This window comes from Antechinus flavipes, chromosome 6, assembly GCF_016432865.1.
Source record: "Antechinus flavipes isolate AdamAnt ecotype Samford, QLD, Australia chromosome 6, AdamAnt_v2, whole genome shotgun sequence".
In the NCBI taxonomy this organism is placed as follows: domain Eukaryota; kingdom Metazoa; phylum Chordata; class Mammalia; order Dasyuromorphia; family Dasyuridae; genus Antechinus; species Antechinus flavipes.
Genome location: NC_067403.1, coordinates 251,305,176 through 251,377,264, shown reverse-complemented (window position 1 = coordinate 251,377,264; position 72,089 = coordinate 251,305,176). Strand labels below are relative to the sequence as shown.

General features: G+C 35.7%; 1 protein-coding gene across 1 annotated transcript; it reads left to right on the top strand.

The window, feature by feature from the left end:
- Nucleotides 1–13,178: 13,178 nt before the first annotated feature.
- Nucleotides 13,179–71,020, top strand: LOC127541680 (vomeronasal type-2 receptor 26-like). The gene is made up of 10 exons (XM_051966896.1): nucleotides 13,179–13,196; nucleotides 18,306–18,490; nucleotides 36,456–36,747; nucleotides 46,535–46,753; nucleotides 47,891–48,014; nucleotides 50,414–51,280; nucleotides 62,000–62,085; nucleotides 65,913–66,097; nucleotides 69,129–69,420; nucleotides 70,946–71,020. Exons 1-10 carry the CDS (start codon nucleotides 13,179–13,181, stop codon nucleotides 71,018–71,020), a joined length of 2,343 nt encoding a protein of 780 aa, XP_051822856.1.
- The last annotated feature ends 1,069 nt before the right edge of the window (nucleotides 71,021–72,089 follow it).

Sequence of the window (72,089 nt, the reverse complement as noted above, 5' to 3'; positions counted from 1 at the left end):
AGACCCTTCAAAAACCTGCTAATCTGATTTGATTTCCCATTTCCTTTGGTGTTTTTATCTCCCTGAGATGCCAGGGAGGGCATTATCATTTCGTTTTTTGGTGTTTTCACCCATTTTTGAGCAGTCAAGAAAGGCATGTTTGCCTTCTTTTTTGGGGTTCCTCCCCCCCCACTTGAGAATTATCCACTAGGAGTATATGAACCTCCTTGAGAAGTCAGGGAGGGTCATGACCACCTATGTTCTAAAGCAAAAGAAAGCGGGAGATATTATGGGCCAGAACTTGAAAGAAGGTGCTAAGTCAGTGGAATTGATAGAGATAATAATTATCTAATTTAGCATGGTGCTTAACAATTCTCTAGTTCAGTACATGTACTTAGTACTTACTATAATTCTACAAGATTCAAACCTTTGATCAAAGAGCATATATAAGCTAGGGGCCTCAGCCAGGATTGAGTCAGGGAGATTCAGAAGACAGAGAAGGGAAGAGGGAGTTCAAGCTCTCGGAACCAATGTGTGACTGAAAGGCTCTCCAGAAAGCTGCCCAGCCCCAGGAAGGAGATAATAAAGGGTCTGGAGTATAAGAAAGCTAACAAGGCCACAGGAAAGGAAACAAGACTTGGAAAGAGACAATAAAGGATTTGGACTTTAAACACTAGCTGAACTTGTGGTGATTGCTGAACGAAAATGAAGGCTGCTTCCAAAGACCCCAAGAAAACCACCCATAGAGATTACATTTTAGAGGGAATATTCCAAATATCCTCAATGATTGGATTACTGGAGAGCTATTTATAATCAGATTTCAGCACTAATTATTTTATGACATTCTTAGAAAACTGGAGCTGAATGGTATAACCAAGACATAGTGCCTATGAAATTTTTTCCTGCCTCCTGGACAAATTGCATGATTGAAGATCTCATACAAGGTCATTTTTTGTTGTGTTTAGAGAGTAGAGATTAAAGTATTCATTGGATGTGGAGTGAACCATTGCTTATCTCAGTTTTTACTAAAAAGTACTAAGAACTCTTACAGAATTCTTATTCATAGGGTATCACTAATGTCGAATTCCAATCTTGGCAGTAGATTTCCCTATGAGGAGTTCTCCATTTCCTATTCCTTAATGATTTTGATATAGAGAACTTTTGCTCCTAGAACAAGTTCTCAGGCACATTTTTTGTTTTCAGAGAAATAAAATTCTCCCTATAATTATAAGAGGAGGCAAATGTATAATATAGAAAATCTCAGGAATATAATTGTTGATATTTGAACTGGAAGAGAAGATGACTTAGAGAAGACATGTAACTATGCTTCACTATTTAATTAACAGCTTTATGCAGAGGACACAAAAATGTTCCACTTGAATTTCCAGAAAAGAAATAGGAACAAAAAGACAATGTTCCAAAGATACTGATTTCGCCAAAAAGTTAATCAAAAAATATTCTGTCTTTCAGTCAAGTTATCTAAAAGGGGTAAAGACCTTTTTGGAGAATTTTTCCTCCTTGTAATGTTTCACACAGAAACTTAGAAAGTACTTGATAGAGACAATGGAAAAAGGATTCTTGGATGGGAGCAGTTTCAGATTTTCCTTCCAACTTTTCCATTCCATAACACCATAATTTTGTGATCTAAAACTATAAATTAAAATTTACAAGCAAATCATCTGCTCTGTGAAACTTATTAATAGCTGTTTATTATACAAATATGAAGGCCAAATTCCTACAGTGAAGGAACTCATTGTCTTCTTTCTGTTTCATTTAGATTAGCTGTGGTTCATTTGATCTTCTATTGAATGATAAAGTTCAGTATCCTTTTGTATATCAGATGGGGAAAGAGCAATCTGCTCTTCACCTGGCATTTATCCAATTGATGCTGCATTTTGACTGGACATGGATAGGACTGCTTGTTTCTGATAACCCAAAAGGGGAAATGTTCTTCAAGGATCTGAAAGAAGAAATGATCAGGAATAATTTGTGTGTGTCTTTTAAGGAAACAGTGCCTAAAAACTTTAGAAACAGAGAAGATTTTGACCTATTTTCTAGAATTATTTCATCATCACCAAATGTAATGTTCATCTATGGAGATACTGATTCCCTCCATGAACTTTCCAGTGTATTGATGTCTTATAAACCTTATGGAAAGTTGTTGATTACCACATCTTCTTGGGATTTTTCCATTGATACAGATTTAGACCAATTTCCCACTTTTCATGGTACAATACTATTTTCTCATACCCAGAAGGAGATTCCTGGTTTTACAGATTTTGTAAGAAGCCTGAATACAAGTGTGAATCCTGAGGACATTTTCCTAAAATCTTTCTGGGAGAGTGTCTTTAAATGTAGATTTTCCAAAAAAGGTGATGTAGAGATGTTCTATGCTTTGTGCTCAAAAGGTTTTTCTTTCAGAGATTTACATTCATCTTTTACGAACATTGACATCGCCCTTCTGGAACTGCTTCCAAATGTTTACAATGCAGTGTATTTAGTGGCCCATGCTCTCCATCAAATACTCCATTCTGAGGTAAAGGAGGTATCAGACCTTGGGAGACACCTAGATCTTCCTTGGAAGGTAACATATCTCTTCAAAAATTGGGCTTAGCATAGGCTACACAACATTCTCTTGTTAAAGATTTGTTCTAGAGAGGATGCAGTGATGATTTGAGGTATTCCTTTATATATTTTTTCAGGTTTTTCCCCTTTGTGATTACATGTAATTCTGGGTGGAAACAATGAAATTACTTCAGATTTATTTATTTCAAATTTTATGTAACAATTTTTAAAAAATAATTTATTTAATTGTTTCCTCAGTTACACTTTAAATAATTTTTGTTTGATTTTTAAACTTTTGAGTTCCAGATTCTCTCCATTATTCCCACTCCAGTTCCTTGTAAGAAAAGATATGTGAAATTATGCAAACTATTTCTATAAAAGTCATGCTGTGAAAGAAAAGAGATTTCTTGATTTAATTAAAAAACCTGACAAAAATAAATTGAGACATGGCAAGAGAAAGAGATACACATATAGAGAGATATAGAGACAAAGAGAACAATAAAAAGAGCAGGAGTGATAGAGAGACAAAGACAGAGAGAGGGAGAGAGAGAGAGAAAGAGAGAGAATATACAAAAATCTGTATTCAGACACATGACACAGTCATTTTCTTCTCTGGGTATGGAAAGATTTTTTAAAATCACATTTAAGAAACATCTGACACAGAAAGAGCATGGCTGACAGTGAAACTGTTGAAGTAGCTTTGAAATCTTCAGGAATGATTGGATTCAGTAACACAAGACGAGACTGTTTCAACAGGAATCATTGGATTCCTTGAGATGAAAAATTGTTGATGAGACTATTGCAGTACTTCAGAGCTTACAGGAATTATTGGATTCCTGGCACATGAACTAATGGACAATAGATTCCTTTTGGACTATTTCTTGGACTTATGGACATGTATAAATTCTCATGTTGATTCACGTTATTGGTGACATTACTACTAGTCTGTGTTATATTGCTATGTGCTTATGTATATTATGTAATTATGTGTAATGCCTCCCATATTTTTTTCCTTTTTTAAAATTTTCAATAATAACTTTATATTGACAGAATCCATGCCAAGGTAATTTTTTTTTTACAACATTATCCCTTGCACTTGTTTCTGTTCTGATTTTTCCCCTCCCTCCCTCCACCCCCTCCCCTAGATGGCAAGCAGTCCTATATATGTTAGATATGTTCCAGTATATCCTAGATACAATATATGTTTGCAGAACCGAACAGTTCTCTTGTTGCACAGGGAAAATTGGATTCAGAAGGTAAAAATAACCCGGGAAGAAAAACAAAGATGCAGATAGGTCACATTCGTTTCCCAGTGTTCTTTCTTTGGGTGTAGCTGCTTCTGTCCATCATTTATCAATTGAAACTCAGTTAGATCTCTTTGTCAATGAAATCCACTTCCATCAGAATACTTCCTCATACAATATCGTTGTAGAAGTATATGATGATCTCCTGCTTTTGCTCATTTCACTTAGCGTCAGTTCATGTAAGTCTCACCAAGCCTCTTTGTATTCATCCTGTTGGTCATTTCTTACAGAACAATAATATTTCATAACATTCATATACCACAATTTACCCAGCCATTCTCCAATTGATGGGCATCCATTCAATTTACAGTTTCTAGCCACTACAAACAGGGCTGCCACAAACATTTTGGCACATACCTGTCCCTTTCCCTTCTTTAGTATTTCTTTGGGATATAAGCCCAATAGAAACACTGCTGGATCAAAAGGTATGCACAATTTGATAACTTTTGGGGCATAATTCCAGATTGCTGTCCAGAATGGTTGGATTCGTTCACAATTCCACCAACAATGCATCAGTGTCCCAGTTTTCCGCATCCCTTCCAACATTCTCTATTATTTTTTCCTGTCATCTTAGTCAATCTGACAGGTGTGTAGTGGTATCTCAGAGTTGTCTTAATTTGCATTTCTCTGATCAACAATGATTTGGAACACTCTTTCATATGAGGGGTAATAGTTTCAATTTCATCATCTGAAAATTGTCTGTTCCTATCCTTTGACCATTTATCAATTAGAGAATGGCTTGATTTCTTATAAATTAGAGTCAGTTCTCTATATATTTTAGAAATGAGGCCTTTATCAGAACCTTTAACTGTGAAGATGTATTCCCAGTTTGTTGCTTCCCTTCTAATCTTGTTTGCATTAGTTTTGTTTGTACAAAGAATGCCTCCCATAGGGGATGGATGTATGTACACCTTGTTTCATACCTGTTTCAAGTGAGCCCCTTTAGAAATCACTAATCTGATTTGATTTTGTATTTCCTTTGGTGTTTCCATCTTTCTTGCTGAGATGTCAGGGAGGGTGTGATCACCTTCTTTTTATGGTGTTTTCACTCCCTTTTTGAGCAGTCAGGGAAGGTGTGATCACCTTCTTTTTGGGGTTCTCACCTCCTTGAGAAGTCAGGGAGGTCATAACCATCTATGTTCTAAAACAAAAAAAAGCAGATGTTAGAATCCTAGTGTTACTTCAACGTGAAACAAGATGATAACTCAAGGGAGATGTTAGAATCCTAGTGTTAACTCAATGGAATTGATGCAATGCTTGTGTTCACACCTTTAGAGAGCTCATATAAGCAAGAAGTATTTAAGTACTCATTGGAGTTCACACTTTCGGAGATTTCAGGGTTTAATATGAGATATTCAAATTCACACCTCCTTTAATCCCTGCCTCCAGAAGGAGGAGACAACCTTTGAGAGATCATATATAAAGAGGCTCTTAGCTTTGGGTTAGTTAGTGACTTTGGAACATTGCCAGGGGTTGGAGGGGAACAATCTGGGAGTTAACCCATAAGCCTCTCTTGAAGGCAAGAGAGATTCATTCCATTTTCCACCTGGCTGGCTGGCGGCTGAAGGACAAACCTTTGGATTTGGAGACATTCGGAAGGAGCTCTTGGAACCAAGCAGAGAGATAAGCCAAGAAAACTAACCAGGCTATTTTGAGGAAGCAATAAACTTTTTATTGAACAAGCAAATGCATTTTTAACACCTGGCTACATTTGGGGTGATTATTGATCTGACCTGATACTAGAGCTACCTCCCCAAGAAACCTGCTTGCAGATAGAACCAACCTTTATATTATATTTCAAAGAAGAAGAACACCACACATTCTTTAGCATATTCATGGATCAGTGTACTACTGAGAACAGCTGGTCATCACAGAACATTGCTATTACTGTGTATATAGTACATTTTACTTTGCTTGAGTCTGTGGAGGATTTTCGAACATTTTTTTCTGAGAGCATCCTGCTCATCATTTCCCATAGAACAATAATATTACATGAGAAACATATACCAAAATTTATTCAACCATTTCCCAATTGATGGACAATCCCTCAATTTTCTTTTTTATATTCCATTTGCATTTCTTACTTAATGTACTCAATTTGAAAATTTGTAGAAGTTGGCTTTCGTCTATGCAGCTCTTTGTTTTGTAGGAGAAACCCAAATCTGACTGCTGTTCTAATTCTATTTTGCTTAATTACATTGTCTTTTCATTTCCTTGGACAAATTTGACTTGCTTTGTATATATAGGACTTATTTGGAGAACACATTACAGGTCTTCAAAAATGTGACAGACTTTGGCCTCTTTCCCATCAGTGGTTAAAGCATATGTTTGTATTATGATGTTGAACAGTTTTCCTTGGATTCCAACAGATACCATCCTGTTATTTTTGATTTAATAGCCAAGTACTTCGTTCCTCACCTTTTTATATATGATAATGACTACATCATTTCTTATAGGTGATTCTTTTCCACAGTCTCTCCTCTCTCTCTCTCTCTCTCTCTCTCTCTCTCTCTCTCTCTCTCTCTTCTCTCTCTCTCTCTCTCTCTCTCTCTCTCTCTCTCTTTCTTACTTTCTCTCTTACTCTCTCTCTCTTCTCTCTCTCTCTCTTTTTCTTTCTGGCTCTCGCCCTCTCTCGTATGTGTGTTTTCAAGAAAAAATTATGTCCGTGGGATTTGGACTTAAAAGAAAGATAAGTGCTGCAGAACTGATTCTATGGTATAATAGTGGTGCTGGACAAGACTTTAGAAAGACTCTTGGTCGACCAGGGGATAAAATCAATCAATACTTAAATTAATCCCCACCGTTCACTGGAAATTCAAATCCTAAAGCAGTTTAAACCTTTGTCCACATAATATGAAGATGGGACCTACTGGCAAAGACCCTGTTGTTAGAAATGATTGAAAGTAAAAGGAACAAAGAATGGTACAGTTTAAGATAGATAGTGTCATGGAAATGATTAATATTAACTTGAACAGACTTTGAGATATAGTAGAGCATAGCAGGGTAAGGTAGTCTATGGTCCATGGGGTCATGAAAAGTCGGACAGGACTTAATGACTGAACACCAAATGTGTACTAGGAATTCTGCCCAATTAGATTATTTTTCTTTTCCCTAAAATAATCAGGTCTTACCATTAAATTTCTCAGTGGCAACAATGTAGATTAAATTTCTGTTTTTCAACCTTCTCATTCAATATTTTGTAATTCTCTGCGAAATTTTCTTGAATATTTTCCATTGACCACTGAAAACCACAACCTGAATATATATTTTATATATAATTACCTTATCATAGATGTCAATCTTGTAGAACTATATTCAGTACTATGTACATCCACTGAAATAGAGAACTATTAATCACCATGCTAAACTAGATTAACATTCCTTACCAATTCTACTGAGTTAACACCTTCTTTCAAGTATACTTCTCCAGAATACTAGCCTTTACAGGAACTGGTTTGAATCACCTCATTATTGAGGAGAGCCAAGACCATTAGAATTGATCACACAGTCTTCTTGTTGCCTTGTTCTTGTTCTGCTCATTTCATTTAGCATCAGTTCATGTAAGTCTCTCAAAGCCTCTCTGAAATCATCCTGTTGGTCATTTCTTGCAGAACAATAATTTTTTATAACATTCACATACCACAATTTATCTAGCATATCTGTAGAAAATAATTGGGTGCCGGTTTTGTTATTTTTCATTTGTCCTTAGTTTTCAAGTTTTCTAGAGTTCAGAAACTCTAAGAGAAGGTCAAAAATGAGAATGACAACTTTTGGAGGCTCCAGATTATGAGCCTGTTTTCCACTGATAGTCAATCCTGGGACATGGGCACAATTCTTCTTTCCACAAAGAATAACAATCACCTGTTCTTTCTTTCAGATCCACCACTTTCTGAAATTCATCAGTTCTGTCAATAATGCCAGTGATGGGTCACATAAGGATGGAGTCCAGGTGGATGCTGAGACATATGATATACTCAATTATAAATCCTTCCCTGACCAGATAGAGACGTTGGTCAAAGTGGGTGAAGTACATCCTCTTGCTCAGAGATTCATCATTAAGGAAGAAGACATAGATTGGCCAGAAGATTTCCATCAGGTAAGGAGCCAATGAAGATCAATGTTATCACTTTGTCTCTTTCGTTTCCTGGACACTGGTTGTTTCTTCACTGGTACAATGATGTTTCCAGATAGTGGAAATGTGTGCGATAGGCTATTTATATCCACTAGAGTAGACAACAATTATCCCCCAAAGGCATTTATTTACAGATGATTACTCAATATCTGGATTTGTATAGACAAATAATTTGATCTGAGTTTGTTTTTGAATTGGGTACAGTTGTACAAAGCTGTGTTTTATTTTAAAGAGACAATGGCTTTAGAGATTTTTAATATAAATGTTGAAGCTATAGCCTCTGCTGATATCAAACATGTATTTCTATACAATTCCATCTGTGTATATATAGATCAATTCCACCGCCCCTTTACAATAGTGCCAAGAACAGATTTCAAATATCAGCCTGAGAATAAGATTAGCCTGTAAAATCACCTGATTCATTGATTCAATCAAGCACTAATTGTGCAATTCGTTTATTTTGGTACGTATTCTCTAAAATATCATTCCCTGAATCATTCTAGGTGGAATGTTTGAATTTATGGAAACACAAAAACCCAAAACTTTCAGGGGTTAGCAATTAATAAAATATATTTCCTCTTGTACGGTCAAAAACATGTCAGCATTGCCAATTCTAAAATGGAATGATGTTTAGAGTTAAAATGGTACTTGGGAAAAACTAACCAACTAGATATTACAATAAAAAAATAGCAAGGACCTTGATTGTATCCACTGGTTAATTTGTGTGGATTCATTGGGGATAAGATGATCTGAATTGGAAGATGAAGATACAAGTTTTCCATTGAGAATTACGTCATTCTTGTCCTGCAGAATTGCAAATACTTTATTCTACCTGTCTTCCATAGGAGAACCTTGAAATCTTAATTTCCTCAATTCATCCATCTTTCACCAGTTGTTTTTTCAACAACATTTTCTCCCTTTCTCTGCTGGAAATATAGACTCCAACTTCTAGGTGCAATCTGAAGTGTGGCCCTGGATTCCAAAAGACAGCTCTTGAAAGCCAGCCCAGGTGTTGCTATGCTTGTACCCCATGTCCTGAAGGGACAATTTCCAACCAGACAGGTGGGTTCCTAAAGATAAACTGCCCTTCTTCCAAAGTAATGGACATTCTCATTTGTTAATCTTAAACTGGTGTGCTTTGTATTTGGCAAAATCACAATAATTTCTGAGTTGAAATAACATTGCATTTATTCAATCCTCTTCATTCAATGTGCTTTGTGATCATTCTTATAATTAGAAGCTTACCATGTCCAAGATACCCAAAATCTGTCGAAGCAGAATCCATCAGGATTTTACTACCATGGGAATCCCTAATACTTCCTTGACCTTGCAGCCTAATTGGAATCTTCCCCATTCCTGTAGGAAAGCTTAGTCTAAAACTTAGTTTTAAACTTCTTCCCTCTTAACAGAAAAATTAAAAAAAATATTTTAATTCTAAAAACTATCCAAACACAGATGCTTTTGGTTTAAGGGCAGAAGTCTGGTCTCTGGATTTAGTCTTATGAAAATATCCCTTGGCATAAGTTTGATCAGAGTCCTCAAGGGAGATTATTTGAAAGATTTGTTTTCTGGAGGATGGAGTCCCAATTCAAGAAAACTTGGCTCACAAAAAAATGAATAAAAATTGATCATCCTCAAAGTTATCTCGGTGTCAAAGCTGATGAGACCTCATTGTGATTTGCTTTGTATTTGATATTGATCAATAAAACAGTATATTTGAAAGCTTACACTTTGGGGGATTTTTTTGGGGGGGCGAATTTTCTTGGTCTTCTATTTTGTTTACATAACACTTACGCTTTAAGTCAGTCCTTTGGAGTTTGATTTTTATTCTCATTTTACTTACTTCGTTATGGTCAAGCTCCCAAAATGGACTATTTTTCACCTTATTTCAATTAGCATTTCTTTTTTTCCAATCACAATTATTTTTCAGAATACAATGTGTAGTATTTATTATGAAGACTTTATTTTTAATAATAATAGCTTTTCACTTGTCAAAATACATACAAAGATATTTTTAAACATTCATTCTTGTGAAAAAATATCTTGTGTTCTCAATTTTTCTCCCTCTTTCATCTCTCTTTTTCCCTAGACAGCAAGTAATTCGATGCAGTTTAAACATGTGCATTTTTTCTCAAAACATGTCCCTATTTATTATGCTTCACAAGAAAATCAGACCAACAGGGAAAAAATAAGAAAAAAAAACCAAGGAAAGAAATAATGACAAAAAATGGTGGAAATACTATGTTGTGATCCACATTCAGTCCCCATAATCCTCTCTCTGAATGTAAATGGCTAGACTCTCCATCACAAATCTCATTGTTGAAAAGAGCCAAGTCTATCACAGTTGATCATCACATGGTATCTGTTTCAGGGTGCAGTGTTCTCTTGAGTCTACCTACTTCCCTTTGCATCCGGTAATAGAAATCTCTCCAGGCCTTTCTGAAATCAGCCTGCTGATCATTTCTTATAAAACAATAATATTCCATTACATTCATATATCATAATTTGTTTAGCCACTCTCCAACTTTTGGGCATCCTCTCTCATTCCAGTTCCTTGCCACTACAAAAAGAAGTGTGAAAATATTTTTATACATGTGGGTGATTTTCTCTTTTTTATGACCTCTCTGGGATACAGACACAGTAGATCCCTGCTGGATGCAGAGTTTTGATAGATTTTTCCTCATAATTCCAAATTGCTCTCCAGAATGGTAGGATCAATTTACAATTCCACCAAAAACATATTAGCATCCCAGTTTTCCCTCTTCCCCTCCACTATTTTCTATTATCTTTTGTAGTCATCTTAGCCAATCTGTGAGGTGTGAAGTGGTACTGCAGTTGTCTTAATTTGGATTTCTCTAATCAATAGTGATTTCGAGCATTTTTTTGTATGACTAAAAATGGTTTTAATTTTTTCTTCTGAAAATTGTTCATATTCTTGGACCATGTTCCAAATGGAAAATGGCTTGTAGCTATAACCTTACATTCAGAGAAATTCAACAAAAAATCTTTTTCACCTAATTTTTAAAAAGCAACTCTTGGCCTTCCTCTATGGTTTCAATGTTTCATTTCTGTTCTTAAAGTATTGGATTGTGTATAAAAGGACCCTTTTCGACTCATTGTAAGGGGTTTCAAATTAATGGATTGCAGGGAGTTTGAATTTTTGTTTAGCAAATCTATGATATGAAATAAATAATTTCAACACATTATTTTATCCATATGTGGAGAAATGAGGAAACTGAAATGTATCTTCATTTTATTCAGCCTTTAGAATATTTTTCCTTCTTACTTAGGAGTCCAAAAATGAGATGGAGCTCAATATGAAATGAATAACACTGTGCTTTATAGGGGACAAAAAGTGATCAATCTGGGATATAGCATGATTTATTGTTGTTCATAGATGCAGAGGAGTGCCTGCAGTGCCCTGAAGATCAATATCCTAATAGGGAAAGAGATTGTTGCCTCCCCAGGACTGTGACCTTCCTGGCCTATGAAGAACCTCTGGGAATGACTCTAGCCTGTACAGCCATCTGCTTCTCCCTCCTTACTATGCTTGTCCTGGGGGTCTTTGTGAAGCACAGAGATACCCCCATAGTCAAAGCCAATAACCGCAGTCTCAGCTACATGCTGCTGGTCTCCCTTGGCCTCTGCTTCCTCTGCCCCTTGCTCTTCATCGGCCATCCTACCACAGCCACCTGCCTGCTGCGACAAACGACATTTGCAGTTGTCTTTACAGTAGCCATTTCCTCCATTTTGGCTAAAACTATCACTGTGGTTCTGGCCTTCAGGGCCACCAAACCAGGGAGCAGGCTTCGGAGCTGGCTGGGATCCACAGCATCTAACTCTCTCATTTTCACCTGCACCCTCATCCAAATGTGTCTCTGTGGCATCTGGCTTGGGACATACCCTCCCTTCCTGGAGCTGGACATCCACTCTGAGCCTGGCTCCATTATCATCCAGTGCAATGAGGGCACTCTCCTCATCTTCTACTGTGTCCTGGGCTACATGGCCTTGCTGGCCTTGGCGAGCTTCACCATGGCTTTCTTGGCCAGGAACCTGCCAGATACTTTCAATGAAGCCAAGTTCCTGACCTTCAGCATGCTTGTGTTCTGTAGCGTCTGGATCTCCTTCCTGCCCTCGTACCAGAGCTCCAAGGGCAAGGCCATTGTGGCCTTGGAAGTCTTTGCCATTTTGACTTCCAGTGCTGGGATTCTCGCTTGCATCTTTGCTCCCAAGTGCTATGTGATCCTTCTAAGAATAGAACAAAATACGCAAGGGATACTTAAAAAGAAAGCAACTTCCTCAGAAGCCAGAGCTTCTCAAGCTCGCCAGTCACAGTCAAGGAGCTCCTTTAATCCGGTCATGAGAAAATGTTGAAGTCATCTCATTCATTTGCCTCTGTTTTCTCTGATATTCACCTTTGGTTTTAATTTCAATATAATAACCTTCTGCAAGCATTCTATTTCCTGATGTAAGAATAAAGGTAGAATGGGATCACTTGTTATTTTGAATTAGTTTACAGATAGCAGATTATATGTGAATGACATTTTTCAATATTGATGGAAAATAATTGTGGAATTTAAGTAAATGACTGTTTGGTTTGCAAGCCTCAATTTTAATAAGTCCATCCAGCTTTCTGAATCATTGATGTGTTGCTTGGAAAATTAGAACTTTAATTTCCCTCCAGTTTGCTTGAATTATATCGTTAACAAATATTTTTGAGTGAATTGAACTTATCTATGATAGAAGATTTATGGGAGAATTTTAATTAATTTGCTGAGTTGAATGGTTTCTAACCAGTGAATATGGACTCGAAATTATTTAGCCAATCACTTTTCCATTAATTAATGAATTGTAGAATGATCATTGGATCTAGAAATCTGTTCCAAAGCCTTATTATTTCCGTCAAATACATCTTGTAACAATAGCTTGGGCATATAAGTAGATTGCCAAGGAATAATAAAAATGAGACAATATAAATGCAGGAGTAATAATAGTCTTTTCTTACTTCAAGAAATGGCCTTCAACTAGAATATTTTATTTGTCATATTATTTATTCGTTGTATCACCTATTATTACAAACTAACACTTCTTTTGTTTTTCTGAGATCTTTGAATATATATCCGGGTTTAGATACTTCTAAGGAAAATTGATGGCTGAAATTCTGTGACTTGCTCTTAAAAAAAAAAAAAAACACCACTATGACTACCAACAACAAGGTATAGGATGTAGTATTTTATGTAAATGCATTAATATTTGTTCAATAAAAAAAATTTACAAAAATTCCCCTGCCAGGATCTCTTCTTTCTTTTCTTTCTTTTTTAAAATGAATATTCCATTCAAAAGCAACAGGAGATTCCCCAGGTTGATAATAGAGAAATTTACAAATCAGCGCTCTTCTAGAAATAATATAAAACAAAAGTAAAACTCTGAAGAGAAGAAGGACAAAAATTCAAGAACTGATTCCTAGGTAATTCTAGAAACTGTGTCTAAATTTAGTGTCCCCAACCTGGCATTCCAGACATTCTCAGAACTCTTGGATCTCCTCTCCTCTCATTCCCAAATATGCCACAAACCTACAATTCTTTTGCCTTCTACACATTTAGAAACTTTTGAACTCAGTTCTTTATGCTTTCTTGACAGGAAATGAGTGTCATCTTACTACCAGACCAAGTGGAAAATATGTCCTGCCATGAATCTCCAGTTCCAAATTCTCTTTTTTAGGCCAGAAAATTCTCCATTCCCATTAGCCTGGGAAAACCTTAATTGTCTTACTTTCAGAAGTAGACCCATACAATTTCCCATCCCTGTGTCAATGTGTTAAGTTTAACAAATCAAGGTCTTTCTGAGGATCAAGAAGAGGACAAAATGTGTCTATCACTTTTTACAGATGATGTGATTTTTTTTTTCCTAGGAAACTCTAAAAAGTCAACTGAAAAACAAATTGAAATAATGAGTCATTTCAGCAAAATGGCAGGATGGGAGATAAATCCATAAAAATCACTAACAATTCTGTTTGTCAATCATCAAATGATGTAGGAAGCTAGAGAAAAACACATTTTTTGTTAATAACATTATAGACAGTACAAAACATTTGAGAGTCTGAGAAAACTCCACACAAATACAGAAAGAATTAAGTAACTGGATAAATTTTAATTATTCATGATTAGACCAACCAAGATAATTCAGTAAAGAGAACACTTTAATTAATTCATTTATGATGTGATATTACCAGAATATGAAGTAAACTTGGGCAGTTTGATTGATATGTGAGTAAATAAGTAAAGGTCACACTAGGAAAATCAGTTTAGAGATTACCAAATATTCAAATATCTAATACTATTTAAACCTAATTCATCTGAAGAAATATCTGATCTGGAATGTGAAGGGAAATGTGAAAGAAAATGTCAAGAGAAAAGGGAAGGAAAGAAATTCACAAACCTCAAACCATATTATCAACTACACAAATTGAAATGATTTGATATTTGTTAACAATAAAAAGGTAAATCAATGACATAGGGAAAGGGAGACCCAAATTCAATTGAACTTGGTAAAACTCAGCTTTTAAGGGTTGACTGTAAAGAAGTCTGAGCCCTCCAGAACTGACACTTTGGAATTTTGGGTCAGGAAAAGACTTTTGACAGTCTCTGGGACAGTAAATGACAAATATATCAGTTGTTCCAGAAATCAATTGAGATTATTCAGTACAAGGTCAAATATTGAAGCAGAATCTTGAAAAATCTGTGTACACGATGGAAAGATTGAACTCACTGGAACAGATGCTGCTATAGAGCAATATTGTAGGCGAAAAGAAAAGTACATGGGAGAGAAGAAGATGGACGGATAGTATCATGGAGACAAAGAAGAATTTGGGCAATCCTTGAGAGATAATGGAGGAGAGAAGGAGTTGGTGTCCTGTTGTCTGAGTCACAGAATGAGACACAACTGTATAACAATAACAATATCCACCACAGTAGTAACAGTATCATGGACAAAGTAATTGAACTAACTTTTAACAATTTTCTTAAGACAAGATCACCTCAACTAGTTACATTTACGAGTGAATCCTGCTTTGTGAGTTTTTGTTGTTGTTGTCCTTTTGTTCTTGGTGGGTGTTTTTCTGTTTGGCCAGGAGGCAGAATTGTTTGTTTTTAGTATTTGTGAGGCCAGTTGAGATTAAATGACTGGTCTAGAGTCATACAACTTTAAAATGCCTGAGGCCACGTTTGAAGTCAGGTATATGAATCTTACTGTTTCCAGGATTATGGTGGCCCCGTGCTGCATTTTTATTATTGTATTGTATTTGTTTTTATTGTATTTTATTAGTGGAAGAAATGACACTTTAAACATGAGGAGGCAGGGAGTCTTAGGGAGCCTACCTCATCAGCTCCTTTTTCTGTTCATTTCAGGTACAATGGAGTTGAAATTGCTACTGAGTCATGTGTCTATTTCTCCTGATTTTGTCCATGGAGTAGTGTAGGGAGCAAGATTGAGAGAGACAGTTAAGTTGTCATGTTGGAAATTTTCCTATTATTTACAACCCAGTTACCAGAGCCAGACAGGCAGGAAGTGCTAAGTGACTGAAGCAGGTTTGAACTCAGGTCCTTGTGGCTCCAGGAGCAGTGCTCTATCCATTGTACCACTTAGCTGTCTCCTTTAAGTCAATTCTCTTATAATTCTTTAGAACAATTTACCACAATATTATATGATGAATTTGAAAAAAATGGATTAAAAAGCTAAACAAAGGTGTTTTGTGACACAAATATCATTTTGATCCCACAACTAGAGAGAGTAAAGAAAGATTTAAAAACCAAAGATTAATAAAAAGATCATCATACCAAAGTTCATTAATTTTTTCAGTGCTATATGAATGAAATTTCCAAAGTATTATTTTATGGAGATTAAAACAAAATCACATAGAAATCATCTGGAACAACAAAAGCCAAGAGTATTCAGACAATCCAAAGGTCAAAAAAAACTATGAAAGCTAGTTTTGCAACAGCAGATTATAAACTAGATGAGAAAGTAGTAGTGGCTAAGAAATAAAGTACTAGCTCAGAGGACTAGATTAAAGACACAATACACATATTGTATGTATTACACAATACAATCTAAGGACGTTGGTAATCCAGAATTTGATAAATCTAAAGACTCTAGCTTTCAGAATCCAATGCACCATTTGAGAAAATTTGGAGGCCAAACTGGAAGGCAGTTTAGCAAACTAGCTATATATATATATATATATACAGACTAAGATATATATACATATATATATATACAGACTAAGATATATATACATATATTTGTGCTTATGTATATATTTGCACCAAATGTCTTTGAAGAACATCTCATTTCATAAAAAAATAGGGAACTGAACCAAATGTAGGAATATAAAAAGTATTCCTTAGTTAATAAATTGACAGAAGATATAAATAGGCAATTTTCAGGAAAAATAAAGTTATTGCTGGTTACCTGAAAAATTATGTAAATTATTATTAATTAGTGAAATAAATATTAAAATATTTCTGAGACATCATATTTCACTTTCCCACCCAACATATACAATGCTATTTTGGTGTGTGTGTGTGTGTGTGTATCTGTGTGTGTGTGTGTGTGTGTGTGTAGGAGTGTATGTAAAAACGAATAAAAGATAACTTTTCCGAGGTCCATATAATATTTTTCTTTACTATCTTCAACAGTTAGATCAATTTTCAAATCCCTGCCTATTCTACCTATTCTTGGGACTTTTCTAGATCAGGAATTGGCTTAAGTATTTGACTTAATTTCTCATTATAGATATATACTTAGAAATACATATAATGTTTAATAAATAATTTGAATTCACACTAATTTTCATTAGGTTAGCTTAAAATTTGCTGGACTAAGTGTTTTTGAGAAAATAAAATGGTTTTAAAAATTGAATGAGAAGGATAGTGGAAAAATGCCAAAAAAAATGTGGCCTAAAGAACAAAGTATTGGGAGAAGATTCTTCAGCTTAGAATAACAAGTATGAAAAAAATTCTTTGAAAATTAGAAGACAATAAAGAATAATTTATCTATGACACTAATGAATTTGAAAATAAAACTAATAAATATAAAATTAGAAAAAATATATATTTTAAAACAACTAACCATTAAGACATTGATGAAAGAAGGCTTAAGCATCATTAGTACACCAGAAAACTGACTAAAATGGTTTCTGGACATTATATTTCAAGGAATTCCAATCAGCCAAAATGGCAGAACAAAGAGAACAAGTACAACAAAGTTCTTCTATTATGTCCCTTCAAATATCATTAGAATAATCCCTCAAATTAAATTGTCCATTGGGCTGGTCAATGAAATCTTAGAGTAAGGGATTTTTTCCCAGGCTAGACCAGTTAGACCCTGGGCTGGGGACTGACCCAGAAAGAAGCCTCACCAAGTGTGGGTCCAGGATACACCTGTGACTGAGCCTATATCTCCAGGTATAGGATCTCAGAACTCAGGTCTGTAAGAATATCTTGCCTTTTCTCTTTGTGAAATTGCAATCAAATTTCTGCCCAGGTTTATTTTTCTTTGAAGTTTTCTTGAAGATGTTTTCAAATCATACTCTGTGTCTGAAATTGTGTCCTGAATAATCCTTTCAAAATAATTGCTCTTTCTGAAAATATTCTTTTTTTTATCATTCCTTCTTACCATCTAACAATTCACTTTTGATTTTAAGATCTGTTCTTAAGGAGGGAATTTCTAGGTTGAAATAGCATGTAAAAGATAAAAGAGTATTTTGGGCATTTCAGATCCCATCAAAGCTACGAAGGCTCCAGAGATAGAAAACAAGCAAGGAAATTCCCAAACTTTTTTTTTCTTAAGTTTGGAGTTTTTAAAGATGAAGGACACAGGTGCAGAATTTCTGGGCTAGCTGGTCCTTGGAGAAACTCACTCTCAGACTCTGGTCAAAATATTTGCTTGACTTTCACCCAAGAGATGAGAAGAACCACTTTTCCTTATTCATCTGCAGGGAACTAGATGAATAATATCCAGGAGGCAAAAATGTCAAATAAATATGTCCTGCTCACTCAAACGTTTGCCTTTATCCCAAATAGAGGCCCACTTCATGTCTCACATTCTGCTTTCCCAAGGAGAAGAGAATGTACAAAGCTTGAGCATCTATTAAAAAAGACAAATGTTTAGCAATAGAGCATGTGCCTATAGATGCAAGAACTATGGCCTCCAATCACCTTATGCTCCCCTAATCCTTAGCTCTTTAGAGATCTGAAATATTGACCATGGGTTTGGGGAAACTGAGACTCTCATCCTCTTTATTATTTGTATTTCTGATTTTGCAGATTTTCTTATCTGAGTTCCAGATGGTCAAGAATCCTTGTCACATAGAGAGACGTTTCAATCCCACGTATAGAAAAGAAGGGGACCTAATCATTGCTGGATTCCTCTCCCTTTTTGTGAAGGTAGAGATTCAAGTGAACAAATTTTTCTTCAAAATATTTCCCTTCAACAGTTATGCACGACAAATGTAAGTAGTTACTTTCCCACCCTCCCAAATATATGCAATATTAATCCATATTTTTTATTGACTGCTTTGTTGGTAGAGTTGTGCTTTTTTTATTCTCAGAACTTTGGTTAAAGCAAAGATGTGGGTTCAAAAATGACTAGAAATCTAATATTCAAGAAGTTGCTAAATGAAAAGTGTTGTTAATGTGCAGTGTAGCAATCAGAGAGAGACTATTCATCCTTATTCTATATGGCATTATAAACCAGCACAGATTCATCTCCACTTAGGACAAAAACTCACCCAGTACAAGGAGGGGTGAAACACATTAGGGAGGTCCTACACTCACAATTGGAGTTTAGGTGTCAAAACTGTATTCTCTAAGAATGGACATGGTTAAGACCTGGTTACTTGTTCCAAATAGGGGAGGAAATGTTCACAGTTGTGCTCATATGTGATGAAAATCTCAAGGTCATTTATGGATGCTTGACTTGGGTGAGATTTGGGTAAAGATATTTCTGAATCATAATAACATGAAACGGGGAAGGGGAAATCTAACATTCATTATCTTAGGCATCAGAAAACAGAACAAATTCAGAATACTGCATTGGGTTCAGTTTTATCTAATCCAAAGCTTCAAGCCTTATCTTCCCAACAGAGAGCTGCTAAAGAAAAGGAACAACATGGCTTATCTTTATTTAAAAAGTTTGATGGGTGTTAGAACCATTTGATTTAATGATTCCTATTGATGTTTTACCAATATCAGAATAATATGACAGCACATCAAAAATATCAAACAATATGAACTTTACAATGTCAACAAGTGCCATGTATCTCAAACTACTGACAAGATCCAATACTTGTACTGAGGATTTTCCTCATTTTATGTCTAGTAAATATAAAGTATAGGGCAATTTTTGACATTTGTTTTCCTTGCCATTTTTGTGACATTTTAAATAAAGCCAAAGGGACCGCCCAACCACTTTCTATGTTCTACACCCCAGCTCTCATTTTCATGCTTTTGTTAATGCTGTCCCCCATTGTAGGAATGGAATCTCTCTGAGGTTCCATGTCTCAGAATTCCTCTTCTCATTTAAAATTCAACTCACTTGCCATGAAGATGTTCTTGCTCTCCCAGAGCTATTGATGACTTTCTCCAAATCATATTTTATCATCTTTGTTGCAAATATCTGTTTCAGATAGTGATACATTTTCTTTTCTGGCCAAAAGAAAAGAGCTGTTTTTTTCTTCTCTCTTTTGTCTTTCTATCCCTATGACTTGCAAATGCCTGAACTCTAATAGGAGATCTCATCAATTCTAGTAAGCTCATTGGCATGAATTCTTAAACATTTCACCATCTGCTCCTTGGGAACTCTAGTTTCTGTCTTTCCATTTACTACAGTGAGTTGCAGATCATTTCTTTTGCTATTATTCTTTATGATAATGGCCATCTCTCCTGACAGTGGTGATCAATCTCTTCTCCTTGGTATTCTATTCTCTCTAGATTTTAGAGACTGTTTTTTTTCCTTTTTTGTTTCTTGTTTTTTTGTTCTCCTTTTTTTTTGTTTTTCTTGTTTCTTGTTTTTTTGTTCCTCCTTCTTTTGATGGAGCCTTTTGAGATCACACTGTGCAGCTGTAGTTATACCTCATCAATGTGTCTAATCCATCCCACTACTTCCTTTGGTTATCTTATCAGTTCCCATGATTTACTTAGTAGCTCTATGTGGATGTTTTTCAGATTTTTCTATCCTGATCTAAACTCTCTGATGTCCTTACAACTCATATCATCAATAGCCTCTCAGATATCTTGAACTAAATGCCCAGGAGACATCTTAAGTTCAGTATATCCAAAATATAAAGCGTTATTTTTTGTCCCTAACCTCTCCATACACTTATTTTCCCTATTACTGTAGAAGGCAATACCATCCTTTGATGCCCTTTAGCCCTCAGCCTAGAACTGACCCTAAATTCTCCCTTATCCCTCACCACATCTATTCATGATTTTCCCAAGGTCTCTCTCTTTCAGCTTGGCAGTGTCTCTTACATATATAGCTCCCTGGCTGGCCCTCTCTTTTTCTGCCTCCCACAGTCACTGGGCCTCTCGGTTTCTGTTTTTCTTTCTTTGTGATTCTATCAATTTTCTATCTTTCTGTCTCTGATTATAAGCTGTCTTTCCCGTTAAAATATCATCATTTTGGAGATAAGACTTTTTTGTCCTGCTTTTTGTATCCTAACTACTTAGCACAGTACCTAGCCCAAAGCAGTGCTTAATAAGGGTTGATTGATTGATTATATGGTTCTCAATAATCCATCTTCTCAGAGAGGAAGACTATTTCCTTGCTTGAATAAGGGAGAAGGAAAGACTTCAAGGCCAATGAATATGCTGTGAAAATCTCCGTTTTGAATATCTTCCTGCTTTGACTAAAGTAGCTATTTCAGCTAGAGTAAAGTTTGTACTGAATCTTGAATCTTTCAGCATTACCCATTATTGGTCATGAAATCTTTTGAAATATATGTGTTTCACTTACAATCCAGTATATAATTTTAAAAATCATTATAAGGCATCTAGCAGATATATTACCAATAAAATCATGTATTCTTAGCTAATATGTTTTGCATGGTAATCTCCTGATGGCAATTTGAGAAACGGAAGTCCTTTCTATTTTTGTTGAATATAATCAGTCTATCAGTCAGAATTCTTTTTCAAAATGAGACATATTCTAATGTCTAAAGTATATCATCATGTGTGTGTGAGTTTGTGTGTGTGTGTGTGTGTGTGTGTGTGTGAATGTGTTTGTGTCTTTCCTCTTTTATAATTTCTTTCATATAGACCCAGTAATGGTACTGCTAGGTCAAAGGACATGCACAGTTATATAGCCCATTGGGCATAGTACAGATTACTCTCCAGCATAGTTGGATAAGTTTACAACTCCACAACTAAAGCATAAATAACCCGGTTTTCCCACATTCCCTCTAACACTTATTATCTTTTCCTGTCATCTTAGCCAATCTGAGAGGTGTGAGATGGTATTGAAGAACTATTTGAATTTTCATTTCTCTAATCAATATTGATTTAGAGCCTTTTTTCATATAATTATAAATGGTTTAATTTTGACATCTGAAAATTGTTTGCAAGGTTAGCATTGTATGCTCTATTCAGGAAAGAGTCTGATTTCCCAGAGTTTGTCTTTTGAGCTGGGACTGGAAGTTGCTCTACTGATTTGATCCTCTACTGTGTCATAACTGAGGGTATTAATAGCTGATTTGCTGTGATTAAGCTCCTCTCACTGGTTTTCCCACAGTCTATCTAACTTGGACTGAATGACTCTTTCACCCTAGTTAGACTGATCTTTCTTGAAGTTTTCTTAGTCCATCTTGAATTGGAGAGTCGTTTCATTCCATTGGATTCTGTTCAGACACTTTTTTTTTTTGATTTTTGAGGAAACTGAGAAAGCTTGAGCAGCTTCTTTATTTTGAGGAAACTGATAGAGCTTGAGCAGCTTCTTTACACCTCCATCTTGCCTCCACCATCTGGTACAAAAATAAAGACAATATTTTCTGAAACACTTGGCCGGAAGGGTTTCATCTCAAAAAGCCAAGAGTTTGGGAATCTGGATGGGGATATGTGTTATGAGCCAGAACTTGAAAGCAGGTGCTAAGTCAGTGGAATTGATAGAGACTATAATGATCTAATTTAGAATGGTGCTTAGCAGTTCTCTCCTTCAGTACATATACTTAGTATTTACTATAGTTCTCCAAGATTCACACCTTCAATAAGAGAGCACATATAAGCTAGGAACCTCAGCCAGGATTGAGTCAGGGAGATTCAGAAGCCAGAGAAGCCAGAGAAGCCAGAGAAGGCAGGCGGGAGCGCAAGCTCTCAGAACCAAGGCCAGACTGAAAGATCCTCCAGAAAGCTACCCACACCTAATAAGGAGATAATAATGTATCTGGACTATAAGAAAACCAATCAGGGCACAGGAAAGGAGATAAGACTTGGAAAGAGACAATAAATCATGTGGACTTTAATCCCTGGCTGTACTCCTGTGGTGATTACTGAACTGAAATGAAGGCTCCCTCCAGAGACCCCAAGAAAACTTCAACAGAGAATATTACATTTTAGAGAGAATATTACATTTTGGCGCCAGAACGTGGGGCCAAAATCTTTCATCTGTGCCCCAGAAATTTGAACAAGTACACAAATAGACAAGGAAACTTTGTTAAGGGCTAAAGTAGTATTTCAACTAATGGGACAGATGTTTAGGAAACAACATTGTTTTCCTCTTCAAGGGAAATGTGTCTAAAGCTTGGGCAGACTGATAAAAAGTCAAGGTTTTATTGTAACTTGGGAGCAGATCATTGAACTTTTAGAAACTTTACAGGAGATGTGTACACATCTCCTTGGTTCTCTAAGGAAAAAGAATTGAATCTAGATGCGTGGAAATTAGTAGGAGAGCAATTATGTCAATTCTACAATGAAAATTTACCTGATTCTGTTTCCAAAGAAATACTTTATACATATAATTTAATACAACTGGTTTTAGGAAATTATATGAGTTATAGAATAAGGAAAAAGAAGAAAGAGCAGGAGGGGGAGGATCCAAATAAACTATCTGAAAAGGATGAAGAATCAGATAAGAAATTAGTTAAGTACAATTCTGAGTGTAGTACTTCACAGCAGAAGCCATTAGGGCATCCCCCATCCCCTGACCTACTTCCTTCAATTAACAGGGGGAGAGGCAGTAACACAATCAGCACCACCTATGAAGCAATCTATGACGAGATTACAAAAAGCCCTGGTTAAGGCAAAAAATGAAGGACAGGATGTATCTGATTTAATAAATGCATACCCTGTGATTGAAGAGCTTGACTCTTCAGGTCAACAAAGGAGAAGATGCATTCCTTTTGATCTGAAAAAATTAAGAATTTGAAAAAGGGTTGCACTCTTTATGGGGCTACATCATCTTATGTTAAGATGTTACTAGAGAGTTTGGCATGTGAAATTTTAACACCCAGTAATTGGAAATCCACAGAAAGGACATGTATTAGAACCTGGACAAAACCTGTTGTGGCTTTCAGGTATCACGAAATATATAGGATTCAAGCCCAACTCAATAAGCAAACTGGAGTTCTTACACAAATCACCTTTGACCAACTAGCAGGTGAAGGTCAGTATGCAGAGAATTCAGCACAGATTAATTACCGCCTTGGAGCATATGAACAAATTGTCACTGATACTATAAAAGCTTGGGTGCCATCCCAGGGAAAGATCAAGAGGAAACTGTCACAGAAATAGATCAAGGTCCCAATGAACCCTTTGCAGATTTTTGTGGGATATTTGCAAACAGCTATCACAAGAACCATTGGAGAAAATGCAACTATAAGAATTATGATCAGACAACTGGCTAAGGAAAATGCTAATGAGGTTTGTAGAAGAATTATATGGGGACTACACAAAGATGCTCTTTAGAGGAGATCATAAGATGCTGTGCCACAGTGGGCACAAGTGCTTATTATACACAGAGTATGATGAATATGGGAAGACAGAGTCTCTCCTGGCAAGGGACTTCTAGAGAAAGTCATTGATGTTTTTAATGTGGAAAAATAGGATATCTGAGAGCCCAAATAAGGAAAAAGAAGAAAGAGCAGGAGGGAGAGGATCCAAATAAACTATCTGAAAAGGATGAAGAATCAGATAAGAAATTAGTTAAGTACAATTCTGAGTGTAGTACTTCACAGCAGAAGCCATTAGGGCATCCCCCATCCCCTGACCTACTTCCTTCAATTAACAGGGGGAGAGGCAGTAACACAATCAGCACCACCTATGAAGCAATCTATGACGAGATTACAAAAAGCCCTGGTTAAGGCAAAAAATGAAGGACAGGATGTATCTGATTTAATAAATGCATACCCTGTGATTGAAGAGCTTGACTCTTCAGGTCAACAAAGGAGAAGATGCATTCCTTTTGATCTGAAAAAATTAAGAATTTGAAAAAGGGTTGCACTCTTTATGGGGCTACATCATCTTATGTTAAGATGTTACTAGAGAGTTTGGCATGTGAAATTTTAACACCCAGTAATTGGAAATCCACAGAAAGGACATGTATTAGAACCTGGACAAAACCTGTTGTGGCTTTCAGGTATCACGAAATATATAGGATTCAAGCCCAACTCAATAAGCAAACTGGAGTTCTTACACAAATCACCTTTGACCAACTAGCAGGTGAAGGTCAGTATGCAGAGAATTCAGCACAGATTAATTACCGCCTTGGAGCATATGAACAAATTGTCACTGATACTATAAAAGCTTGGGTGCCATCCCAGGGAAAGATCAAGAGGAAACTGTCACAGAAATAGATCAAGGTCCCAATGAACTCTTTGCAGATTTTTGTGGGATATTTGCAAACAGCTATCACAAGAACCATTGGAGAAAATGCAACTATAAGAATTATGATCAGACAACTGGCTAAGGAAAATGCTAATGAGGTTTGTAGAAGAATTATATGGGGACTACACAAAGATGCTCTTTAGAGGAGATCATAAGATGCTGTTCCACAGTGGGCACAAGTGCTTATTATACACAGAGTATGATGAACATGGGAAGACAGAGTCCCTCCTGGCAAGGGACTTCTAGAGAAAGTCATTGATGTTTTCAATGTGGAAAAATAGGATATCTGAGAGCCCAAAGAAGGCAAAGTAATAGAGAGGACAGGGTGAGAGAAGACCTAAAACCCTATGTCCAAAATGTCACAAGGACTTCCACTGGACCTCAGAATGTAGATTGACTCAGGGAAATGAGAGGCAAAGTCCAGCTCTAAGATATCACACAAAATTCAGGTGGGGCATGATAGCAGCTCATTAATAGTTGTTTGTTATACAAATATGAAGGCCAAATTCCTACAGTGAAGGAACTCATTGTCTTCTTTCTGTTTCATTTAGATTAGCTGTGGTACATTTGATCTTCTATTGAATGATAAAGTCCAGTATCCTTATGTATATCAAATGGGGAAAGAGCAATCTGCTCTTCACCTGGCATTCATCCAATTGATGCTGCATTTTGACTGGACATGGATAGGACTGCTTGTTTCTGATAACCCAAAAGGGGAAATGTTTTTCAAGGATCTGAAAGAAGAAATGGTCAGGAATAATTTGTGTGTGACTTTTAAGGAAACAGTGCCCAAAAACTGGAATTGGAAACTAAATAATCTCATACTAAAGAATGATTGGGTGAAACAGCAAATCATAGACATAATTAATAACTTCACCCAAGAAAACGATAATAATGAGACATCATACCAAAATGTATGGGATGCAGCCAAAGCGGTAATAAGGGGAAATTTCATATCTCTAGAGGCCTATTTGTATAAAATAGAGAAAGAGAAGGTCAATGAATTGGGTTTGCAATTAAAAATGCTAGAAAAGGAACAAATTAAAAACCCCCAGTCAAACACTAAACTTGAAATTCTAAAAATAAAAGGTGAGATCAATAAAATTGAAAGTAAAAAAAAACTATTGAATTGATTAATAAAACAAAGTCCAATTCTTTATGTACAGCAAAATAACTGTTTGGATATGTATACATTGTATTTAATTTATACTTTAACATATTTAACATGCACTCGTCAAGCTGCCATCTGGGGGAAGGGGTGGGGAGAAGGAGGGGAAAAATTGGAACAAAAGGTTTAGCAATTGTCAGTGCTGTAAAATTACCCATGCATATAACTTGTAAATAAAAAGCTATAATAAAAAAAGAAAACAGAAAAAAGGGGAAAAAACAAAAAACAAAACAAAAGAATATTTAAGTGGTTATATTATTTATTCATTGCCTCTCCACTATTGCAAACTATCACCTCCTTTGTTTTTATGAGATCATTGAATGTACTTTCTGGCTTTAGATACTTTAAAGGGAAATTGATGGCTGAAATTATGTGACATTCTCTTTAAAAAACAAAAGAAAACATCATTACAACTACCAACAACAGGGTATAGGATGTAGTATTTTTTGAGAACACACTAATATTTCTTCAATAAAGAAAAGATTTACAAAAATTCCTCTGCCCAGATTTCTGTTCTTTCTTTTCTTTCTTTTTTCAAATGAATATTCCATTCAAAATCTAGGAGATTCCGCAGGTTGATAATAGAGAAATTTACAAGTCAGTGATCTTCTAGAAATAATATAAAAGAAAAGTGAAAATCTGAAGAGAGGAAGGACAAAAGTTGAAGAATTGATTCCTAAGTAATTCTATAAGCTGTGTCTGAATTTAGTGTCCCCATCCTGGCACTCGAGACATTCTTAGAGTTCCTGGATCTCCTCTCCTCTCATTCCCAAATATGCCACAAACCTACAATTGCTTTGCCTTCTAAACATTTAGAAACTTTGCAAATCAGTATTTTGTGCTTTTTCTTGACAGGAAATGAGTGTCATCTTACTCCCAGACCAAGTGGAGGATATGTCTTGCCATGAACTCCTACTTTCCCTAGTACCAAATTCTGTTGTTTAGGCCAGAAAATTCTCCATTCCCATTACCCTGGGAAAACCTGAATTGTCTTACTTTCAGAAGTAGGCCCATATGATTTCCCATCCCTGTGTCAATGAGTTAAGTTTAACAAATCAAGATCTTCCTGAGGATCAAGAAGAGCTCAAAAAGTGTCTATCACTTTTTGCAGATGATATGATTTTGTGCCTAGGAAACTCTAGAAAGTCAACTTAAAGGCAAATTGAAATAATGAGTCATTTCAGCAAAATGGCAGGATAGGAGATAAATTCATATAAATCTTTAATTTTTCTGTTTGTTAATCAACAAATGATGTAGCAAGACAAATTTCTGTAATAACATACAAACATTTGAGAGGCTGAGAAAACGCTTTCCACAAATACAGAAAGATCTAAGTAACTGGATAAATGTTAAGTGATCATGATTAGATCAACCAATATAATTCAGTGAAGAGAATACTTAATTTATTTATTCTGCTAAATTTATTTATTAATTTATTATTATTTATATTTATTTATTTATTATTAATTTATTTATGAAGTAAACTTTGGTAGTTTGATTGACATGGTAGTAAATAAATAAAGGCCACACTAGGAAAGTCGGTTTAGAGATTACCAAATATTAAAATATCTAATACTATTTAAACTCAATTCATCTGAAGAAATGTCTGATCTGGAATTTGAAGGGAAATATGAAAGAAAATATCAGGAGAAAAGGGAAAAATTGAAATTCACAAATCTCAAACCATATTATCAACTGCAGCCATCGAAATCATTTGACATTTTTTAACAATAAAAATGTAAATCAATGACATAGGGAAAGGGAGACCCAAATTCATTTGAACTTGGTAAATCTCATCTTTTGAGAGTTGAATATATAAAGAATTCTGAGCCCTCAGAATTGATACTTTGGAATTATGGCTCAGGAAACGACTTTTGCTAGTCTCTGGGACAGTACGTGACAAATATATCAGTTGTTCCAGAAATCAATTGAAATTATTCACTAGAAGGTCAAATATTAAAGCATAATCTTAAAAAATCAGTGGACACAATGAAAAGATGGAACTCACTGAAACAGATGCTGCTATAGAGCAATATTGCAGGCAAAAAAAAGTACACAGGAGACAATAAGATGGATCGACAGTATAATGGAGACAAAGAAGAACTTGGACAATGCTTGAGAGATAATGGAGGAGGGAAGGAGTTAGTGTACTGTGGTCTGAGTCACAGAATGAGACACAACTGTATAACAAATAACAATATCCACCACAACAGCAATAGTCTCATGGACAAAGAAATTGAATAAATTTTAACAAGTTTCTTAAGACAAGATCCCCTCAACTAGTTACATTTACAATTGGATCCTGCATTGTGGGGTTTTTTTTGTTGTTGTTGTCCTTTTGTTGGTGGTGGGTTTTTTTCTGTTTGTGCGGGGGGGGGGGGGTTGTTTGTAGTTTTTGAGAAGCCAATTGAGGTTAAATGACTTTTCTAGGGTCATATGACTAGAAAATTTCTGAGGCCACATTTGAACTCAAGGATATGTATCTTGCTGGTTCCAGAATTACAGTGGCCCCTTGCTGTATTTTCAATATTGTATTGTATTTTTATTATTGTATTTTATTAGTGAATGAAATGACGCTTTAAACATGAGGAGGTATGGAGTCTTAGATGCCTACCTCATCAGCTCCTTTTCCTGTTCATTTCAGGTACAATGGAGTTGAAAGTGCTGCTGAGTCATGTGTCTATTTATCCTGATTTTGTCCATGGAGTAGTATAAGGAGCAAGATTGGGAAAGGCAGTTTAGTTGTCATGTTGGAAAGTTTCCTTTTATTAGCAAGCCGGTTAGTGTTACGTGACTTGCCAGAGCCACACAGCTAGGAAGTGAGCAGGTTGGAACTCAGGTCCTTGTGACTCCAAGAGCAGTGCTCTTTCCACTGTACCATTTAGCTCTCCTATAAGTGAATTCTATTATAAATCTCTAGAACAATTTACCACAATATTATATAAAGCATTTTAAAAAATAGATTAAAAAGTACCTATACAAATGTGTTTTATGACCCAAATATCATTTTGATCCCACAACTAGAAAGAGTAAAGACACAGTTGAAAACCAAAGATTAATAAAAAGATGATTATACTGAAGTTAATTAACTTTTTCAGTGCCAAAGGAATGAAATTTCCAAAGTAACATTTTATAGGGATTAAAACAAAATCACATAGAAATCATCTGGAACAACAGAAGCCAAGAGTATCCAGACAGTCCAATGGAAAAAAAAAGAAACTATGAAAGCTAGTTTTGCAACAGCAGATTATAAACTAGATGACAAAGTAGTTGTGGCTAAGAAATAAAGTACTAGCTCAGAGGAAGAGATTAAAGACAAAATATATATATTGTGTGCATTACACAATACACAATAAGGACCTTGGTAATCCAGATTTTGATAGAACTAAAGACCCTAGCTTCCAGAATACAAGGCACCATCTGAGAAAATTTGTAGGCAAAACTGTAAAGCAGTTTAGCAGAAGTAGCTATAGACCATCATAATACACCAAATATTAAGGTAACATTAGAACATCCAGCCAAAGAACTCTGGGAGATGACTTTGAGCCACTACATAGAATTCCCAATCCCTCTATTTTTGTTTGCCTGCATTTTTGATTTCCTTCACAGGTTAATTGTACACTATTTCAAAGTCCGATTCTTTTCCTACAGCAAAATAACCGTATGGACGTGTGTGTGTGTGTGTGTGTGTGTGTGTGTGTGTCGCATTTAACTTATACTTTAACATATTTAACATGTATTGGTCAACCTGCCATCTGGGGAGGGGGTGGGGGAAAGGAAGGGGAAAAATTTGAACAAAAGGTTTTGCAATTGTCAATGCTGAAAAAAATACCCATGTATATAATAAAAAGCTATATATAAAAAAGGAAGTAAAAAAAAAGTAACATTACAAAAGATAAATGATTTAGACATAAAGGGTGTTAATATCCTTAAATTGAAGGAGCATGGAAGAATAGACCTGTCAGATCTATGGATAAGGGAAGAATTTGTGACCAAACAAGAGATAAAAAGAATCACAGGAAACCTAATGAAAAAAAAATGTACAGGAAATTAAAAATGATTTGCATAAAAATGTCACTAATTAGGAGAAAAGCAACAAAGAATAATATATATATATATATATATATGTATGTATGTATGTATTTGCATACATTTACACTAAATGTCTTTCAAGAACATTTCATTTCATAAATAAATAGGGAACTGAATCAAAAATAGGAATACAAAAAGTATTCCCCAGTTAATAAATTGACAGAAGATATGAGTTGGTGATTTTCAGGAAAAATAATGTTACTAGTTATGTGAAAAATTCTGTAAATTATTATCAATTAGTGCAATAAATATTAAAATAATTCTGAGACATCATATTCCACAACCCCACCCAATAGATACAACTATTTGGGGTGTATGGGTGTGTGTGTGTGTGTTGGAGTATATTAAAAAGACAAATGGTGATTTTTCCCAGCTCCATATAATAGTTTTCCTTACTTTTTTCAAGGGCTAGATCAATTTTCAAATCCCTGCCTATGCTACCTATTCTTGAGACTTTTCAACATAAGGAACTGGCTTAAGTATTTGACTTAATGTCTCATTATAGATATAAACTTAGAAATATATATATATATATATATATATATATATATATATATATATATATATATATATATACTGTTTAAAACATAATTTGAATTCACACTGGTTTTCATTTGGTTAGCTTAAAATATGCTGGATTAAGTGTTTTTAAGAACTTAAAAATGATTTTTAAAATTTAATGAGAATGATAGTGAAAAAAATTGCAGAAATAAATGTGACCTGCAGAACAAAGTATTGGAAGGAATATCTTCAGCTTAGAATAAGAAGTATGAAAAAAATTCTTTGAAAATTAGAATGTAAAATCAAAAATATTTTCTCAGTGAGACAAATGTATTTAAAAATAAAACTAACAAGTATAAAATTAGAAACAAATGATATTTCAAAACAACTAACCATTAAGCCATAGAAGAAAGAAGGTTTAAGTATCATTAGTGCAACAGAAAACTGTAACTAAAATGGTTTCTGGACATTATATTTCGAGGAATTCCAATCCAGCCAAAATGGCAGAACAAAGACAGCAGTACAGCAAAGTTCTTCTAATATGTCTTTTCAAATATCATTGGAATAACTCCTCAAATTAAATTATGGATTGATGTGGTCAACAAAAGCTTAGATTTAGGGATTTTTTTCCCCAGCCCTAGACCACTTAGAACCTGGGTTGGGGACTGACCCAGAAAGAAGCATCACCAACTGTGGGTCCAGGATACACCTGTGACTGAGCCTGTAGCAGGTATAAGATATCAGAGCTCAGGTCTGTAAGAATATCTTTCCTTTTCTCTTTGTGAAATTGCAATCAAATTTCTGCCCAGGTTTATTTTTCTTTGAACTTTTCTTGAAGATGTTTTCAAATCATACTCTGTCTCTGAAATTGTGTCCTGAATAATCCATTCAAAATAATTACTCTTTCTGAAAATATTATTTTCTATCATTCCTTCTCACCATCTAATAATTCACTTTTGATTTTAAGATCTGTTCTCAAGGAGGGAATTTCTGGGTTGACCTAGCATGAAAAAGATCAGAGAGTCTTTTGGGCATTTCAGATCCCATCAAAGCTACAAAGGCTCCAGAGACAGAAAACAAGCAAAGAGGTTCCCAAACTTTTTTTTTGTTAAGTTTGGAATTTTTTAATATGAAGGACGCAGGTGCAGAATTGCTGGGCTAGTTGGTCCTTGGAGAAACTCACTCTCAGACTCTGGTCAAAATATTTGTTTGACTTGCACCCAAGAGGTGAGAAGAACCACTTTTCCTTATTCATCTACAGGGAACTAGATGAATAATATCCAGGAGGCAAAAATGTCAAATAAATATGTCCTGCTCATTCAAACTTTTGCCTTTATCCCAAATAGAGGCTCACTTCATGTCTCACATTCTGCTTTCCCAAGGAGAAGAGACTGTACAAAGCTTGAGCATCTATTAAAAAAGACAAATACTTAGCAACAGAGCATGTGCCTATAGATGCAAGAACTACGGCCTCCAATCACTTTATACTGCCCTAATCCTTAGCGCTTTAGAGATCTGGGATATTGACGATGGTCTTGGGGAAACTGAGGCTCTCATCCTCTATATTATTTGTATTTCTGATTTTGCAGATTTTCTTATCTGAGTACCAGATGGTCAAGAATCCTTGTCACATAGAAAGAAGGTTCAATCCCACATATAGAAAAGAAGGGGACCTAATCATTGCTGGATTCCTCTCCCTTTTTTTGAAGGTACAATATTCAGAGGACAAATTTTTCTTCAAAAGGTATCCCTTCTGGAATTATGCACTACAAATGTAAGTTGGTACTTTCCAACCCTCCCTAATTTATGCAATAGTAATCCATATTTCTTGTTGATTGTTTTGTTGGTAGAGTTGTGGTTTTTTTGAGTCATGTGTCTATTTATCCTGATTTTGTCCATGGAGTCGTGTAAGGAGCAAGATTGGGAAAGGCAGTTAAGTTGTCATGTTGGAAAGTTTCCTTTTATTAGCAAAGATGTGGGTTTCAAAATGACTGAAAATCTAATATTCAAGAAGTTGATAAATTAAAAGTGTTTTTAATGTGCAGTGCAGCAAACAGAGAGAGAATATTCATCCTTACTCTATATGGCATTATAAACAATCACAGATTCATCTCCACTGATGACAAAAACTCACCCAATACAAGGCGGGATGAAACACATTAGGGAGGACCTACAGCCAAAATTGGGGTTTAGGTGTTAAAACTATATTCTCTAAGAATGGACATGCTCTTTCTGAAAATATTCTTTTCTATCATTCTATTTTATTATTTATTTGTTCTCAATAGGGGAGGAAACATTCACAATTATATGTGATGAAATTCTCAAGTTCATTTATGAATGCTTGACTTGGGTGAGATTTGGATAAAGAGTATTTTCTGAATCATAACAACATAAAAGGGATGTGTGTGATCAAACATTCATTATCTTAGGCATCAGAAAACAGAAGAAATTCAGAATACTCCAATCGGTTCAGTTTTATCTAATCCAAAGCTTCAAGCCTTATCTTCCCAACAGAGAGCTGCTAAAGAAAAGGAACCAACATGTCTTATCTTTACTTAAAAACCTTGATGAGTATTAGGACCATTTGATCTAAATGATTCCATATTGATGTTTTACCAATATCAGAATATTATGAAAATACATCAAAAATACCAAACAATATGAACTTGACAATGTCAACAATTGCCATGTATATCAAAGTACTGACAAGATGAAATACTTGCCCCGAGGTTTTTCATCTTACGTCTAGAAAATATAAGGTATAGGGCAATTTTTGACATTAGTTATCCCTTTGTGAGGGATGTAGAAGACCCTTACCCAAAATGACTTCTCAGAGATCATTCAGTAGAAAGCAGAAAACTTGTTTATTAAAACCTCTGGAGGATGTTCCATCACGAGATAAGAAAAAGAAAGCTCGTGGTAGGAGGGCTAGAGAAGAAGTAAAGATACATAGCTTTAATACAAGAGATTACATCACTAGTAAGAGAGCTTTGAGAAGGGGAGGGGGAGGCATGTAATTGGTTGCTGCTATTTGGAGAGATTAGAATGGAAGGTTTCTGTTTCCCCAAGATCTCCTGATTACTAGGAAATAGAAAATCAGGCCTTCAGGCTTAATCAAGCAGAGAGTGGTCAAGCTAATTGACTAAATATCAATAAATGTCAAATACTGATAAATGTCATCAGATCAGACTAAGTAAATATGTTTATAGCTAGCCAAGGCTCAAATAAATATGGGCCTGCACAGATTATACAGTGTAGAGGGCTGAAACTCTTGAGTTGTTGCAGTGTCAGTTCAAGCACTTAGGGCTAATTACTGATAGGACAATACTCTCTGAGAATATGCTTGGAAATGGTCCTTCCCACTATACTATGCTGGCTCAATGATAGGTATATACAGAGGATTATAGGAAGGAGTAGGGGGTGGAGTAAGACGAGCCAGAATCACTTTTTGCAGTAGATGAGGAAGATGGCGTTTGCAGAGATTCTGCTTCTATCCTGTTCAATCTTGTGTCTAAAGACCAAAAATAAAGACTAAGGACTTCTGCTTATCCTGACTCCGGCTGATTCTGGGGTGTCTGGGGTGCTAGTGCGTTCATCACAATACAGGTCATAGGGGAAACATAGAAATAATGAAAATAAAATACAAAAAAGAATTCATATATTTCTGTAAGTTCTTCACCTTATCTCTCTATTCCACACACCTTGCCATTTTGTGACATTTTAAATAAAGCCAAAGGGACTGCCAAACCACTTTCTATGTTCCACACCCCATCTCTCATTTTCATGCTTTGGTCAATGTTGTCCCCCATTGTAGACATGGAATCTCTCCTAAGCTCCATGTCTCATAATTCCTATTTTCATTTAAATTTCAACTCACTTGAAATTAAGATTTTTCCTGCTCTCCCTGAGCTATTGATGGTTTCTCCAAGTCATATTTTCTCATCTTTGTCCCAAATATCTGCTTGAGATAGGGATATATTTTCTGTTCTGCCCAAAAGAAGAGAGCTATTTTTTTCTTCTCTCCTTTGTCTTTCTATCCTAATGAATTGCAAATGCATGAACTCTAGTAGGGGACCTCATAAATGCTACTAAGCTTATTGACATCGATTCTGAAATTTTTTTTCACATTCACATTCACAGATTTCCACATCTGCTCGTTGGGAACTCAAGTTTCTGTCTTTCCATTTACTACCCTGAGTTAGAGATCATTTCTTTTGTTATTCTTCTTTATGACCATTGCCTTCTCTCCCGACAGTGGTGATCAATCTATTGTCCTTGGTATTCTATTCTCTCTAGATTTTAGGGACTGTTTTTTCTCCCTTTATTCTCCTCCTTTTTTGTTTTTCTTGTTTCTTGTTTTCTGGATCCTCCTTTTTATTCTCCTTTGATGGATCCTCTCAAGATCACCCTGTAGCTGTAGATGTCCCTCATCAATGTGTCTAATCCATTACTTTGATTATCTTATCGGCTCTCATGATTTACTTAGTATCTCTGTGGATGTTTTTCGGATTTATCTATCCTGATCTAAACTCTCTGCTGTCCTTACAACACATGTCATCAATAGCCTCTCGGATATCTTGAACTAAATGCCTAGGAGATATATTAAGTTCAGAATATCCAAAATGTAAAGCATTATCTTGTGTCCCTAACCTCTCCATCCTCCTATTTTCCATGTAACAGTAGAAGGCAATACCATCCTCTGATGCCCTTTAGCCCTCAGCCTTGCAGTCATCCTAAATTCTCCCCTATCCCTCACTACATCTATCCAAGATTTTCCAAGGCCTATCTGTTTCAGCTTGGAAATGTCTCTTAAATATATAGCTCCCTGGCCATCTGTATCTTTTTCTGCCTCCCTCAGTTATTGTGCCTCTCTGTTGTTGTTTTTCTTTCTGTGTGTCTCTATCAATTTTTCTAGCTTTCTGTCTCTGATTATAAGCTGTCTTTCCCACTAAAATATCATCATTTTGGAGACAAGACTTTTCCCCTGCTTTTTGTATCCTTACTGCTTAGCACAGTACCTAGCCCAGAGCAGTGCTTAATAAAGGTTGGTTGATTGATTACCTGGTTCTCAATTACCCATCTTCTAAGAGAGGAACAATATTTCCTTGCTTGAATAAGGGAGAAGGGTGGAATACAAGACCAAGGGATTTGCTATGAAAATCTCAGTTTTGCATATCTTCCTGCTTTGACTAAGGTAGCTATTTCAGCCAGAGTAAAATTAGTACTGAACCTTGAATCTTTCAGTATTACCCATTACATGGTCATGACAATCTTATTAAATATATGTGTTCCATTTACTTTCCAGTGTATAATGTTAAAAATCATTATAAGGCGTCTAGAAGTTAGTTTACCAATAAAATCATCGATACTTAGCTAATATGCTTTGCATGGTAATCTCATTGCAATTTGAGAAATTGAAGTCTTTTCTATTTTTGTTGAAGATAATCAGTCTGAATGATCTGTTCAATTCTTTTTCAAAATGAGACATATTCTAATGTCTAAAGTATATCATCGTGTGTGTGTGTGTGTGTGTGTGTGTGTGTGTGTATGTGTGTGTGTATGTGTGTGTGTGTGTGTGTGCGTTTGTGTCTTAATGTGTATGGTCTTGAAAGAAGCTGACAGGATATAGTTCAAGTCTGTCATATTACAATTGTGGACACTGACACTCATGGTGGTGAAATGATGTGCTCAGGACCACAATTTTAGTCAATTTTAGAGGCAGGATTTAGGATAAAAATTTCTGACTCTGTATCTGACACTCTTCCCACTATGAAAATTTGCTGTTTCTTTGCACATAGTGTTTTGCCTTCTTTTTATTTAAATGTTTCCTCTCACTTTAGGTCAATGTTCAAACAATATCACTATTTCCTTGCTCTTCAATATGCTGTTGATGAGATCAACAAGAACCCCTATTTGCTGCCCAACACAACCTTGGGATATCAGTTACTCAATAACTTCCATCTGGAGAAACTAGCTGTGGAGAGTTCCTTAATATGGCTATCAGGGAGAGGTCCCATAATCCCCAATTATAGCTGTGATAAACAGTCCAGTCTGGTGGCTGTCATTGGAGGGATGTCAACTACACTTTCCATGGCCATGGCCACCATTCTCCAACTGTATAAAGTTCCACAGGTAAGAGAGACCAACACAGTCACTCATTTTCATCCAATATCTTGTTTATATTTAAAACAGCAAATTCTTTATATTCTGTTGTGATGTAGTCACAATAATTCAATAACCAAATATTAAGAAGTTCTCTAATATATTCAGACAAAAGGTGATACAAAAAGGAGGAGTTGGTCCTTTCCATCTGGGAAATCATTCTGTATGCTAGGTGAGGTAATGCTCTGATGATTTTGAACCAAAGAAAAATCTAAATTCTTTTCTTTCTTATTCACCTTTTTATACTTGTGTAGAATTTTGAAGACTTGAGATAAAAGAAAGATTATTTTTTTCTCACCTCCAAAAATTCCCATGGAGAAGTCTCTCTTCCTTTTCATTTTGAAATTGATTTCTGTAATTTCCCTAAAAGCATGAAGCTCTAATACTTGTCTCCATCAGTATGTACTAACAAAGAACATCCAATTCTGGGTTTACTAAGACCTTTTAATCAGACAATTCCTTGAGGAATAAAGCTAATAGTGATGTTAATGTATCAAATGGTAAAGATAGCTTTGTACTATTTTTGGTGTAATTAAAATTGCTCTTCAAGCTGGTTGAATCAGTTCACAATTTCAACCAAAGTCTTAGTATCCCAATTTTTCTACATGGCCTCTATTTTATTTGTCCTTTGTTCCTTCTCTCCTTTCAGCCAATTTAATAGCTTTGTGATAATATTTCATACTTAGTTTAATTTACATTTCTTTAGTCAATGAAATGATATTTACCTAGCAAATTGTTATTAGAACCATAGCTAACTTATTTAAAAATGCATTTGCTTTCTCACCAGGGGCATAAGAGACAGCCTTTTCATAATTTCTCTACTGAAGGAAAAAATTACCATGATTGTGGGTCATATTTTATACTTCTCAGTGCACATCCAAGAATGTCATATTATATGTTAAAGGATGAGAAAGTACTATCGTCCTACCTACCCACATTATGGTATGAAGCATGTTGGAATTAGGCAATATTCTGTATCTCTTTTTGTTCGTTTATTTGTTTTTAATACACATTATTTTTTAATTCTTTTGGGAAAGAAAATCAGAGCAAAAGGGAAAAAATGGGAGAGACTTAAAAATAGAAAAAAAGAAGTGAACATAGCATGTGTTGATTTACATTTAGTCTCCTTAGATCTTTTTTTCTGGAAGCAGATGGCATTTTATATCCAAAGGCTATTGATGGAATGTTGCTGTTTTAGTTTTCTGGAGGTCTTTTCACAACCTTCCTTTCAGCAGAGTAATCACCACAAGAACAGCCAGGTGTTAAAGTCCAAAAGTGTTTACTGTCTCCTTCGAAGTCCTATCTCCATCACTTGGGGCTCCACTAGTTTTCTGGAGGGCTGGAGATGGGACTTGGTCTCAGTGGAAGAAATGCAGGAGCCAGGCCAGCCACCATGAGGCTGATGAAGATGGAATTGAATTTGCTCTATTCCTTGCTGGCTGTTATATACTTCATTATAATAGGTGTGAATCTTGTGGAACTATATTAAGTACTAAGTACATGTACTGAACTAGAGAACTATTAAGCACCATGCTAAACTAGATAACCATTGTATTTATCAATTCCATTGACTTAACACCTTGTAAGAATACTTGTTTCAAGTTCAGAGTTCTGGCCCATAACATATTGGGATTGCTTTGGATCTCTGAACTGCTGAGAACCAAGCCTTTGATCTTCTCACATTCTTGCTGTCATTGTGAACAATGTATTCCTTGTTCTGCTTCTTTTGCTCAGCATCAGTTCATGTAAATCTTTCCAGGTCTTTCTATAATCAGCTTGTTCATCATCTTTTCTATAGAACAATAATATCCCATTACCTTCATGTACCAAAGTTTATTCAGCCATTCCCCAGTTGATGGGAATCGACTCTTTTTCCAATTCTTTGTTACCACAAAAAGACCTGCTGCAAACATTTTTTGGAGATGTAGATCCTTTTCCCTCTTTTATATTTTCTTTCTAACAGACCCAGTAATGGTACTGCTGGGTCAAAGAACATGCCCAGTTTTATTGCCCATTGGGCATTGTACAGATTACTCTCCAGAATGGTTGGATAAGTTTGTAACTCCACAAATAAAGCATTAATAACCCAGTTTTCCCACACTCCCTCCAACATTTAGCATTATCTTTTCCTGTCAATCTGACAATCTGAGAGGTGTGAGGTAGTACTACAGAACTGTCTTAATATTCAATTCTCTAAGCAAGGGTGATTTAGAGCATTTTTTCATATAATTATGAAAGACTTTAATTTTGTCATCTGAAAATTGTTTGCAAGGTTAGCATTGCGTGCTCTATTCAGGAAAGAGTCTGGTTTCCCAGAGTTTGTCTTCTGAGCTGGGACTGGAAATTACTCTACTGATTTGCTCCTCTACTGACTCATGACTGAGGTTCTTAATTACTGATTTGCTGTGATAACGCTCCTGTCACTGGCTTTCCCACAGTCTATCTAACCTGGACTGAATACCCCTTTTACCCCAGTGAGATTGACTTTACTTGAAGTTTTTAATTAATGTATCTTGAACTGGAGAATTCATTCTATCAGATTCTATTCAGACAGAATTTTTCTTTTTTTTTTTTTTTGGTTTTTGAGGAAACTGGGAGAGCTTGAGCAGCTTCTATACATCTCCAAATTGGCTCCACCTCCTGGTACAAAAATAAAGACAATATTTTCTGAAACACTTGGCCTTAGGGGTTTCATCTCAAAAAGCCAAGAGCTTGGGAATCTGGATAGGGATATCTGTTATGAGCCAGAATTTGAAACAATGTGCCAAATTAGTGGAATTGATAGACACAATAGTTATCTTATTTAGTATGGTGCTTAATAGTTCTCTAGTTCAGTCCACATACTTAATACTTACTACAGTCCTACAAGATTCATACCTTTGATAAGAGAGCATATGTAAGCTAGGAGTCTCAGCCAGGATTGAGTCTGGGAGATTCAGAAGCCAGAGAAGATAGGTGGGAGCTCAAGCTCTCGGAACCAAGGCCAGATTTAAAGGCTCTCCAGAAAGCTGCCCACCCCCAGGAAGGAGATAAGAAAGGGTCTGGACTATAAGAAAGCTAACCAGGCCACAGGAAAGGAGGCAAGCTTGGAAAAAGATAATAAAGCATTTGGACTTTAACCACTGACTGTACTCATGTGGTGAACACTGAACTGTAACGAGGGCAGCCTCCAGAGACCCAAGAAAACCCCAACAAGAGAAGATTAGATTTTAATGAGACTATTACAGCTATCCTTGCTGGTTGGATTACTGGAGAGCTGATTAAAATCAGAGTTTAGCACTAATTATTTTAGCACGTTCTTAGAAAACTGGGGCTAAATGATATAACAAAGACATAGTGCAAATGAAACTTTCTCTTGCCTCCTGGAAAAATCTCACGATTGAAGGTCTCATCCAAGTGCATTTTTTGCTATTATAGTGTTTAGAGATCAGAGATTATGGTGCTCATTGGATATGGAGTGAACCATTGCTTCTCTCAGTTATTACTAAGAAGTACTAACAACTCTTACAGGATTCTTATTCACAGGATATCAGTAATGTGGAATTTCAATCTTGGCAGTCCATTTCAGTAGGAGGAGTTTAGGAGGAGTTCAACATTTCCTATTCCTTATTGATTTTGCTATAGAGAATTTTTGCTCCTAGAACAAACTCTCAGGCATATTTCCTATTTTTAGAGAAATAAAATTCCCCTGGAATTAGGAGAGGAGGGAAATGTATGCCATAGAAAATCACAGTAAAATAATTGTTGGTATTTGAGTTGAAAGAGAAGTAAGATGAGTTAGAGAAGACATGTAATTATGCTTCATTATTTAATTAACAGCTTCATGCAGGAGACATAAAATTGTTCCACTTGAATGTACAGAAAAGAAATAGGAATAATAAGTCAATGTTCCAAAGAGAATGATTTAGCTACAAAGTTAACCAAAAAATAATCTATCGTTTGGTCAAGTTATCTAAAAGGGGTAAAGACCCTTTTTGGAGAATTTTTCCTCCTTGGAATGTTTCAAACAGAAACTTAGAAAGTACTTGATGGAGACATTGGAAAAAGGATTCTTGGTTGGGTGCAGTTTCAAATTTTCCTTTCAATTCTTCCATTCCCTAAGAACATAATTTTGTGATTTAAAATTATAAATTAAAATGTACAAGCAAATCATCTGCTCTATGAAACTCATTAATAGTTGTTTGATATACAAATATGAAGGCCAAATTCCTACAGTGAAGGAACTCATTGTCTTCGTTCTGTTTCATTTAGATTAGCTATGGTTCATTTGATGTTCTACTGAATGATAAAGACCAGTATCCTTATGTATACCAGATGGGGAAAGAGCAATCTGCTCTTCACCTGGCATTCATCCAATTGATGCTGCATTTTGAATGGACATGGATAGGACTGTTTCTTTCTGATAATCCAAGAGGGGACAGATTCTTCAATGATCTGAAAGAAGAGATGGACCGGAATGATTTGTGTGTGACTTTTAAGGAAAGAGTGCCCAAAAATTTTAGAGGCACAGAAGATTTTGAACTATTTTCTAGGATTATTTCATCATCATCAAATGTGATTTTCATCTATGTAGATACTGATTCCCTTCATGAACTTTCCAGTGTATTGATATCTTTTCAACTTTATGGGAAGTTGTTGATTACCACATCTTCTTGGGACATTTCCTTTGATGCTAATGTTGAAGAGTTTTCCCCTTTTCATGGTACAATACTATTTTCTCATACCCAGATGGAGATTCCTGGTTTTACAGATTTCGTAAGAAGTCTGAATACAAGTGTGAACCCTGAGGACATTTTCCTAAAATCTTTCTGGGAGTCAATCTTTAATTGCAGATTTTCCAAAAAAAGTGATGTAGAAATGTTCTATCCTTTGTGCTCAAAAGATCTTTCCTTCAGAGATTCACCTTACATGAATATTGACATGGCCCTTATGAAACTGATTCCAAATGTTTACAATGCAGTGTATTTAGTGGCCCATGCTCTCCATCAAATGCTCCATTCTGAGGTAAAGGAGGCATCAGACCTTGCAAGAAACCTTAATCTTCCTTGGAAGGTAACCTTTCTTTTCAACAATTGGGCTTAGTATAGGCTACTCACAACATTCTGTTGTTAGTGATTTGTTCTAGAGAGGATGCAGTGATGACTTGAGTTATTCTTTTATATATTTTTCAGTTTTTTTTCCCCTTTGTGATTACATGTAATTCTGGGTGGAAACAATGAAATTACTTCAGATTTATTTATTTCAAGTTTTATGTAACAATCTTTTAAAAATAATTTATTTAATAGTTTCCTCAGTTACATTTAAAATAATCTTTGTGTTTGTTTTTAAAATTTTTGAGTTACAGATTCTCTCTATTATTCCCACCCCAATTCCTTTTAAGAAAACATATGTGAAAATATGTAAACCATTTTCATAAAAATCATGTTGTGATTACAAAAATAAATTGAGAGAGAGCAAGAGATACACACACACAAATATAGAGAGACAAAGACAACACGAAACAGACAAGAAGTGAGAAAGAGACAGAGAGAGAGAGAGAGAGAGAGAGAGAGAGAGAGAGAGAGAATACATCAATCTGTATTCAAATACATAACACATTCATTTTCTTCTTTGGGTATGAAAAGATTTTTTTTTAAATCACACATTCTTTAGAGTAGTCATGGATCATTGTACTACTGAGAACATCAGGTCAACACAGAACATTGATATTACTTTGTATATAGTACATTTCACTTTGCTTGAGTCCATGGAGGATTTTCCAGCATCATTTTTGAGAGCATCCTGCTCATCATTTCCCATAGAATAATAATATTCCATGAAAAACATACACCAAAATTTATTCATCTATTTCCCAATTGATGGACATCCCCCAATTTCCTTTTTTATATTTTATTTGGATTTCATACTTAATGAAATTTGTAGTCATTGGCTTTCTTCTATGCATATCTTCTCCGTTTCATAGTAAAAATCCAAATCTGCCTGCTATTCTAATTCTATTTTGCTTATTTACATTAATCTTTTCATTTCCTTTGACAATTTTGACATGTTTTATATGCATAGGAGTTATTTGTAGAACATATTACAGGTCTTCAAAAAAGTGACAAACTGGCCTTTTTCCCACCAGAGGTTAAAACATATGTTTGTATGGTAATGGTGAACAGTTTTCCTTGGATTCCAACAGATATCATCCCGTTATTTTTGATTCAGTAGCCAAGTACTGCTTTTCACTCATTTTTATGTATTATACTGATTACTCCATTTCTTCTAAGCGATTCTTTCCAACAGTAATATATGTGATGATTACTAGAATTAAACTTTGCTAACAAAGGTTTGTGTAGTTAAAACTCCCCCCCCCCTCTCTTTTTCTCTCCGTCTCTGGGAAATTTTCTTGAATATTTTCCATTCACCAATGAAAACCACAACCTGAGTGTGCCAAATAAATTTCTAGCATTTACTGAAAACTTTATTTCAAATCCTCCTCAGATTGAATTATTGTTTCATTTTCTTACACTTTGTCATTTTTAAATTTCATTCATAATGTCTTCCCTTGTAGTTATTCTCCTTCCTATTTTTTTCAGGAATCATTTTGCAAAGGTTTAGTTTTTTATCATTTGTATTTGCTTTTATTTTAAACTTGAATTCCATCACTGTGAATAGCAAATTCTGCTTTATTCCTAAATTGAGCTTATTATATTCACTTCTGAGATTTATATGGGGAAATTTTGTTATTTCCCTTTTTCCTCATTTTTATTAAAGCTTTTTATTACAATACATATACATGGGTAATTATTTAATACTGACCCTTGCAAAACCTTCTGTTCCAGATTTTGTCCTCCTTCCATCCACCACATCTCGTAGATGGCAAGTAATCTAATACATGTTAAATATATTAAATCCTACACACACACACACACACACACACACACACACACACACACACACACACATTTATACAGTTATCTTGCTGCACAAGAAAAATTGGATCAAGAAGGAAAAAGACCTGAGAAAGAAAACAAAATGCAAGCAAACAGCAACAGAAAGTATGAGAATGCAATACTATGTCTACACAATATTCTCTCTGGGTGTAGATGGCTCTCTGCATCACTAAACAATTGGTACTTGTAATGTTCTGGTTAGCTTTCTGGAGGTGTTGGGACCAGCCTTTGTTTCAGCAGAGTAAATCACCATGAGAATAGCCAGGGATAAAGTCCCAAACTCTTTATTGTCTCCTTCACAGGATGTCTCCTTCACTTAGAGCCTGGCAGGCTTTACGGAGTTTCTTCAGATGGGACTTGTTTTCAGTGGAGAAATGAAGTAGAGCCACCAGGAGCCTGATCAAAGATGGAATGTTTCTCTCCTGCAGTTCTTGTTGGTTCTTATATACTCTATTATAATTATGTTATCATAGGTGTCAATCTTGTAGAATAGGTGTCAAACTTTTTGAACTATATTAGTTATTAAGTACTTGTATTGAACTAGAGAACTATTATGCACCATGCTAAACTAGATAACCATTGTCTTGCCAATTCCATTGAGTTAATACCTTCTTTCAAGTATATTTCTCCATAGTTCTACCCTCTACAGTAACTGGTTTGAATCATCTCATTGTTGAATAGAGCCAAGACCATTAGAATTGATTATTAGACAGTCTTGTTTCCGTGTTATTGTTCTGCTTATTTCATCTAGCATCAGTTCATGTAAGTCTCTCCAAACCTCTCTGAAATCATCCTATTGGTCATTTCTTACAGAATAATAATATTCCATAACATTCCTATACCATAACTTATTCAGCAGTTCTCCAGCTGATGAGCATCTATTCAGTTTCCAGTTTCTTGCCACTACAAAAAAGGCTGCCACAAACATTTTTGGACACGTGGGTCCCTTTCAAATCTCTTTGGGATATAAGCCTAGTAGAAAGCTTGTTGGGTCAAAGGCAACAACTTTGTTTGATAACTTGTTGAGCATAGTTCCAAATTATTCTCTACCAACATATATTGGACATTTTTAAAAATAAAAGACAGTTTTGTACAAGGAATCAAATTTCCCCTAAATATCAGTTTATAATTTCTTAAGCACCCACTATGTATTAGGACATATGTTAAATTCTATCAATAAAAAAGTTCAATAAAAAATCTCAGTTTAAGGGATAATGATACATTGTTGGTAGAATTGTGAATACATCCAGCCATTCTGGAGAGCAATTTGGAACTATGCTCAAAAAGTTATCAAACTGTGCATACCCTTTGATCCAGCAGACTTTCTACTGGGCTTATACCCCAAAGAGATAGTAAAGAAGGGAAAGGGACTTGTATGTGCCAAAATGTTTGTGGCAGCCTGTTTGTAGTGGCTAGAAACTGGAAAATGAATGGATGCCCATCAAGTGGAGAATGGTTGAGTAAATCCTGGTATATGAATGTTATAGAATATTATTGTTCTGTAAGAAATGACCAGCAGGATGAATACAGAGAGGATTGGCGAGACATATATGAACTGATTCTAAGTGAAATGAGCAGAACCAGGAGATCATTATATATCTCAACACTGATACTGTTTGAGGATGTATTCTGATGGAAGTGGTTCTCTTTGATAAATAGAGCTAATTCAGTTTCAATTGACCAAGGATGGACAGAAGCAGCTACACCCAAAGAAAGAACAATGGGAAATGAAAGTAAACTGCTTGCATTTTTGTTTTTCTTCCCAGGTTATTTTTACCTTCTGAATCCAATTCTTCCTGTTCAACAAGAGAACTGTTCGGTTCTGCACACATATATTGTATCTAGGATACACTGTGACATATTTAACTTGTATAGGACTGCTTGCCATCTGGGGACGGGCGTGAAGGGAGGGAGAGGACAAGTCGGGACAGAAGTGAGTACAAGGGTTAATGTTGTAAAAAAATTACCCAGGCATTGGCTCTGTCAATAAAAGTTATAAAAAAAAAATCTCTGTGGGGTGGGGGGCAATCTCAAAATCTATTAATGAAGAAATAGTAAGATTTTGCTTGTCAGATGTACTGAGTTCTCTGTGACCAGCTTTTTTTTAAACAAAAAACTTGGAATGTAAGACAATCATAGATATTTGTAAGGAATTATTGATTTGCTGAATGGAAGATGATATTTTTGCATTAATTTTATTTTTAATTTTTTTTCATTTTTTTAAGCTTTTTAGTTTCAAAACATATGCATAGATAATATCAAAGATTCACCCTTCCAAAACCTTGTGTTCCAAATATTTTTTCTCCTGACTCCCTCCCCTAGACAGCAAGTAGTCCAACATATGTTAAATATCTGCAATTCTTCTATACATATTTTCACAATTATCCAGCTGCATAAGAAAAATCAGATCAAAAAATGAAAAAATGTAAGCAAAAAACAAAAAAATTGAAAAGATGAACTATGTTGTGATCTACACTCAGTCCCTCAGTCCTCTCTCTGCTTGCAGATGGCTTTCGCCATAAGACTATTGGAACTGCCTGATGATTATATATCTTTTGAAGTAAGATGATATATGTTTGAAGTAAGTTTAATATTTGTAGAAAATAATTGGTTACCGGCTTTGTTATTTTTCATTTGTTCTTAGTTTTCAAGGAGAAAAGAAAAAAAGAGTTTAGAACTCTAAGAGAAAAGTTCAAGAAGGAGAATGACAACTTTTGGAAACTCCAAATTCAGAGCCTGTTTTCCATTAATTGTCAACCCTGGGACATGGGCAAGAATATTTCTTTCCCGAAAGACTAACAACCACCTGTCCTTGCCTTCAGCTCCACCACTTTCTGAAATCCATCAATTCTGTCAATAAAGTCAGTGACGAGCCATGTGAGGATGGAGCCCAGCCAGCTGCTGAGACATATGATATACTGAATTATAAATACTTCCCTGGCCAGATAGAGACCCTGGTCAAAGTGGGTGAAGTGTATCCCCTTGCCCAGAGAGTCACCATTAAGGATGAAGACATAGATTGGCCAGAAGATTTCCATCAGGTAAGGGGCCAATAAATATGAATTTTATCACTGTTTCTCTTTAGCTTCCTGGACACTGGTTGTTTCTTCACTGGTACCAGGATGTTTCTTACAGACACTGGAAATGTCTATGATAGGATACAAATATCACCTACTCTTCTTTTTTGCTTTGATCAAAAGAGTTCTATGATTTTCTTTTTTCAGTCCAAATTCCAATTCTTACCAGCTAAGTTAAATAATGGTCTGAATTATTCATATTAAGAGAATCTTGATATTTCCCACATTAAGTTAGTAAGTTTGAAAAATAATAATAGGGTACAGAGTAGAGAAAAATTATCCCCCCACAGGTATTTATTTACAGAAGATTACTCAATATCTGTCTTTGGATAGACAAATATTTTAATCTGAGTTTGGGTTTGAGTTGGGTACAGTTGTACAAAGCTGTCTTTCATTTTAAAGACACAATGGCTTTAGAAAATTTTTCATGTAAATGTTGCAGCTATAGCCTCTGCTGAGATCAAACAGGTATTTCTATACAATTTCATCTGTGTATAATTGGATAAATTCCATCCCCCCTTTACAATAGTCTCAAGAAGAGATTTCAAATAGCAACCTGAGAATAAGATTAGCCTGTAAAATCACCTTTGATTCAATCATGCTGAACAGTGCAATTAGTTTATTTTAGTACACATTCTCTAAAATTATGATTCCCTTGAACATTCTGGGTAGAATGTTTGAATTTATGGAAACACGAAAAACAATAACATTCAGGGGTTGGAAATTAATACAATATATTTCCTCTTGTGTGGTCAAAGACTTTTCAGCATTGCCAATTCTAAAATGGAATGAAGTTTAAAGTTAAAATTGTACTTGGGAAAAACTAAGCCAACTAGATATTACAATTAACAATCAACAAGCTTGATTGTATCTACTGGTTAATTTGTGTGGATTCATTGGGGATAAGATGATCTGAAGTGGAAGATGAAGATACAAGTTTTCCATTGAGAATTACATCATTCTTGTCCTGCAGAATTGCAAATATTTTATTCTACTTGTCTTCTATAGGAGAACTTTGAAATCTTAATTTCCTCAATTCATCCATCTTTCACCAGTTGTTTTTTTAATAACATTTTCTCCCTTTCTCTGCTGGAAATATAGACTCCAACTTCTAGGTGCAATCTGAAGTGTGGCCCTGGATTCCAAAAGACAGCTCTTGAAAGCAAGCCCACGTGTTGCTATGCTTGTTCCCCGTGTCCTGAAGGGACAATTTCCAACCAGACAGGTGGGTTCCTAAAGATAAACTCTCCTTTCAAAGTAATAGACATTCTAATTTGTTAATCATAAACTGGTGTGCTTTGTATTTGGCAAAATAATAATTTCTGAATTGAAAAAACATTGCATTTATTCAGTCCTTTTAATTCAATGTACTTTGTGGTCATTCTTTTAATTAGAAGCATCCACTGGTTCAAGATACCCAAAATCTGTCGAAGCAGAACCCATCAGGATTTTACTACCATGGGAATCCTGAATAGGTCCCTGACCTTGCAGCCTAATTGGAATCTTCCCCATTCCTGCAGGAAAGCTTAATCTAAAACTTAGTTCTAAACTTATTCCCTCTTAAGGGAAAATTAATAGAAAAAATTTTAATTCTAAAAACTTTCCAAGCACAGATGCATCTGGTTTAAGAGCAGAAGTCTGGTCGCTGGATTTAGTCTTCATGAAAACATCCCTTGGCATAAGATTGGTCAGAGTTCTCAAGGGAGATTATTTGAAAGATTTGTTTTCTGGAGGATGGAGTCCCAACTCAAGAAAACTTGGCTCACAAAAAATTGAATAAAAATTGATCATCCTCAAACCTATCTCAGTGTCAAAGCTGATGAGACCTCATCCTGATTTGCTTTGTACTTGATATTGATCAATAAAATAGTGTGTTTGAAACCTTAAGCTTTGGGTTTTTTTTTAAGGGGGTGAACTTTTTGGTAGTTTTTCTTTCTAAATTTATTAAATCTTCCATTTTATTTACATAACACTCACTGTTTATGTCAGTCCTTTGGAATTCAATTTTTATTCTCATTTTACTTATATCGTTATGGTCAAGCCCAAAAAATAGACTATTTCTCACCTTATTTCAGTTAGCATTTCTTTTTTTCCAATCACAATAATTTTTCAGAACATAATGTGTAGTATTTATTATGAAGACTTTCTTTTTTATAATAATAGCTTGTCATTTGTCAAAATACATACAAAGATACTTTTAAACATTCATCCTTGCGAAAAAATACCTTGTGTTCTCAATTTTTCTCCCTCCTTCTTCATCTCTCTTCTTCCCTAGACAGCAAGTAATTCAATGCAGTTTAAACATGTGCATTTCTTCTCAAATATGTTGATATTTCATATCATTTTGATATGGAAATATGTTGATATTTCCATGTTTATTATGCTTCACAAGAAAATCAGACCAACAGGGAAAAAATAAGGAAAAAAACCAAGGAAAGAAATAATGGCAAAAAATGGTGGAAATACTATGTTGTGATCCACATTCAGTCCCCATAATCCTCTCTCTGAATGTAGCTGGCTGTCTCCATCACAAGTCTCATTGTTGAAAAAAGCCAAGTCTATCACAGTTGATCATCACATGGTATCTGTTTCAGGGTGCTGTGTTCTCTTGAGTCTACCTAGTTCCCTTTGCATCAGATCATGGAAATCTCTCCAGGCCTTTCTGAAATCAGCCTGCTGATTATTTCTTATAAAACAATAATATTCCATTACATTCATATACCATAATGTATTCAGCCACTCTCCCACTGGGAAATCCACTCTCATTCCAGTTCCTTGCCTCTACAAAAAGAACTGTTAAAATATTTTTATACATGTGGCTGCTTTTCTCTTTTTTATGATCTCTTTGGGATACAGACACAGTAGATCCACTGCTGGATGCAGAGTTTTGATAGCTTTTACCTCATAGTTCCAAATTGCTCTCCAGAATGGTTGGATCAATTTACAACTCCACCAAAAATATATTAGTGTCCCAGTTTTCCCACTTCCCTTCCACCATTTTTCATTATCTCTTCCTGTCATCTTAGCCAATCTGTGAGGTGTGAAGTGGCACTGCAGAGTTGTCTTAATTTGGATTTCTCTAATCAATAGTGATTTCGAGCATTTTTTTGTATGACTAAAAATGGTTTTAATTTCTTCTTCTGAAAATTGTTCATATTCTTGGACCATGTGCCAATTGGAGAATGGCTTGTAGATATAATCTTACATTCAAAGAAACACAACAAAAAATCTTTTTAACCTAATTTTTAAAACCAACTCTTGGCCTTCCTCTATGATTTCAATGTTTCATTTCTGTTCTTAAAGTATTGGATTATGTATAAAGGGACCATTTTGGAATCATTATAAGTGGTTTCAAATTAATGGATTGCAGGGAGTTTGAATTTTTGTTTAGCAAATCGATGATATGAAATAAATAATTTCAATACATTATTTTATCCATGTGTGGAAAAAACAAAGAAAATGAAATGTTTCTTTATTTTATTCAGCCTTTAGAATGTTCTTCCTTCTTACTTAGAAGGAGAAGTCCAAACGTGAGATGGAGCTCAAAATGAAAAACACTGTGCTTTATAGGAGACAAAAAATTGATCAGTCAGGGATATGGCATGATTTTACGATTGTTCATAGATGCAGAGCAGTGCCTGCAGTGCCCTGAAGATCAATATCCTAATAGGGAAAGAGATCATTGCCTCCCCAGGACTGTGACCTTCCTGGCCTATGAGGAACCTCTGGGAATGACTCTGGCCTGTGCAGCCATCTCCTTCTCCCTCCTTACTGTGCTGGTCCTGGGAGTCTTTGTGAAGCACAGGAATACCCCCATAGTCAAAGCCAATAACCGCAGTCTCAGCTACACTCTGCTGGTCTCCCTCGGCCTCTGCTTCCTCTGCTCCTTGCTCTTCATCGGCCATCCTACCACAGCCACCTGCCTGCTGCGCCAAACCACATTCGCAGTTGTCTTCACAGTGGCCGTTTCCTCCATTTTGGCTAAAACTATCACTGTGGTTCTGGCCTTCAAGGCCACCAAACCAGGGAGCAAGCTCCGCAGGTGGCTGGGATCCACAGCATCTTACTCTCTCATTTTCACCTGCACCCTCATCCAAATGTGTCTCTGTGGCATCTGGCTTGGGACATACCCCCCCTTCCTAGAGATGGACATCCACTCTGAACCTGGCTCCATTATCATCCAGTGCAATGAGGGCACTCTCCTCATCTTCTACTGTGTCTTAGGCTACATGGCCTTGCTGGCCTTGGCGAGCTTCACCATGGCTTTCCTGGCCAGGAACCTGCCGGACACTTTCAATGAAGCCAAGTTCCTGACCTTCAGCATGCTTGTGTTCTGCAGCATCTGGATCTCCTTCCTGCCCTCGTACCAGAGCTCCAAGGGCAAGGCCATCGTGGCCTTGGAAGTCTTTGCCATCTTGACCTCCAGTGCCGGGATTCTCACTTGCATCTTTGCTCCCAAGTGCTTTGTGATCCTTCTAAAATCAGAACCAAGTACTCTGGGGATACTTAAAAAGAAAGCTAGTCCCTGAGAAGCCAGATCTTCTCAAGCTCGCCAATCACAGTCAAGGAGCTCCTTTGATCTGAAGTCATAATAAAATGTTAAAGACATCTCATTCATTTGCCTCTGTTTTCTCTGATATTCACCTTTGGTTTTTATTTCAATATAATACTCTTTTGTAAGCATTCTATTGCCTGATTTAAGAATAAAAGTAGAATGGGATCACTTGTATTTTGAATTAGTTTACAGATATATGTGAGTGACATTTTTCAATATTGGTGGAAAATAATTGTGGAATTTATGTAAATGACTGTTTGGTTTCCAAGCCTCAACTTTAATAAGTCCATCCAGCATTCTGAATCATTGACGTGTTGCTTGGAAAATTAGAACTTTAATTTCCCCCCAGTTTGCTTGAATTATATCGTTAATAAATATTTTTGAGTGAATTGAACCTATCTATGATAGAAGATTTATGGGAGAATGGTAATTAATTTGCTGAGTTGAATGGTTTCTAACCAGTGAATATGGACTCGAAATTATTTAGCCAATCACTTTTCCATTAATTAATGTAGAGTGATCATTAGATCTAGAAATCTGTTCCAAAGCCTTATTATTTCTATCAAATACATCTTGTAACAATAGCTTGGGTATAAGTAGTTGATTGCCATGGAATAATAAAAATAATAATGCAGAAGTAATAATAGTCTTTTCTTTCTTCAAGAAATGGACTTCAACTAGAATATTTTAGTGGTCATATTATTTATTCATTGCATCACCTATTATTACAAACTAACACCTCTTTTGTTCTTCTGAGATCTTTGAATATATATCTGGATTTAGATACTTCTAAGGAAAATTGTTAGCTGAAATTCTGTGACTTGCTCTTAAAAAAAAAAAAAAAAAAACAACACCTCTACATCTACCACCAACAGGGCATAGGATACAGTATTTTATGTAAATGCCTAATGAATTTCTTCAAAAAAAAATTTACAAAAATTCCCCTGCCCAGATCTCTTCTTTCTTTCTTTCTTTTTCAAAATGAATATTCCATTCAAAAGCAACAGGAGATTCCCCAGGTTGATAATAGTGATATTTACAGGTCAGCGTTCTTCCAGAAAAAATATAAAAGAGAAGTGAAAATCTGAGGAAAGAAAGCACAAAAATTCAAAAACTGATTCCTAGACAATTCTTCTAGAAACTGTGTCTGAATTTAGTGTCCCCAACCTGGCACTCCAGACATTCTCAGAGCTCCTGGATCTGCTCTCCTCTCATTCCCAAATATGACACAAACCTATAAGTCCTTTATCTTCTACATATTTAGAAATGTTGGAACTCAGTCTTTTGTGCTTTTCTTAACAGAAAAGAAGTAGCATCTTCCTCCCAGACCAAGTGGAAGATATATCTTGCCATGAACTTTCTCCAGTTCCAAATTCTGTTTTCTAGGCCTGAAATTTCTCCATCCTCATTTGCCTGGGAAAAACTTAATTGTCTTACTTTCAAAAGCAGGCTCATATGATTTCCCACCCCTGGGTCAATGAGTTAAATTTAACAAATCAAGGACTTCCTGAGGATGAAGAAGAGTTCAAAATGTGTCTATCACATTTTGTAGATGATGTGATTTTGTGCCTGGGAAATTCTAGAAAGTCCACTTAAAAACAAGTTGAAATAATGAGTCATTTCAGCATAATGTCAGGAGAGGAGATAAATCCATACAAATCATTAACTTTTCTGTTTGTTAATCACCAAATGATGTAGGAAGTCCGAGAAAGACAAATTTCTGGTAATAACATTATAGACAGTACAAAACATCTGAGAGTCTGAGGAAACTCTTCCCACAAATACAGAAAGATCTAAGTAACTGCATAAATGTTAATTAATCATGATTATATCAACCAATATAATTCAGTGAAGAGAATACTTAATTTATTTATTAATTTATTATTATTTATATTTATTTATTTATGAAGCAAACTTTGGTAGTTTGATTGACATGGTAGTAAATAAATAAAGGCTACACTAGGAAAGTCAGTTTAGAGATTACCAAATATTTAAATATCTAATACTATTTAAACTCAATTCATCTAAAGAAATGTCTGGTCTGGAATGTGAAGGGAAATGTGAAAGAAAATGTGAAAACCACGTATTTTAAATCAGCCGGAGTCAGGAATTCAGGTTAAGGGAAAAATCTTCAATCTTTATTCTCCGTAGAAGTGAAGAACGATTGCAATAGCAATATGGGCAGACAGGAAGCCAACTAGCAAAGGGGGATTGGAGGGGAAGGGCAGTCATGATAGCAATGTGAGCAGTTGTGTCAAGATGCTAGCCAGCAGTCTCTCTTTCTGCTTCCCCTTCCACTCCCCTGCCTCCACCCTCCAAAATGGTCATTTCCTATACAACACATCAGGACTTTCACAAAGAGTGGGCAGGGGCCATTCTTTCTCCAAGCATATATATTAATAGATTATGGTTCAATTACTATTTAGCCTCACATGCTTGGGACCTCAGTGCATCAACTCAAGCCTCAGCCCATTATCTCCCGCTTTCTTTTGTTTTAGAACACAGGTGGCCATGCCATCCCTGACTCCTCAGGGAGGTCAGAGACCCCAAGGGGAGGTGATCACACCCTCCCTGACTTCTCAGGAAGGGATGTGAAAGCACTAAAAAGGAGATAATCACACCCTCCCTGACATCTCAGGAAGGCAGATGAAAAGCACCAAAGGGAAGTGGGGGTTGCTAGCGGGTTTCTGGACTGAAGGGTCTTATTAGAAACAGGTATGCACAAACCCATCAGCATGGGACATATTACACAAGCCCATAGCAATAACGCAGAGGTTATTAGTGATGTCTCTCCCCATAGTCAGTGCAGGCTTGATGTGGTGTAACAAACATGAATTGTACACGCAAGTAATGGTACAAGAAACAATATAAATCAACATGGTGTTGTAAAAGATTGCCAGAAGTCCTAGGAGGAGAGTATGTAAACAGCAGTCACACATACGCCTTCTTCAGCAGCCAAGAGATAATCCAAAATCAATCTATTGTCCATTGCTTCACATATCAGGGAATCCAATGATCCCCCCATGTTTTTGAAGTCCTGCAAAAGTCTTTTTATGTGTTAGGGAATCCAATGATTCCAGCAGATTTTGAAGTCCTATGACAGTCTTATCATTTCTCAGAAAATCCAATGATTCCTGAGGGCTTTCAAGTCTTATGTCTCAAAGAATCCAATGATTCCTGAAGGTTTTCAAGTCCTACAACAATCTTATGTCTCAAAGAATCCAATGATTCCTGAGGGTTTTCAAGCCCTACGACAATCTTATCATGTCTCAGAGAATCCAATGATTCCTGAGGGTTTTCAAGTCCTACAACTATCTTAACATGTCTCAGGGAATCCACTGATTCCTGAGGGTTTTGAAGTCCAACAATTTTCTATGTCCATGAGTCAAACGCCATAACTGCCACGCCCTTTCAATGGTGAGCACAATCAGCAACAGAACCACCCAATATTTCTTGGGTCTTCTCCTTCATTTCAAGGGTCTGCTCCGTCTCTCTGCGATGGACAAGGCAAATATGGCCATCTGATTCCTTCTCCTCCTGTAAAAATACAAGCAAACCCTCTTCTCCAAGCAGTTAACCTGGCGATTATCTAAAGATAATGGAGCTGTTTGCACTGGAAACTGCCCTGTTGTGTTAAAAGATCTGTAACCTTCCCAACTGTAATCCTGATTGCTTTTTTGTTCATTGATGACATCAGAGTCCTGAATTTCTAAAGACTCTCTGGGTGCAACCTCAGTTGCTATCATGCCCCACCTATCTTTTGATTGATACCTTGGAGCTGGGCCCTGCCTCTCATTTCCCTGGGTCAATCTACATTCAGAGGCCCAGTGAAAGCCTCAGTTACATTTTGGACATGGGGTTTTAGGTTTTATTCTCTCAGCCTGTCTTCTCATTCTATCTCCATATCTACAATGAGCTCTCAAATGTCCAATTTTTCAACACTGAAATCATTTACGAGTTTCTCTAGAATTCCTTTGCCAAGAAGGACCCTGTCTTCCCATATTGACAACTTGGGAAGTCTGCATCATAGCCTGGCTATAAAAGGCATTTGTGCCCACTGTGACACAGTGTCTTATGAGCTCCTCTAAAGGAGCATCCTTGTGCAGTCCTAGTATAATTCTTCTGCAAACCTCATTAGCATTTTCCTTAGCAAGTTGCCTTATCAAAATGTCTGTTACTGCATTTTCCCCATTTGTTCTTGTGATAGCTGTCTGCAAACATCCCACAAAGTCAGCAAAGGGTTCATTTGGCCCTTGTGTTATTTTTGTGAAGGCCCCACCCTTGTCATCTTTATTGTGGAGGTAAGGCCATGCTTTGATAGCATTAGCAGCAATTTGCTCATATGCTGCTATAGAATAATTAATCTGTACTGCGACATCTGCATAGGAACCTATACCTGTTAGAAGATCACGGGTGATTGCAGCATGAATTCCACTTTGACTATTTTGTTGGGCTTGCATCCTACAGAGCTCATTATATTCAGAACACCACAAGTAGTTTTGTCCAGGTTCTAGGCATATCCTTGTTATAGATTTCCAATCATTAGGGGTCAAGATTTCAAAAGACAAATTCTGTAATAATATCTTAACATAAGCTGATGTAGCCCCATAAAGAGTGCAAGCCTTTTTCAGGTCTTTGAGGATTTCTATATCAAAAGGAGCATATTTTCTACTTTCTTGACCTGAAGAATTAAACTGTTGAATTACAGGAAAAATGTGGTGTTGAAATTCCAATACATTTCTCCTTTCTGCTTTGGCCTTAATTAGTCCCTTTTGCAATCTAGTCATAGGAGCAGCTGGATGCTGGAGGGGAGGTGCTGATGCTGTCACTGCCCCCTTCCCCCACTACTCCTCTTCCCTCCATCTCGGAGGATGGAGTTGATGGAGGAGAGTCAATTACCTGCTCCTTAGGTGGGGCTGAAGCTGCCTCAGATTCACCACACCCTTGAGCCTCACTTAAGTCTCCATGCCCTGTGGGGATATGTTCATTAATCTCTTCTTTGTCTTCCTCCTTTACAGGTTTCCCCATTTGGCTATTCCTAGAGTTTTTTCCCTTTTCTTCTATAACTTATATGGTTTCTTAAGGCCAATTGTATTATATTGTATAAATAGAATGCCTTGATAGAAATTGAATGAGGACCATTTTCGTTGTAATATGCGAAGAGCTGTTGCCCAATTAAGATCCAATTATCTGGAGAGATTTGCTCTTTCTCTAAGAACCAAGGGGAGGTGCGTTTTAATGTACACAGAAGTCTAGCTGTCTGTTCCCAAGTTACAAGTAGCCCTTGATCTTCTATCAGCTTAAGCATGCTTTCTATAGCGCCACTCCTGGGTGGGAGTGGGAGTGGGGGGGGGGAGATGGAGAATCTTTAGCTAAGATCTGTCCCATTTCAGCCAAAAAAGTTTATTAGTTTAGTCTTTAAGAAAATAAGTTCCCTGTTTGTTTATTATACTCACCTAAGTTCCTGGTCACTGGAGACTTCTTCAGTGAAAGTAGGATTCTTGGTTCCCACAGTTGGGAGCCAAATGTGATGACCATGTATTTAAAATCAGCCGAGGTCAGGAATTCAGGTTAAGGGGAAAATCTTCAATCTTTATTCTCAGTAGAGGTGAAGAAGGATTGCGATAGCAATATGGGCAGACAGGAAGCCAGCTAGCAGAGGGGGATTGGAAGTGAAGGGTGATTGTGATCGCAATGTGAGCAGCTGTATCAAGACACCAGCCAGCAGTCTCTCTTTCCGCTTCCTTTTCCACTCCCTTTGCCTCCACCCACCAAAATCGTCATTTCCTATACAACACATCAGGACTTGCACAAAGAGTGGGCAGGGGTCATTCTTTCTCCAAGCATATATATTAATAGAGTATGGTCCAATTACTATTTAGCCTCACATGCTTGGGACCTCAGTGCATCAACTCAAGCCTCATCCCATTACAGAAAATGTCAAGAGAAAAGGGAAAAATTGAAATTCACAAACCTCAAACCATATTATCAACTGCAGCCATTGAAATCATTTGACATTTTTTAACAATAAATATGTAAATCAATGACAGGGAAAGGGAGACCCAAATTCATTTGAATTTAGTAAAACTTAGCTTTTGAGAGATGAATATAAAGAATTCTGAGCCCTCCAGAATTGATGGGTCAGGAATTGTGGGTCAGGAAAAGACTTTTGACAGCCTCTGGGACAGTCGATGGCAAATATATCAATTGTTCCAGAAATCATTTGAGGTCATTCACTAGAAAGTCAAACATTAAAGAAGAATTTTTAAATATCAGTGTATACAATAAAAAGATGGAACTCACTGGAACAGATGCTGTTATAGAGCAATATTGTAGGTGAAAAGAAAAGTACATGGAAGAGAAGAAGATGGATGGACAGTATAATGAAGACAAAGCAGAACTTGGGCAATCTTTGAGAGAAAATGGAAGAGGGAAGGAATTGGTGTACTGTGGTCTGAGTCACAGAATGAGACACAACTGTATAACAATAACAATTTCCACCACAATAGCAATAGTATTATGGACAAAGTAATTGAACAAACTTTTAACAAGTTTCTTAAGACAAGATCCCCTCAACTAGTTACCTTTACAAGTGGATCCTGCATTGTGGGATTTTGTTGTTGTTGTTGTTGTCCTTTTCTTGCTGGTGGGATTTTTTTTCTGTTTGGGCAGGGTTGGGGGTGTTTGATTTTAGTTTTTGCAAGGCCAATTGAGGTTAAATGATTTTTCTAGGGTCATACAATTAGAAAATGTCTGAGGCCATGTTTAAACTCAGGCATATGAAGTTCCCTGGTTCCAGGATTATGGTGGCCCCTTGCTGTATTTTTATTATTGTATTTTATTAGTAGAAGAAATGACACTTTAAACATGAGGAGGTAGGGAGTCTTAGGGAGCCTACCTCATCAGCTCCTTTTCCTGTTCATTTCAGGTACAACAGAGTTGAAACTGCTACTGAGTCATGTGCCTATTAATCCTGATTTTGTCCATGGAGTCGTGTAGTGAGTAAGATTGGGAGAGACAGTTAAGTTGTCATGCTGGAAATTTTCCTTTTATTTGCAACCCAGTTGGTGTTAAGTGACTTGCCAGACCTACACAGCTAGGTAGTGGTAAATGTCTTAAACACATTGGAACTGGAGTACTTGTGATTCCAAGAGCAGTGCTCTATCCACTGTACCATTTAGCTGTCTCCTATAAGTGAATTCTATTACAATTCTCTAGAACAATTCACCACACTATTATATAAAGCATTTGAAAAAATGGATTAAAAAGTAGCTATAAAGATGAGTTTTATGACCCACATATAATAAAGATGACAATACTACATAAATTAATCTATTTATTTAGCCCTATCCCAATCAGACTCCCAAGAAACTATTTTAATGATCTAGAAAAAATAACAACAAAGTTTAAAGGGAAAAACAAAAAGTCAAGAATTTCAAGGGAATTAATGAAAAAGACATCAAATGAAGGTGGCCTAGCTATACCAGATCTAAAATTATATTATAAAGCAGCGGTTACCAAAACCATTTGGTACTGGCTAAGAAATAGACCAGTTAATCAGTGGATTCAAAGGACAAAACATTCAATAATTTTAATAATCTAGTATTTTACAAACCCAAAGACCACAGCTTCTGGGATAAGAACTCACTGACAAAAATTGCTGGGAAAATTGGAAATTAGTATGGCAGAAACCAGGCATTGACCCATACTTAACACTGTACACCAAGATAAGATCAAACTGGTTTCATGACCTAGGTATAAAGAATGGGATTATAAATAAATCAGAAGAGCATAGGATAGTTTACCTCACCGACTCGTGGAAGAGGAAGGAATTTATGACCAAAGAAGAACTAGAGATCATTATTGATCACAAAATAGAAAAAAATTGATTATAGCAAATTGAAAAGTTTTTGTACAAAAAAAACTAATGCAGACAAGATTAGAAAGGGAGTAACAAACTGGGAAAACATTTTCACAGTCAAAGGTGCTGATAAAGGACTCATTTCCAAAAGATATATGGAATTGACACTAATTTATAAGAAATCAAGCCATTCTCCAATTGATAAATGGTCAAAGGATACAAACAGACAATTCTCAGACAAAAAAATTGAAACTATTTCTAGCCATATGAAAAGATGCTCCAAATCATTATTAATCAGAGAAATGCAAATTAAGATGACTCTCAGATACCACTACATACCTGTCAAATTGGCTAGAATGACAAGGAAAGATAATGCGGGATGCTGGAGGGGATGTGGGAAAACTGGGACACTGAAACATTGTTGGTGGAATTGTGAATACATCCAGCCATTCTGGAGAGGATTTGAAACTATGCTCAAAAAGCTATCAAAGTGTCCATACTCTTTGACCCAGCAGTGTTACTACTGGGCTTATATCCCAAAGAGATTTTAAAGAAGGGAAAGGGATCGGTATGTGCCAAAATGTTTATGGTAGCCTTCTTTGTAGTGGCCAGAAATTGGAAACTGAGTGGATGCTCGTCAATTGGAGAATGGCTGAATAAACTGTAGTATATGAATGTTATGAAATATTATTGTTCTGTAAGAAATGACCAGTAGGATGAATACAGAGAGGATTGGAGAGACTTACATGAACTGATGTTGAGTGAAATGAGCAGGACCAGAAGATCATTATATACTTCAACAACAATACTATATGACAATCAATTATGATGGACATGGCCCTCTTCAACAATGAGATGAACCAAATCAGTTCCAATAGAGCAGTAATGAACTGAACCAGCTACACCCAGAGAAAGAACTCTGGGAGATGACTATGAATCACTACATAGAATTCCCAATTCCTCTATTTTTATCCACCTGCATTTTTGATTTCCTTCACAGGCTAATTGTAAACTATTTCCAAGTCTGCTTCTTTTTGTACAGCAAAATAATAGTTTGGACATATATACTTATATTGTATGTAATTTATACATTAGCATATTTAACATGCATTTGTCAACCTGCTATCTGGGGGAGGGAGTGGGAAGAAGGAGGGGAAAATTGGAACAAAAGGTTTAGCAATTGTCAATGCTGTAAAATTACCCATGCATATAACTTGTAAATAAAAAGCTATAATAAAAAAAAAAAAGAAAAAAGAAAAAAAAGGGAAAAAAACAAAACAAAAGAATATTTAAGTACTTATATTATTTATTCCCATTATTACCAACTATCACCTCTTTTGTTTTTCTGAGCTCTTTGAATGTACTCTCTGGGTTTAGATACTTTAAAGGGAAATTGATGGCTGAAATTCTGTGACATTCTTTTAAAAAAAAACACACTACTATAACTACCAACAACAGGGTATAGGATGTAGTATTTTTTGAGAACGCACCAATATTTCTTCAATAAAGAAAAGATTTCCAAAAATTCCCCTGCCTAGATCTCTGTTCTTTCTTTTTTTTTTTCTTTTTTAAAATGAATCACCATTCAAAAGCAATAGGAGATTCCTCAGGCTGATAATAGAGAAATTTATAAGTCAGTGCTCTTCTAGAAATAATATAAAACAAAAGTAAAACTCTGAAGAGAAGAAAGACAAAAATTCAAGAACTGATTCCCAGGTAATTCTAGAAACTGTGTCTAAATTTAGTGTCCCCAACCTGGCACTCCAGACATTCTCAGAACTCTTGGATGTCCTCTCCTCTCATTCCCAAATATGCCACAAACCTACAATTCCTTTGCCTTCTACACATTTCAAAACTTTGGAACTCAGTCCTTTGTGCTTTCTTGACAGGAAACGAGTGGAAGATATGTCCTGCCATGAACTCCTACTTTCTCCAGTTCCAAATTCTCTATTCTAGGCCAGAAAATTCTCCAGCCCCATTAGTCTGGGAAAACCTTAATTGTCTTACTTTCAGAAGGAGACCCATAGGATTTCCCATCTCTATGTTAATGAGTTAAGTATAACAAATCAAGGACTTCCTGAGGATCAAGAAGAGGACAAAATGTGTCTATCGCTTTTTACAGATGATGTGATTTTTTCCCTAGGAAACTCTAAAAAGTCAACTTAAAGACAAGTTGAAATAATGAATCATTTCAGCAAAATAGCAGGATAGGAGATAAATCCATAGAAATCACTAACAATTCTGTTTGTCAATCACCAAATGATGTAGGAAGCCAGCGAAAGGCAAATTTTTGTTAATTACATTATAGAATGTACAAAACATTTGAGAGTCTGAGAAAACTCCTCACACAAATACAGAAAGAATTAAGTAACTGGATAAATTTTAATTGTTCATGATTAGACCAACCAAGATAATTCAATAAAGAGAACACTTAAATTAATTCACTTATAATGTGATATTACCAGAATATGAAGTGAATTTGGGCAGTTTGATTGATATGTGTATAAGTAAAGGCCACACTAGGAAAGTCAGTTTAGAGATTATCAAATATTCAAATATCTAATACTATTTAAACTCAGTTCATCTGAAGAAATATTTGATCTGGAATGTGAAGGGAAATGTGAAAGAAAATGTCAAGAGAAAAGGAAAGAAATGAAATTCACAAACCTCAAACCATATAATCAACTATAAAAATTGAAATGTTTGATATTTGTTAACAATAAAAAAGTAAATCAATGACATAGGAAAAGGGAGACCCAAATTGAATTGAACTTGGTAAAACTCGGCTTTTAAGGGTTGAATGTAAAGAAGTCTGAGCCCTCCAGAATTAACACTTTGGAATTTTGGGTCCGGAAAAGACTTTTGACAGTCCCTGGGACAGTAAATGATAAATATATCAGTTGTTCCAGAAATCAATTGAGATTATTCACTAGAAGGTCAAATATTGAAGCAGAATCTTTAAAAAATCTGTGTACACAATGGAAAGATGGAACTCACAGGGAAAGATGCTGATATAGAACAATATTTTAGGTGAAAAGAAAAGTACATGGGAGAGAAGAAGATGGATGGTTAGTATCATGGAGATAAAGTAGAACTTGGGCAGTCCTTGAGAGATAATGGAGGAGAGAAGGAGTTGGTGTACTGTGGTCTGAGTCACAGAATGAGACACAACTGTATAACAATAACAATAATCACCACAACAGCAACAGTATCATGGACAAAGTAATTGAACTAACTTTTAACAATTTTAACAAGATCACCTCAACTAGCTACATTTACAAGTGAATCCTGCTTTGTGGGTTTTTGTTGTTGTCCTTTTGTTGTTGGTGGGTGTTTTTCTGTTTGGGCAGGAGGCAGAGTTGTTTGTTTTTAGTTTTTGAGAGGCCAGTTAAGATTAAATGACTGGTCTAGTGTCATACAACTAGAAAATGCCTGAGGCCACGTTTGAAGTCAGGCATGTGAATCTTGCTGTTTCCAGGATTATGGTGGCCCCTTGCTGCATTTTTATTACTGTATTGTATTTTATTAGTGGAAAAAATGACACTTTAAACATGAGGAGGTAGGGAGACTTAGGGAGCCTCCTCATCAGCTCCTTTTCCTGTTCATTTCAGGTACAATGCAGTTGAAACTGCTACTGGGTCATGCGTCTATTTATCCTGATTTTGTCCATGAAGTCCTGTAAGGAGCAAGATTGGGAGAGGCAGTTGTCATGTTGAAAATGTTCCTTTTAATTGCAACCCAGTTGATGTTAAGTGACTTGCCAGAGCCACACAGCTGGGACATGGTAAGTGTCTAGGATTGAACTCAGGTCCTTGTGACTCCAAGAGCAGTGCTCTATCCATTGTACCATTCAGCTGTCTCCTATAAGTCAATTCTCTTATAATTCTTTAGGACAATTTGCCACAATATTATATAATGAATTTGAAAAAAAAAGGATTAAAAAGTAGCTTAAAAAAGGGGTTTTATGACACAAATATCATTTTGATCCCACAACTAGACAGAGTAAAGAAAGATTTAAAAAACAAAGATTAATAAAAAGATCATCATACCAAAGTTCATTAATTTTTTCAGTGACATATGAATGAAATTTCCAAAGTATCATTTTATGGAGATTAAAACAAAATCACATAGAAATCATCTGGAACAACAAAAGCCAAGAGTATTCAGACAATCCAAAAGGGAAAAAAAAAACTATGAAACCTAGTTTTGCAACAGCATATTATAAACTAGATGACAAAGTAGTAGTGGCTAAGAAATAAAGTACTAGCTCAGAGGAATAGATTAAAGACACAATACACATATTGTATGTATTACACAATACACACTAAGGACATTGGTAATCCAGTCTTTGATAAATCTAAAGACCCTAGCTTTCAGATTCAATGCACCATTTGAGAAAAATTGTAGGCAAAATTGCAAGGCAGTTTAGCAGAACTAGTTAAAGACCACCATAATACACCGAATATTAAGGTAACATTAAAAAAAGGAAGTGATTTAGACATAAAGGGAATTAATATACTTAAATTGAAGGAGCATGAAAGAATAGACCTGTCAGATCTATGGATAAGGGAAGAATTTGTGACCAAACAAGAGATAAAAAGGATGACAGGAAACCTAATTAAAAAAAAAAAAAACTACAGGAAAATCAAAAATGATTTGCATAACACATAACTAAAATGGGAAGAAAAGCAACAGACTAACATATATATACATATATTTGTGTTTATGTATATATTTGCACCAAATGTCTTTGAAGAACATCTCATTCATAAATAAATAGGGAACTGAACCAAATGTAGGAATATAAAAAGTATTCCCTAGTTAATAAATTGACAGAAGATATAAATAGGCAATTTTCAGGAAAAATAAATTAAAATTATTGCTCGTTACCTGAAAAATTATTTAAATTATTATTAATTAGTGAAATAAATATTAAAATAATTCTGAGAAATCATATTTCAATTTCCTACCCAACATATACAACTTTTTTTGGTGTGTGTGTGTGTGTGTGTGTGTGTGTGTGTGTGTAGGAGTGTATCTAAAAAAATAAAAGTTGACTTTTCCGAGCTCCATATAATATTTTTCTTTACTATCTTCAAGAGTTAGATCAATTTTCAAATCCCTGTCTATTCTACCTATTCTTGGGACTTTTACAGATCAGGAATTGGCTTAAGTATTTGACTTAATTTCTCATTATAGATATTTACTTAGAAATACATATAATGTTTAATAAATAATTTGAATTCACACTGATTTTCATTAGATTAGCTTAAAATTTTCTGGATTAAGTGTTTTTAAGAAATTTAAATTGTTATAAAAATTGAATGAGAATGATAGTGGAAAAAATGCCAAAATAAATGTGGCCTAAAGAACAAAGTATTGGGAAAAGACTCTTCAGCTTAGAACAAGTATGAAAAAAATTCTTTGAAAATTAGAAGGCAAAAAAGAATAATTTCTCAATGACACTAATGAATTTGAAAATAAAACTAATAAATATAAAATTAGAAAAAATATATATTACAAAACAATTAACCTTTAAGATATTGATGAAAGAAGGCTTAAGCATCATTAGTACACCATAAAACTGACTAAAATGGTTTCTGGACATTGCAATCAGCCAAAATGGCAGAACAAAGAGAACAGTAGAGCAAAGTTCTTCTAGTATGTCCCTTCAAATATCATTAGAATAATCCCTCAAATTAAATTGCCCATTGGCCTGGTCAATGAAAACTTAGAGTTAGGGATTTTTTTCCAGCCTATACCAGTTTGATCCTGGGCTGGGGACTGACCCAAAAAGAAGCCTCACCAAGTGTGGATCCAGGATATACCTGTGACTGAGCCTATAGCAGGTATAGGATCTCAGAACTCAGGTCTGTAAGAATATCTTGCCTTTTCTCTTTGTGAAATTGCAATCAAATTTCTGCCCAGGTTTATTTTTTTTTTGCAGTTTTCTTGAAGATGTTTTCAAATCATACTCTGTGTCTGAAATTATGTCCTGAATAATCCTTTCAAAATAATTGCTCTTTCTGAAAATATTCTTTTTTTATCATTCCTTCTTACCATCTAACAATTCACTTTTGATTTTAAGATCTGTTCTTAAGGAGGGAATTTCTAGGTTGAGCTAGCATGTAAAAGATAAAATAGTATTTTGGGCATTTCAGATCCCATCAAAGCTACGAAGGCTCCAGAGACAGAAAACAAGCAAGGAAGTTCCCAAACTTTTTATTTATTAAGTTTGGAATTTAAGATGAAGTTCACAGGTGCAGAATTGCTGGGCTAATTGGTCCTTGGAGAAACTCACTCTCAGACTCTGGTCAAAATATTTGTTTGACTTGCACCCAAGAGATGAGAAGAACCACTTTCCCTTATTCATCTGCATGGAACTACATGAATAATATCCTGGAGGCAAAAATGTCAAATAAATATGTTCTGCTCACTCAAACTTTTGCCTTTATCCCAAATAGAGGCCCATTTCATGTCTCACATTCTGCTTTCCGAAGGAGAAGAGAATATACAAAGCTTGAGAATCAATTAAAAAAGACAAATGTTTAGCAATAGAGCATGTGTCTATAGATGCAAGAACTAGGGCCTCCAATCACCTTATACTCCCCTAATCCTTAGCTCTTTAGAGATCTGAAATATTGACCATGGGCTTGGGGAACCTGAGACTCTCATCCTCTATACTTTTTGTATTTCTGATTTTGCAGATTTTCTTATCTGAGTACCAGATGGTCAAGAATCCTTGTCACATAGAAAGACGTTTCAATCCCATGTATAGAAAAGAAGGAGATCTAATCATTGCTGGATTCCTCTCCCTTTTTGTGAAGGTAGAGATTCAAGCGAACCAATTTTTCTTCAGAACGTGTCCCTTCGACAGTTATGCACAACCAACGTAAGTAGTTACTTTCCCACCCTCCCTAATATATGCAATATTAATCCATATTTTTTATTGACTACTTTGTTGGTAGAGTTGTGCTTTCTTTATTCTCAGAACTTTGGTTAAAGCAAAGATGTGGGTTCAAAAATGATTAGAAATCTTATATTCAAGAAGTTGATAAATGAAAAGTGTTGTTAATGTGCAGTGCAGCAAACAAAGAGAGACTATTCACCCCTATTCTATATGGCATTATAAACCAGCACAGATTCATCTCCACTGAGGACAAAAACTCACCCAGTACAAGGAGAGATGAAACACATTAGGGAGGTCCTATACTCAAAATTGGAGTTTAGGTGTCAAAACTATATTCTCTAAGAATGGACATGGTTAAGACCTGATTACTTGTTCCAAATAGGGGAGGAAATGTTCACAGTTGTGCTCATATGTGATGAAAATCTCAAGGTCATTTATGGATGCTTGACTTGGGTGAGATTTGGGTAAAGATATTTCTGAATCATAACAACATGAAATGGGGAAGGGGAAATCTAACATTCATTATCTTAGGCATCAGAAAACAGAACAAATTCAGAATACTGCATTCGGTTCAGTTTTATCTAATCCAAAGCTTCAAACTTTATCTTCCCAACAGAGAGCTGCTAAAGAAAAGGAATGACATGGCTTATCTTTATTTAAAAACTTTGATGGGTATTAGGACCATTTGATCTAAATGATTCCATATTGATGTTTACCAATATCAGAATAATATGACAGCACATCCAAAATACTAAACAATATGAACTTTACAATGTCAACAAGTGCCACGTATCTCAAACTCCTGACAAGATCCAATACTTGCACTGAGGTTTTTCATCATTTTATTCTAGGAAATATAAAGTATAGGACAATTTTTTAAATTTGTTTTCCCTTGCCATTTTTGTGACATTTTTAAATAAAGCCAAAGGGACCGCCAAACCACTTTCTATGCTCCACACCCCAGATCTCATTTTCATGCTTTTGTCAATGCTGTCCCCCATTGTAGGAATGGAATCTCTCCTAAGTTCCATGTCTCACAATTCCTCTTCTCATTTAAAATTCAACTCACTTGATCTAAAGATGTTCCTGCTCTCCCTGAGCTATTGATGACTTTCTCCAAATCATATTTTATCATCTTTGTTCCAAATATCTGTTTCAGATAGTGATACATTTTCTTTTCTGGCCAAAAGAAAAGAGCTGTTTTTTTCTTCTCTCTTTGTCTTTCTATCCCTATGACTTGCAAATGCGTGAAGTCTAGTAGGAGATCTCATAAATTCTAGTAAGCTCATTGGCATGAATTCTTAAACATTTCAACATCTGCTCCTTGGGAACTCTAGTTTCTGTTTTCCCATTTACTACATTAAGTTGCAGATCATTTCTTTTGCTATTCTTCTTTATTATCATTTCCATCTCTCTTGACAGTGGTGATCAGTCTCTTCTCCTTGGTATTCTATTCTCTCTAGATTTTAGGGACTATTTTTTTCTCCTTTTTGGTTTCTTGTTTTTTTTTTTTTTTTTTTTTGGTTCTCCTCCTTTTTTTGTTTTTTTTGTTTCTTGTTTTCTTGTTCCTCCTTCTTTTGATGGAGCCTTTTGAGATCACACTGTGCAGCTGTAGTTATACCTCATCAATGTGTCTAATCCATTCCACTACTTCCTTTGGTTATCTTATCAGTTCCCATGATTTACTTAGTAGCTCTATGTGGATGTTTTTCAGATTTTTCTATCTTGATCTAAACTCTCTGATGTCCTTACAACTGATATCATCAATAGCCTCTCAGATATCTTGAACTAAATGCCCAGGAGACATCTTAAGTTCAGTATATCCAAAATATAAAGCGTTATTTTTTATCGCTAACCTCTCCATACTCCTATTTTCCCTGTTACTGTAGAAGGCAATACCATCCTTTGATGCCCTTTAGCCCTCAGCCTAGGACTGACCCTAAATTCTCCCTTATCCTTCACCACATCTATTCATGATTGTCCCAAGGCCTATCTCCTTCAGCTTGGCAATGGCTCTTACATATAGAGCTCCCTGGCTGGCTCTCTCTTTTTCTCCCACAGTCACTGGGCCTCTCTGTTTCTGTTTTTCTTTCTTTGTGTCTCTATCAATTTTCTATCTTTCTGTCTCTGATTATAAGCTGTCTTTCCCCTTAAAATATCATCATTGTGGAGATAAGACTTTTTTTTCCTGCTTTTTGTATCCTAACTACTTAGGACAGTACTTAGCCCAGAGCAGTGCTTAATAAGGGTTAATTGATTGATTATCTGGTTCTCCATAATCCATCTTCAAAGAGAGGAAGAATATTTCCTTGCTTGAATAAGGGAGAAGGATAGACTTCAAGGCCAATGAATATGCTGTGAAAATCTCAGTTTTGAATATCTTCCTGCTTTGACTAAAGTAGTTATTTCAGCTAGAGTCAAGTTAGTACTGAATCTTGAATCTTTCAGTATTACCCATGACATGGTCATAAAATCTTTTGAAATATATGTGTTCCACTTACGATCCAGTATATAATTTTAAAAATCATTATAAGGCATCTAGCAGATATATTACCAATAAAATCATGTATTATTAGCTAACATATTTTGCATGGTAATCTCCTCATTGCAATTTGAGAAACGGAAGTCCTTTCTATTTTTCTTGAAGATAATCAGTCAGCCAGTCAGAATCCTTTTTTCAAAATGAGACATATTCTAATGTCTAAAGTATATCCATCATTTGTGTGTTAGTGTGTGTATGTGTGTGTGTGAATGTGTTTGTGTCTTAATGTGTGTGGTCTTGAAAGAATCTTACAGGATATAGTTCAAGTCTGTCATATTACAATTGTGGACACTGACACTCATGGTGGTGAAATGATGTGCTCAGGACCACAATTTTAATCAATTTTGGGGGCAGGATTTAGGATAGGAATTTCTGACTCCATATCTGAAACTCTTCCTACTATGAAAATTTGCTGTTTCTTTGAATATAGAGTTTTTCTTATTTTTTTTTCAATTTTCCCTCTCACTTTAGGGCAATGTTCAAACAATATCACAATTTCCTTGCTCTTCAGTATGCTGTTGATGAGATCAACAAGAACCCCTATTTGTTGCCCAACATAACTTTGGGATATCAGTTACTCAATAACTTCCATCTGGAGAAACTAGCTGTGGAGAGCTCCTTAATATGGCTATCAGGGAGAGGTCCCATTATCCCCAATTATAGCTGTGACAAACAGTCCAATTCTGTGGCTGTCATTGGAGGGACGTCAGCTACACTTTCCATGGCCATGGCCACCATTCTCGAACTGTATAAAGTTCCACAGGTAAGAGAAACCAATACAGTCACTCATTTTCAATGTCATCTTTATATTTAAAGCAGCAAATTCTTTATAAACTGTTATGATGTAGTATCAATAAGTCAATAACCAATTATTAAGAAGTCCTCCAACATGTTCTGAAAAAATGTGATACAAAAAAAGGAGGAGATGGTCCTTTCCATTTGGGAAATCATTCTGCATGCTAGGTGAGGTCATGGCCTGATGATTTTGAGCCAAGGAAAAATCTAAAGATGACTATCCTTGTAATTCACCTTTTTATACTTGTATAGAACTCTGAAGATTTTAGATAGAAGAAAAGATTTCTTTTTTCTCACTTCCAAAAATTCCCATGGAGAGGTCTCTCTTCCTTTCCATTTTGAAATTTATTTCTGTATTTTCCCTAAAAGCATGAAGCACTACTACTTGTCTTCATCAGTATGTACTAATAAAGAGCATCCAATTCTCTGTTTACTGAGATGTTCCAATCAGGGAATTCCTTGGGAAATATACCTAATAGTGATTGTAGGGCCTATAACATATTGGGATTGCTTTGGATTTCTGCAGTGCTGAGAACCAAGCGTTTCATAAATGATCTTCACACATTCTTGCTGTTATTTTGAACAATGTATTCCTTGTTCTGCTTGTTTTGCTCAGCATCAGTTCAGGTAAATCTTTCCAGGTCTTTCTATAGTTAATATAGGTGTTAATATACCAAACGGTAAAGATAGCTTTGTACTATTTTTGGTGTAATTTAAATTGCTCTTCAAACTGGTTGAATTAGTTCACAATTCCACCAAAAGCCTTAGTATCCCTATTTTCTACATCCCCTCTCTTACGTTTGTCTTTTATTCCTTCTCTCCTTTCAGCCACTTTAATACCTTTATGTTAGTATTTCAGTTTAATTTACATTTCTTTAAGCAATGAGAGGATACTCACCAAGCATATTATAGTGAGAACCATAGATAATTTATTTAAAAATGTATTTGCTTTCTCACTGGGGGTATAAGAAAAAGCCTTTTCATAATTTCTCTACTGAATGAAAAAAATTGCCATGAATGTGTGTCATATTTTATACATTTTAATACGCATCCAAACTTATTATATTATATACTATAGGATGGAAAAGTACTGTTGTCCTATCTTCCCACTTTATGGTATGAAGCATGTTGGAATTTGGCAATATAATATCTCTCTTTTTTTTTAGTTTATTTGTTTTTAAAATACATTATTTCTGAATCATGTTTGGAGAAAAAAATCAGAGCAAAAGGGGAAAACAATGGGAAAGATTTAAAAACAGAAAAAAGAAGTGAACATAGCAAGTATTGGTTTACATTTAGTTTCCTTAGATTTTTTTTCTGGATGCAGATAGGATTTTATGTCAAAGTCTATTGGTGTAATGCTGCTGATATAGTTTTCTGGAGGTCTTTGGGCAGTCTTCCTTTCAGCAGAGTAATCACTACAAGAATAGTCCGGTATTAAAGTCCAAAAGTATTTATTGTCTTCTTCACTAGGGGCTCCACTATTTTTCTAGATGGCCTTCAGACAGGAGCTGGACTCAGTGAAAGAAATGCAGGAGGCCAGGCCAGCCAACATGAGATGGAGTTGAAGTTGGTCCAGTCCTTGCTGGCAGTTATATACTCCATTATCATAGATGTGAATCTTGTGGACTAAGTACATGTACTGAATTAAAGAACTATTAAGCACCATGCTAAACCTAGATAACCATTGTCTTTATCAATTCCACCGATTTAGCACCTTGTAAGAATCCTTTTTTCAAGTTCAGAGTTCTGGCCTATAACATATTGGAATTGCTTTGGATTTCTGAAGTGCTGAGAACCAAGTGTTTCATAAATGATCTTCACACATTCTTGCTCTTATTGTGAACAACATATTCCTTGTTCTGCTTGTTTTGCTCAGCATCAGTTCATGTAAATCTTTCCAGGTCTTTCTATAGTCAGCTTTTTCATCATCCTTTTTATAGGACAATAATATTCCATTACCTTCCTGTACCAAAGTTTATTCAGCCATTCCCCAGGTGATGGGAATGCACTCTTTTTTCAATTCTTTGTTACCACAAAAAGAACTGCTGCAAACATTTTTTTGCAGATGTAGGCCCTTTTCCCTCCATTATAATTTTTTCATATAGACCCAGTAATGGTACTGCTGGGTCAAAGGACATGCAATGTTATATAGTCCATTGGGCATAGTACAGATTACTCTCCAGCATAGTTGGATAAGTTTACAACTCCACAACTAAAGCATAAATAACCCAGTTTTCCCACTTCCCCTGCAACACTTATCATTATCTTTTCCTGTCACCTTAGCCAATCTGAGAGGTGTGAGATGGTACTGTAGAACTTTTCTAATTTTCAATTCTCTAATCAATAGTGATTTAGGGCATTTTTCATATAATTATAAATGGCTTTAATTTTGACATCTGAAAATTGTTTGCAAGGTTAGCATTGCCTGCTCTATTCAGGAAAGAGTCTGGTTTCCCAGGGTTTGTCTTTTGAGCTGGAACTGGAAGTTGCTCTACTGATTTGCTCCTCTATTGTGTCATAACTGAGGGTATTAATTGCTGATTTGCTGTGATTAAGCTCCTCTCACTGGCTTTCCCACAGTCTATCTAACCTAGACTGAACGCCTCTTTCACCCTAGTGAGACTGACCTTTCTT

Bases quoted from the DNA above. Each gene is read 5' to 3' on its own strand.
- LOC127541680 (XM_051966896.1), top strand. The intron at 36,748-46,534 runs GTAAGAGAGACC...CCTTGCCTTCAG, and splicing joins AACTGTATAAAGTTCCACAG to CTCCACCACTTTCTGAAATC. The intron at 62,086-65,912 runs GTAAATGATAAA...CTGATTTTGCAG, and splicing joins TTTTGACAGTCCCTGGGACA to ATTTTCTTATCTGAGTACCA.